Source organism: Cnephaeus nilssonii (assembly GCF_951640355.1).
Source record: "Cnephaeus nilssonii genome assembly, chromosome: 20".
Taxonomy (NCBI): Eukaryota; Metazoa; Chordata; class Mammalia; order Chiroptera; family Vespertilionidae; genus Cnephaeus; species Cnephaeus nilssonii.
Genome location: NC_137091.1, coordinates 43,417,659 through 43,479,912, shown reverse-complemented (window position 1 = coordinate 43,479,912; position 62,254 = coordinate 43,417,659). Strand labels below are relative to the sequence as shown.

Here is a 62,254-nt window from a genome sequence, read left to right as displayed (position 1 = left end):
AGGAGGCAGGAGGCTGGAGTTCGGCCAGGTGTGTGCCTTGGAGCACGAGAGGGGCAAGGGGCGAGGCGACTGAGGGTGCTTGAGGGGAGTGATTCAAAGGAGGAATCACAGAACATAGAGCTGAATAAGTGAAGAAGTGAAGAGAAGGCTAGGAGAGGAGAGAGGGGTGGCAGGGTGGACCCTTCTCTCCTTCCTTCTCTCCCTTCCTCCCTCCCTCCCTCCCTCCCTCTCTCCCTTCCTCTCTTCCTCCTTCCCTCTCTCCCTCCCTCCCTCCCTCCCTCCCTCCCTCCCTCCCTCCCTCCCTCCCTCCCTCCAGAGCATCCTTTCCCCCTCACTCCGCTGGGGCTTCCCTTTTCATGGTTTTCCTTCCACTTCTCTGGTTCCTGTTTTCTGTGTCCTCACTGATTGACTTCTCAAATGCCTGCACTTTTCAGAGTGAATTTGGGGCCCCCTTGCCTCTCCTCTGCTGCCCGGGCTTCCTCAGCACCCTCACCCCTTCCAAGGGTTTGGTGAGGGCAGCGAACCTCGATCCCAGTGTGAGAGGCACGCTCCCCGCCTGCTGAAGAGATCAGCGTGCGGTGGGACAGCTCCCAATTCAGAGGGAGGCTCTCTTGAAGGTCTTCCGCTTTCTCCCCGTGGCTTCCCAGAGGGGTCACGGTCCCCAATCCGTGGTGCAGCCGCTGAGGTTCACCTGATGCCCTGCAGCGTGTGGGTTGGGGGGCAGGTTCAAACTCGGGTCTTTGGATCCTAACCCATCCAATGCCTAGGTTAGTCTCTCTGCGCCTCAACTTCCTCATCGGAAACATGGGGGTAATACAGTAGCTGCCTTCCAGGCTGCTTGAAGGATCCAATGAGTTTATGTGAATGAAGTGCTTCAAACAGTGCCTGCCACGTAGTTTGGTAACTCACATACATGTTACATGAATTCCTTTAACTGTAGAATTATAATTGTAAAACATAATATGTAGACAATTAAAATTAAAATTTTAGTTTATTTTTAAAATATTTTTATTGATTTCAGAGAGGAAGGGAGAGAGAGATAGAAACATCAGTGATGAGAGAATCAATGATCGGCTGCCTCCTGCACGCCCCCTACTGGGGATCGAGCCCGAAACCCAGGCATGTGCCCTTGACTGGAATCGAACCTGGGACCCTTCAGTCTGAAGGTCAAATGCTGTATCCACTGAGCCTAACCAGCTAGGGCTTAGTTTAATTTTAATTACTAATTTTTAGTTTAAGTTTACTAATAAACTTTAATATAACCATTTAAGTTTAATCCAATCAATAAATTTTTTTTCAGTTAATCCTCACCTGAGGATATTTTTCCCATTGATTTTTAGAGAGAGTAGAAGGGAGGGAAGAAAGGGAGAGAGCAAAAGAGAGAGAGAGAAAGAAACCTTGATGTGAGAGAGACACATCAATTGGTTGCCTCCTGCATGCGCCCTGACCAGGGCTGGGGATTGGACTTGCAACCCAGGTACATGCCCTTGACTGAAACTCGAGCCCAAGGCCCTTCAGTATATGGGCCAATGTTCTATCCACTTAGCAACACCAGCCAGGGCCAATCAATAAAATTTAATTTTATCAATACATTTAAATCAACGCACTTTAATTTTAATGACTTTTTTTTGTTCTGTTTTGTTCATTTTTTGTTTGTCCTGGAGGGGGTGCGCTGTTCCCAGAGGTACTGCTATACCGAGTGGATGTGTGTGCGGCGTGGATGGAGCAAGCTCCTGTTCCATCTCCCTGCTCCAAAACCCAAGTAATCTGTATTCATTAGAGGACGTATCAGATGTTAAACTGATCAGGACAGATATCTACCCTGGATCTTAGCCAAAAGGTCCAGACGCAATTAATAACTAAGTTTTAAGGTGACTTTAATTAATAAGTTTTCTTTTAATTAAGTTTTAATGTAAAAGAAGTTTGAATGCAATTTTAGTTAATCAGTTTTCATTTGATCATGTTTTTATTTTAATTAGCAGATTTTAATTTACTTAATACATTTACATTTTTTGATTTTGCAGAAAATTAAAACCCTCACTGGTAATGCTGAAGTCCTCCTTGACCCATCGCACGCCCCTCCCTCGGGTCTGCATTTCCCAGGCTCACTTCCCCTTTCATACCCTTTGTTGGGGAACATTTCCTCACACACACACACACACACACACACACACACACACACACACACACTCCTGTGATACTTTTTAAGGAAAGTGTCTGGCACATGGTAAGCAATTGATCAGCTATTCTACTACCTAAATCCATAATCTATTTAACCTTTAAGGCTCAGTTTGGATCTGAAACTTAAAAAACTTTTAAAATATGTTTATTGATTTTAGAGAGAGGAAGGGAACGAGAGAGAGAAATATGTCCATCTCCCCCTCCCCACTCAACCCCCCCCCCCCGCCCCGTACGTCCCTACCAGGGATCGAAACCATAGCCTGGGTATGTGCCCTGACCAGGAATTGAACCTGAGACCCTCCGGTCTATGGGATGACTCTCCAGCCAACTGAGCCACACCAGCCGGGGGGATCTGAAACTTTTTCTCTGCTCCAGTCCTCACAACCTCTTCCTTCCGCCAACAGCGCATGGAAGCTAAGCGCCTCTGTTGGTAGTTAACCAAATGCTGCTGGTGGTGTTTTTTGAGTGTTTGAGGATGTGTGATTTCACAGCTTTGATTTTTTATGTGCCAGACCCTGCCAGGTTACTAGACATCAAAGATGAGACAGAGTGTCTTCTGCCGCTAGATTTTATGGTTAAATACTAAGGTACTAAGGATTCTTAATCTATTTGTTCAACCACCAAATATTTACTCAACTCTCATGGTAGTAAAAAGGATGGGCTTATTCCTAGCTGTGTAGCCTTGGGAAAGTTACTTAGCCTCTCTGAGCTGGTTCTCTCATCTAGAAAATAGTTATGATCATAATATTCCTATCTCATCACAATGTTCTGAGGAGTGAATTAATACAAGTAGAGCTCCATAAATGTTTTCTGTTTATATTATAGACTAGAGGCCCGGTGTATGAATTGGTGCACCAGTGGGGTCCCTCGGCCTGGCCTGCAGGATCCAGCCGAAACTGGATCTCTGACATCCCCTGAGGGGTCCTGGATTGCGAGAGGGTGCAGGTCAGGCCGAGGGACTCCACCAGTGCTGAGGGACCCCACCAGTGCACGATCAGGGCTGGGGAGGGACATGGGAAGTTGGCCAGCTGGAAAGGGACTGCAGGAGGCCTCCAGGGCATGTCTGGCCTGACTTGCTCAGTCCCAATTGGCCGGACCCCAGCAGCAAGCTAACCTACCAGTTGGAGCATCTGCCCCCTGGTGGTCAGTGCACATGATAGCGAGCAGTTGAGTGGCCTTAGCATATCATTAGCATATTATACTTTGATTGGTTGAAAAGATGACCAGACAACCAGATACTTAGCATATTGGACTGTTATTATATAGGATTATAATTAAGCTGACCAATAGTCCCTGTTTGTCTGGAATTGAGTGGTTTCCAAGGACAAAGGGATTTTTATGCCAAAATCAGGAAAGTTCTGGGCAAATTGGGATAAGTTGGTCATTCTGATATAAGTATATATTATTAATAATAGTATTGATTATTATTATAATCAATGATGATGTCTTGTTAAGTACTATGGGAAATAGACTGTTGAATGAGGCCAGACCACACTTTGAAGAACATAGCCTGGTAGGCAAAGCAAAAGAATTACCAAAATAACCAAAAATAGAATTATGAAATATGTTTTATAACCTATGACCTAGAAGGGGTACTCTAAATACAAATACATACCCTAGGACAGTGGTCGGCAATCCGCGGCTCGCGAGCCACATGCAGATCTTTGGCCCCTTGAGTGTGGCTCTTCCACAAAATACCACGGCCTGGGTGAGTCTATTATTAAGAAGTGGCGTTAGAAGAAGTTTAAGTTTAAAAAATTTGGCTCTCAAAAGAAATTTCAATCGTTGTACTGTTGATATTTGGCTCTGTTGACTAATGAGTTTGCAGTCCAGTGGTCTGCGCATGGGCCACGAAGTTTCAATCGCACTGTACGTGCACGCCCGCACGTGGTATTTTGTGGGAGAGCCACACTCAAGGGGCCAAAGAGCCACATGTGGCTTGCGAGCCGCAGTTTGCCGACCACTGCCCTAGGAGATAGGGTGCTGTAACGCCCCAAAGAGTGTTCTGTGCAGAGCAGACAGTCCAAGGGCATCTGTTGCATGACTTGCAAGACGACAAGGCACAAGTGGAGCAGTGCTGTGGGCGCTCAGCAGCATCCAGCCGGGCAGCTGGGCCATTTCCTTTCCTCCTCCACGAGCATCACCAGTTACTCTGGGTTCATTGAGCCAGGGAAATGGTATCCGCTTCTGTGAGCTGTCGCTTTAACGGCCAAATATGAAGAAGCAGACCTTTCTTTCTTCTTTTTTATTTGTTTGTTGGTTCTAGAGAGGAAGGGGAGGGGAGAGAGAGGGAGAGAGAGAGAGATTTGCTGTGCCACTTATTTATGCATTCATTGGTTGATTTTTTTTTTTTTTCATATATTGGCAAGCAGAGGTGGGGTATTGCTCCTCTGAGAACAAGTTTTCCAGGTTTCTGGGTGGGAGCTCCAACCACCAGAAAAGTACCCCCCTGAGCAGGTGGCCTTTCTTGCCATAATGAGATAGAAGGTTTGACAGCAGATCATCTGTAACACCAAGTATGACTGCCATTAACGAACATACACAAAATGATACTTTGCTCATTCAAGTTTTTTTCTTTTAAATATTAATCACACAAAGACCTTGTGTGCATATATGCATAATCCATGGACACAGACAATAGGGTGGCGAAGGCCAGGGGCAAGGGGCAGGGGTGGGATCAATGGGGGGAAAAAAGGAGACATGTGTAATGCTTTCAACAATAAAAATGCTTTAAAAAGAGAATTAAAATGCTTTAAAATATTAATAATGAAAATTTGGAGCTTAGATATAAGATTTACTGCCGACATATTACTGTCGATGCTCAACCACCGAGCCACAGGAAAACTCTCAATATTTCCTAATGTCTGTTAAATAAATGTAAGAATCCTTGTTAATTCCTTCTTAGAGGTTCAGTCCCATCTTGCTAAGTGACTTGTTCAGGACCACCTCCTTCCTGAGTCTTGTCCCTTTCTTTTGTTATATATTTTAATTGATTTCAGAGAGAAGGGGGAGGGAGGGAGAGATAGAAACATGAATAATGAGAGAGATCATTGATCAGCTGCCTCCTGTGCACTCCCCACTGGGGATTGAGCCCACAACCCGGGCACGTGCCCTGACTGGGAATCCAACCAGTGACCTCCTGCTTCCTGGGTCTACGCTCAACCACTGAGCCAAACCAGCCAGGCTGACACTCAGTATTTTTGAATGCCTGCTAAATGAATGAAGGACTTCTCCTACACTGAAGGCAGGTGTTTATAATTGCTGCTTTGGCACAACCGATATGATCTACCCCTGGTTTACTTTTTCCTTTACTCATGGTTCTAGCCACACTAGCTTTTCCTGTTCACATGGGCCCACACGCCGTCCTGCCTCAGGGCATTCATACTTGCTCTTCTCCCAGGTATTTTTGTAGGTTCCTTCTTCTTTTCCTTCAGGTCTCTGCTCAGTATAACCTCCTCACCAGAGAGGCCTTTACTGACCTGTATTTTTTTTTTTTAAATAGTATCTTCTAACACTCTCTATCCTCTTCCTTTTATTTTAAAGAAGCTTGTTTGTGTTTTTTTAATCCTCACTCAAGGATGTTTTTTTCAATTGATTTTTTTTTGAGAGAGAGAGAAACAGCAATTTAAGAGAGAAACATCAGTGGGTTGCCTCCTGTACATACCCCAACTGGGAATCAAACTCAAAACCTAGGTATGTACCCGACTGGGAATCAAACCGCAATCTTTTGATGCACAAGATGACACTCCAATCAGCTGAGCGACCGGCCAGGGCTCCCTTTATTTTTCATTGAAGTATAACCACTTTGCACTGTAAATGTATTTGCCTATGTCCCAGTATAGGTATGCCGTCCAGCTCCTGAGCCACTAGCTACAGGGGGCTATGGAGCCCTTGAGAGGCGGCATGTAAAATAGATACCAGATTTGGAAGAGACCAATAAAGAGTAAATTATCACATGAAACATTTTTTTTCATTGATTACATGTTGAAATGACATTTTTGGTTAAATACAGTATTAGTAAAGTTAATTTCATTTGGGTTTTTAACCTTTCCTGAAAAATGGCTACTAGGAAATGTAAAATGATGTGGCTGGCGCTTGGGGCGTGTATTATGTTTCCATCGGACGCGCTGCTCTGAACGGAGGCGAGGGCCGGGACGTGTGTCCGACTCAGACCCTGCTGTCCCGCAGGACAGAAACCCAGCAAATAACCTTTCCTGAATGACGGAATCAAACGTGGGATGCCAGTCCTCCTCCTCTACCGTCTACCCCAGGGATCGATGAAAAACAAAGACTTCAAGTAAAACAAAAACACCTTTATCGAGGTACAATTTCAATAAATGAAGACATTTTAAATGTACAGCCCAACAACGTTTAGTTGTGTAACCGTCACCATAACCTATTTTTACACTATTTCCATCACCCCACTCAGATCCCCTCCTGCCAGTTTACAGTTGACCCCCATTCCTCCGCCCTCCCCCCGCCCCCCCCCCCCCCCCCAGGGAACCCACTAATGAGCTTTCTATCACGTGTTTCTATCACGTGTTCAATTTCTAAGGAATGAATTCACCGTCCCAGGGTGCACACTCCTAGGCCAGTCCGCGCCCCGGGCCATTGCTCTTCCCGGCTTCTGTCTTTTACTGGGACCCACACGTGGCCGCGTTTGCCTAAACCAGTGGTCGGCAAACATGTGGCTCGCGAGCCGCGGTTTGCCGCTCTGTTGAGCAATGAGTTTGCCGACCACTGGGATAGGGGCTTACTCACAAGGAACAACAGCCTGTCACTATTGGAATCGAGAATCTAGGACCTCGAGTGATGGAAATAGTGTAAAAACAGGTGATGGTGACGGTTACACAACTAAACGTCGTTGGGCTGTACATGTAAAATGCGTTTATTTATTGAAATTGTACCTCGATAAAGTTGTTTTTGTTTTACTTGAAGGCCCTGGACAAAGGCGGACAGAGCAGCTCATGTCCCGTTTGTGATTCTTCAGCCCCGCATCTTCCCAGCCACTGCCGGGCGGGTGTCTGGGGACCCCGCCTGGGAACACGCAGGGCCGCCTCGCTGGCCCCCCGACCCTGGGAGCACGGCCGCGGCTCGCACACCCCCATCGCGGAGCCTGCAGCTCGGCCGGCGCGGCCCCCAGGAGCCGGGTTCCCCGCGCTGCGTTCTAACGTCGCCCTCCGAGAACAATGGCCAGGGCCGCGACGCCAGCCCCGGCGTGGGTCGGGAGGGGCCCCCTGTCCCCCAAGTCCCCCAGCCGCCCTCCCCAGCTCCGCCTTCATCGCTCCCGCCCCTAACCGCCCTCCTTCCCAAACAGCGACCAACCGCCTCCTCTCCCGCCGGCCGCGGGTCACCTGACCGCGCCAAGCCCCGCCCCCCGCGCGGCCCCGCCCCCCCCGCGGCCGGAGCGCGGACTGCGCAGCCGGGCGGCACGCGGGGAGCCCGGGTGGCGCGAGGCGCGCGCGTGGCCGCGCTGGGCGGCGCGAGGCAGCCCGAGGCCGCGCACGTGAGCTCGCGCCGCGGGGCAGCGGGGCGCTCCGGGGGCGAGCGGGGTTGCGCGTGCGCGCCCGGCCGGCGGGGCAGCGCGTGGGAGGCCGGAGGCCGCTGGGAGGCCCGCGAGGCGCGAGGCCCGGCGCGCGAGCCCCCGGGGGCGGGTAAAACCCGGTTGCTGCTGCCCCTACCCCTTCCCCATCCTCCCCACCTCCCCTTTCCCGCCCTTCCTCGGTTTTTAACGCCTCCTCCCTTTAAAAATCTAATTCGTCTATATATTTCTTTTTGGGGGGCCCATCTACCCTTCGAAGGGCGCAGCGGGTGCGGCGGGCGCCCCTTACCCCGCGTCACGCACGCATCTTCTGCACCCCAACAGCTCCGGGCCCCGCTGCACCCCCGCAACCGCCTTCGCCTTGGAGAAGACTTTCCTCAGGGGCTCCTGAACCGCTGCACCCCGCTTTTTTCCTACCCCGCCCCCCCAGGCCCTAACTGCTCCCTCGCAGCTCCCCAGCTCGCGCCGCGAGCCCTACCCGACCTCCGCACTTTCTGCATCTCGGCCTTGCATTCGCTCTCCGCTCCCAGGCCCCTTCTGCTAAAAAATTCTTTCATCCTAAACAGCCCCACCTTAGGGGACCCAGATTTGTTTCCTTTTGGGATCTTCCAGCAAAACCAAATATCTCCCCTATCTTCCCCTGGTTACTCCCCTCCCCCTCCTTCTAGGAACTTCCCCTAGCAAAAGATTATTTTTTCGTTCTCAGATTTTTCCTCCATTTAGGATCACTTTCCAGCAAAAATCCTTTCTTCCCACCAAGAGTCCCCTTTTTGGAGTATCGTTTCATTGAGAACAAACCAACTCAGATCTTCCATTTTCTCTCCCATCTAATATCTATTTTTTTCCAATCCTCTCTCCCAACTCCAACTGGCTTCTCCCAGCAAAACCCTTCAGTTTCCTCCAGGGAGGGGGCAGTGAAAATAAGGAAAGAAAGAAAAAAATAATAACTTTCCCTTAACAACAAAACTTCTTTTCCACCTAGATCACCCCAGTTTACTCTTGCTTTCTTCCTTCTCAAAATTGCCCATTTCCCCCAATTTCACACCTGTGTCTTTGCTTCTTTGGGGACACACGATCTGACGGCCCCTTCCTTTCCACCCCACCACCTGCTTTCAGGGTGAAAGAAGTTGGCCCAGTGCCCTGTATTTACCACCCGGTGTTCCAGGAGGAAATAGCCAATGGTCTGACTGTCACCTGGGCCCCCCTGTGCCCCGGAGATTTCGCTCCTCTCTTGGTGAGTTTCCTCCCTTTGCACGTGTCCAGAGACACCTCCTTTCTCAGGTGGATTCCTTTCTTTCTCCGAAGGATTTCCAATCCACCCCAGAGACTCTCAGTACCAATGGGGAGACGATTGCAAGTTGCCGCTTTGGGAAGTCACAGAGGAGAAGGGTTACTTATCCTGCATGCTGACTCTCTGGAACAATGCAGACACTTACTAGATTGGTGTTTGTTTCATTGTTGATTGCAAAGCAACTTAGATACCTACAGGGCATAGGCAGCGAAAGACCGGGTGTGTGGCGAACCAAAGATCACCTGCCCCATCCAAGTGATGGCAGCCAGTGGAAATGGCTGTGTGGACATGCCAGGACAGTGTTGCTAGAACTTAATGTTTTTGTTTTTGTTTTTTTAGAAGAGACCAGAACACTATCTCTATGTGAAACCTTTTGATCTTTATTTTATTTTTTTTAAATGATTTTATTGATTTTTTTACAGAGAGGAATAGAGAGTTAGAAACATTGATCAGCTGCCTCCTGCATGCCCCCTACTGGGGATGTGCTCGCAACCAAGGTACATGCCCTTGACCGGAATCGAACCTGGGACCCTTCAGTCCGCAGGCAGACACTCTACCCACTGAGCCAAACCGGTTAGGGCGATCTTTATTTTTTTAAAATATATTTTTACTGAATTCAGAGAGGGAGAGAGAGAGAGAGAAACATCAATGATGAGAGAGAATCATTGATCAGCTGCTCCTGTAGGCCCCCTACTGGGGATCGAGCCTGCCACCTGGGCATGTGACCTTGACTGGAATCAAACCCGGGACCCTTCAGTCCGCAGGGTCTATCCACCGAGCTCTATCCACCGAGCCAAACTAGCTAGGGCAACTTTTTGATCTTTAAATGCTGACAACGAATTTAATAAGTATTTAGAGATAGTGTAGGGTCCTTACAAAGCCTGCTGGCCACCAGTTTGGGATTTTTGGCTTAGGGTTTCTTTCTGTGGTAGACACACACACACAGGTACACTCCTGCTTGTGCACATGCAGGACTTTTTCTCTTCAGAGCAGCAGTTCTCAAACTTTGGTCTTAGGGCCCCTTTACACTTAAAATCACTGAAGACCCCAGAGCGCCTTTGTGCTTGCAAACTATACCTACTGATACTTGTTGTGTTAGAAGTTTAATTCACTTTGAAAATATTTATTAATTTAATTTAAATATATTTTATTGATTTTTTTTTTTTTTACAGAGAGGAAGGGAGAGGGATAGAGAGCTAGAAACATCGACCAGCTGCCTCTTGTACATCTCCTACTGGGGATGTGTCCGCAAGCAATGTACATGCCCTTGACCGGAATCGAACCTGGGACCTTTCAGTCCGCAGACCGACGCTCTATCCACTGAGCCAAACCGGTTTCGGCTATTAATTTAATTTAAAAGAGCAATAATAAGTCCATTATAGAGTAAGATCATTGACATTTTTATTTTTTTTATCAAGTTTTTTAAAAAAATATTTTATTGATTTTTTTACAGAGAGGAAGAGAGAGTTTGAAACATCGATGAGAGAGAAACATCGATCAGCTGCCTCTTGCACACCCCCTACTGGGGATGTGCCGGCAACCACGGTACATGCCCTTGACCGGAATCGAACCTGGGACTCTTCAGTCCGCAGGCCGACGCTCTATCCACTGAGCCAAACCAGTTTCGGCGACATTTTTGTTAAAAAGAGTATATTTCCGCCTAGGCCAGGTGGCTTAATTGCTTGGAGCATTGTCCTGTATACCAAAAAGGTTGTGGGTTCCATTCCCAGTCAGGGCACATACGTAGGTTGCGGGTTCCATCCCTGATCGGGGTGTGTACTTGGGGAGGTAACTGATAGATGTTTCTCTCTTGTCTCTCTCTCTCTCTCTCTCTCTCCCTCCCTCTCTCTGTAAAATCAATAAACATATCCTCGAGTGAGGATTTTTAAAAAAGAGTATATTTCAGAACACAAAAAAATTTAATGAGAATAAAAGAACAAAACGACGAACAAAAAAGTAAAAATAAAACCACAAAATTTTGTGAGAATAGTGGCATTGTTTTACATGTTTAGAGTCATCTGGATTCTCAGATCCTCTGCATTCAGCCTTTGAGATATGTCCTGTAGCTTCTGGAAAGTTTCGCCCCGAATGAAAAGGCAGATAACATCTGAATATCACTATGGAAGTAGTCTTGAGGACCCCACGGCTCGCCCCACATCACCGCACCGTGACAACCGCTATTCTAGATTTTAATGCTTATTTGCGTTTCCTGCTAGGATCAGCTTTTGGATTGAGACACTTTGGTGTCTCTTTTCTCATTTAGATAATTCTGTGCAAGAACCTTCCCTGGACGGCACAACGGTGGCCTTCTCATTCCTCCAGGCTTTCTCTTTCCCAATGTAAGCTTTACATTTGCTCATATGATGAGCTATCAGAGGAAATGAGTCAACGGTCTGGTTGGAAGTATAGATGAGCTACATGGTGGGACGAGGGAGTCTTCCTTGATGGTTCAATTTAAGAATGTAAGTGCAAGATTTGCACAGTGACAGTTACTGTAGCCAATTAGGCTTACCTGCGGCGAAGTGATTGCTAATTGAAATAAAAAAAGAACGTAGGTGCAGAATTAGGGCAGGAGTCCACTCTCACGTGTGGGGTCAGAGCAAAGTGGAGTGGTTAAGTGTGAGGGCTTTTTAAAAAAATCCGCACCCAAGGAATGAGGATACTTTTTAGAGAGTGGAAGGGAGTGGAGAGGGGGAAAGAGAGAGAGAGAGAGATGTGAAAGAGACATCAATTGGTTGCCTCCTGCACGTGCCCCAACGGGGCGGGGGGGGGGCGCTCGGGGAGAGCATGATCAAACCTGCAACCCTGGTGTGTGCCCTTGACTGGGAATCGAACCCTGGACCCTCTGGTGTACAGGCCAATGCTCTAACCAGTGAGCAATACTGGCCAGGGCAAGTGTGAGGGCTTTGAAGTCAGACTTCCTGGGGTTGAATCCTAACCTTGATTTTGAGCAAGTTACTGAACTTCTCTGGACATTATCTACCTCATCTGTAAAGTAGGGCTAATAATACACTGAGTGGCCAGATTATTATGATCTCTGAATGCATAATAATCTGGCCACTTAGTGTATATCTCCTATCTAATAAATAGGGAATATGCTAATTGACCCTCATGCCATCGCAAAGATGGTGGTGCCCACAGGCAATAAGGAGGGAATATGCTAATTGACTGTCACGCCCTCAAAGATGGCGGCACCCACAGCCACAAGATGGCAGCACCCAGTCCCCTCAGCCCCGCCAAGGCGGCAGGCACACCCGGCCACTCTGTGTGCCTGCCTCCAGAGTCCCCCAGTCCCCTCAGCCCCCCAATCTCCCAGGGCTGGCCCGAGGCGCAGGCAAGCCTCGGATGGCAGCTGCCCAGCCACCCAGGGCCTCCCGAGGCTCAGGTAACCAGGGCCGGCTGAGGTTTGTGCTGCCGGCAGTGGCAGCAGCAGAGGTGTGATGGGTCATCGCCTTCCCCTGATCACCAGGTCTCCTCCCGCCCCTGAGGATTCCTGGACTGTGAGAGGGGGCAGGCCAGGCTGAGGGACCCCCTTCCAGTGCATGAGTTTTCATCCACTGGGCCTCTAGTATATATATATTAGAGGCCCAGTGCATGAATTCGTGCATGGGTGGGGTCCGGCCAGCCTGGCCAGGGGGAGGAGACATGGGCAGTTGGCTTGCCTGCCTGCTGGTTGAACTCCTGGTTGAGGGGACAATTTGCATATTAGCCTTTTATTATATAGGATATACACTGAATGGCCAGATTATTATGCGTTCAGAGATCATAATAATCTGGCCACTCAGTGTAGATAGCTCCTTGTAGCTCCTCATTAGTGCAGATTTAGAACATTTCCATCAGCACAGAAAATTCTTTGTGCCTCAAGGGGTATTGTGGGAATTAAATGAGATGATATATAAGTGATCAGGTGGTGCCTGGCATGTGATAAAACCTCGGTAAATGTTTGTTGCCACTGTTATTATTATAATGATTATGATAGGGGCCAGGCGGGAAGATAAATGAGGAAAATGGGAACTGGAGGCCACGACCCTCTCCAGAGATGGCAGTTGTCCTTCAGTTCTATCTATTGATAACTGTCGGGCAATAGCAAATCTACTGCTTTTCAAGAGAAGCCAGAAATCCACATATTTAGTTGAATTGTCTCCATTTAAAAGAAGTGTTGATGACTAATGCATTTTTAAAAACACTGTGTAGGCCAAACAAAACAGGCCTGCAGTTTACAATAATGTTTGGAGTGGGAAAATAAGGAAAGAAAGTAAAAGCTGCAAGTCTCCCAGCTCCCAACAAGCTGATGTCACTCAGGCGTGTTCACTCTCTCCCTGGTAACATCAATGCAGAGAGGAACAGGAAAAGGTGGCCCTGGGGCGGGGAGGGGGGGCGCGGACCGGGAGACTGATAGAACAGCAGGTTGGGGCCCTTCAAAGAGGAAGAGAGGTGACACAATGGAATCCTGTCACTCCCCCCATGAGAGGGATGCTGAGAGCCTTTGATCGGAGTTCTGTGCCAGGCAAGATGTTGTGAGAAGTAGAGATGCATAAGGCAGATTCACAGCCATCCTAGAGCTGTGGCCTGGGGAAGATAGAGGAACCGGAAAGGTCCTTAACTCCTGGGGCCATTGGAGAAAGTGGGAGGTGGATTATCAGACACGTGCTTATCAGAGTTCCGGGGAGGGCAACATAACCTCAGACTTTGTGATGTTGGGAGTATTCTCTATGGCAGAGAGGGGGCATGTAGGCCTGATTTGGCAGAGTTTGGTAAAGCTGAGTAAAGAGAGCTGGGTCAAGGGACACCGATCAGGGAACTACACTCAGATGTCTCCAGGGCATGTAAAGGAGTGAAGCGGGAAGGTGTGAGGGAATAGGGCGTGGTGGAGACTCGGGCAAACTGCACAGTCCGTGCTCTATCTCAAGGCGGCTGCAGCTTCTCCTGCACGTGCCCCAATGGGGCTTTGCAAGACTGTAGACTCAGCCCTGGCCGGTTTGGCTCAGTGGATAGAGCAATGGTCTTCAGACTGAAGGGTCCCGGGTTCGATTCTGGTCAAGGGCACATAACAGGGTTGTGGGCTCGATCCCCAGTGTAGGGCGTGTAGGAGGCAGCCAATCGATGATTCTCTCTCATCATTAATGTTTTTATCTCTCCCTCCCTCCCTCCCTCTCTTTTCCTCTCTGAAACCAATTAAAATATGTAAAAAAAAAAATTCTTAAAAACAAGAAAAAAAGAATGTGGACTCAGTGTTGACAGATCCTCAGATATCTTCCCCCACCCATTTTTACATAGAAATTGGAAAGCCTTACTTTAAAAAAAAAAAAAAAGGTTTTGTTTTTTTTTTAATTTTTAGAGGAAGGGAGAGAGAGAAACATTGATGTGAGGGAACACGCCACCTGGTCCCCTACAGTGCACTGGATGACGCCCAACCAACGGAGCCATACTGGCCAGGGCTGGAAAGCCTTATTTATTTATTTATTTTTATTATTATTATATTTTTTTAATGTTCTCAGGTGAGAACCTGAGCTTTCTTGTTTTTAATATATTTAATTGATTTTTTACAGAGAGGAAGGGAGAGGGAGAAAGAGTTAGAAACATCAATGATGAGAGAGAAACATCCATCAGCTGCCTCCTGCACACACCCCACTGGGGATGTGCCCGCAACCCAGGCACATGCCCTTGACCAGAATTGAATCTGGGACCCTTCAGTCCGCAGGCCGACGTTCTATCCACTGAGCCAAACCAATCAGGGCGAAAGCCTTATTTTAATGAGAAATCTCTAGAGCCTGCCGTGTCCAATGTGGTATCCACTATCATTTGTAGCTATGTAAATTCAGATTTAATGAAAATAAAATAAAGAATATCGTTCCCAGTCACACCAACTGTATTTCTGGTGCTCATTAGCTACTTGTGGCTGATAGCTATCGGCAGATAGTACAGATTTAGAACATTTCCATCAGCACGGAAAATTCTTTTGGACAGTGATGCTCTGGCCAAAAGAACTCTGACAGGATTTTTAACCTGATAACGAATTGAAAAATGTTTAAATTTACTGCAAGCTAAATAAAACAGCTTTGTAGAACAGGCACATCCTATATAATAAAAGCCTAATATGCAGATTGTCCCCTCTGTGGTCATTCGACCAGTTCAACTGCTCACTATGACATGCACTGACCACCAGAGGGCGGCATGGCACTGGCAGCGGGCTGCAGTGGAGGCGCTGCCAGCCCTGATGGGCCCAATGAGAGTGGGACTGTGGAGGGATGGTGGAGCAGGTGAGCAGGTGCCAGGCCAAGGCGAGTGTGAGCAGGGGCCCGATCGCCAATGTCTCCCCCCCACACCCCCTGCAGCAACCAGCAGCAGCAGTGGGGGTCCTGGCCCCATAGATCGTCCCACAGGTGGGATGGTGGGGCAGGTGAGGGGGCAGCGCCAGGCCAAGGCAGGGTGCCAGTCAGGGCTGTGAGGCTTGGGGCTTGAGCTGGGGCCCGATCTCCGAAAGCCACCCCGAGGGACCACACCCGTGTACAAATTCGTGCAGTGGGCCTCTAGTGTATTCAGATTGTTCCCTCCCCTCCAAACAATGCCACAGTAAATATTATTTAGCTAATTGTGACCTTAGGGCTACAGTCTAGAGCAGTGATGGCGAACCTATGACACGCGTGTCAGCACTGACATGCGTAGCCATTTCTGATGACACGCGGCCGCATGCCGAGGATGAAACATTTGCTGCTCCTGAGGATGAAACATTTGCGACTAGAGTCTTGGAGTTAGTTTTTTCCTCAAAGTGACACACTACCCGAGTTATGCTGTTTTTTTTTTTTTTAAATATATTTTATTGATTTTTTACAGAGAGGAAGGGAGAGGGACAGAGAGCTAGAAACATCGATGAGAGAGAAACATCGACCAGCTGCCTCCTGCACACCCCCCACCGGGGATGTGCCCGCAACCAATGTACATGCCCTTGACCGGAATCGAACCTGGGACCCTTCAGTCCGCAGACCGACGCTCTATCCACTGAGCCAAACCGGTTTCGGCTATGCTCAGTTTTTTGGCGAAGTTTGACACACCAAGCTCAAAAGGTTGTCCATCACTGGTCTAGAGCTGGATGGCAGGTTACTTTCCTAAGAGGGGGTAGCATTTCCCAGGAGATTCCCTTTCTTCTCCTACCCCAACCAGTCCTGGAATGATGGGCCTTTTTTAAAAGAAAAAAAAATTAAATTGGCTTTGGATCCCCAGCGTTGACTTAAATTGGTTTTTAAACTATGAAATGAGGCATAAATGATACATATGTTCCTAAAGCTTACAGTTCTTGTGCCGTCAGAAAGCCCAAATCAATTTGCAAATTAAATATAAACAAAGCAACCAAACCAATGTAATTCAAATTAATGAGAGAGTTGCTCTTAAGTGCTTCCTTAAGACAAGTATTTTTCAGACCGCCACACTGGGCCCTTTTGGGTTCAGCAGGCCCCGTGATGTCTCATTTCTCCCCTCCCTTTTCTCTGAACTGCAGCAAAGCCTCTGTTTGTACCATGGCGTCTGTTGGCTTTTAGTTGAGCCCAAAGGCCTCATTATGAGCTAAGTCACCTGTTTCCTCTTCTCGTTGGCCCGTGGCAAAAGCAAAATAGTCCTTTTTGGCATTCGTGCAATTACAAACATTCCCTGGGCATGGAAGCCAAGTGGTAGTACTGGATTATATAAAGTGATAATCCAGTAATCCAAATATACTGATTCCTTCTTATAGCCTATTTTCAAAATGAAAATACAAAATAAAAAAATTCTTGGAAAGAGTATTTGGGCTGTTGGGAATGCCTACAAGGTTCCATGGACCACAAACCCAGCCCCACTAGGGCCAGCAGGTAGCTGTGTACACAGAAGGCGCCAAAACTTGTTGACTTGAATTTATCTGTTGACAGAATAAGAGCAAGTTCGAGATTGGGTGATGGGGGTGCTTTACTCTCTGGTAAAGGATGTAAATATCAAAGCGTGGCCTTTGGACTTCCGGCTGGCCTGCCGGAGGCTGTGACCGGACCAGTTTGTCCTCTGGACTATGGGAGTGCGTTGGAAAGCAAGCGAATCCAGAGACATTCTGCCTCCCTCCCTGCCGCACTTCTGTGTTTTTAACTGACACAGGGCGGCCTGCAGTTTAATTTATGGGCAGTCAGTGCTGTGCAGGGGTAAGAACACAGGCTCTCAAGTCAGAGTATCTGGGATTAAGACCTCGCTCAACTGCTAGTTAGTACGTGACTTTGAACACATTACTTAGCCTTTCCTTCTCTGCAGAGTGGAAGTGATAATAGAACCAACCTTGGGGTTGTTGTGAGGGGTGAATTAATGCATTAAAGTACTTGGCGTGATCCCCGATGAGAAAAGGCTTAATATTTTATTTTATATAATTATATATATATATTTAAATCCTCACTCAAGGACATAAGGATATGTTTATTTTTTAAAATATTTTTATTGATTTCAGAGAGAGGAAGGGAAAGGGAGAGAGAGATTGAAATATCAATGATGAGAGAGAATCATTGATCGGCTGCCTCCTGCACGCCCCACACTGGGGGTCGAGCCCACAACCCCGGCGAGTGCCCTTGACCAGAATCGAACCCGGACCCGTCAGTCCGCAGGCCGACGCTCTACCCATTGAGCCAAACCGGATAGGGCAGGATATGTTTATTGATTTTAGAGAGAAGGGGGGGGGGGGGGAGGGGAGAGAGAGAGAGAGAAAGAGAGAAATCAGTGTGAGAGAAACATGGATCAGTTGCCTCCCACATATGACATATGCCCTGACCGGGGGATTGAACCCAAAACCTGGGAATTGAACCCGCAGCTTTTGGTGTATGGGAAGACACTCCAGCCAACTAAGCCACCTGGCCAGGAAGTAATGCTTTATATTTTATTAGCTTGTTTTTATTGGGAGAGGAAGAAAGAGATGGGTTCTGCACTTTGGAGTACTCAACCAGTTTATAGCAGTGCTCTGGGAGAACGTTAGAATTGGAGAAATTCATTTTGCCTCAGAATATAAACTTCTATAGTTCACATTCCCTTCTCTGTAATTTAGAAACCCCAAAATATCTTTGAGTGCCCAGATGTCTCAAACCTCATTTGGTGGCCAAATCTGAACTAACACGTTGCTCTTTATTTTTTTCCATTGCTCTAATCACAGGTGTCAAAGCGGAAATAACAGTTTGGTTATGAGGTGCTGACCCAGACCTATGTGGGTTATTTAAATATGGCATATGCATTGATTTACCTTTCTAAATCCCCCAAATTTTGAATTCTGAAACTCATTTAGGCCGCAGAGTTGTGGTACGGGATTGTGGACGTGTATTCAACTTTCATTTGAGCAACCTCAGTAGGCTACATACACAGACAGGCAGACAGGTGCATAATGTGAAATTATGCAGGTGTTGAGGGCTCAGCTGTTCTATTACATCTCAACATGGACAGTTTAAAAACAGTAGACACTGACAGCCTAGGAATCCAGGCCCAAACTCCAGTTATTCTAGGATCCACTAGATTTGCTCTCAGGGAGTCATCAAGCGTTTTTTTTAAATGTCCAGGTATGGACAGAATTATTCATAATAGCCAAAATGGAAACAACCCAAATACCCATCAAAGGATTAATGGTTTAAAAATGTAGTATAACTAGACAATGGAATATTATCTACAATAATAAAAGTGTAATATGCTAATTAGACTGGACAGCCGAACGACCTTCCAGATGTCCTGGACAAAGCCGGGGCTGTGAGGGCCGAGCCCCTTGCACGAATTTCATGCATCGGGCCTCTAGTTCAGCCATAAAAAGGAATGAATGGCACATGCCACAGTGTGGATGACCTTGAAAATGCTGTGCTTAGTGAAAGAAGCCAGACATGAAAGGCTGCATGTTGTTTGATTTCGTTTGTATGAAGTGGATGGCTCTCTGAACGGCCAAACTTTGTTTACGTGCCTCGTAAATTTTTCTTAGAAAACTGAACATTTTGAATATTATAATGTGTCACTCTCGGAGTAGATTCTCTACTCCCACCCCAGGGTTTGTCGCTGCTCCGTGTGGGTTGTAATGATTTGTTTAGCGACTTTTCTAGACTTTTAAAATAAAGACTATATTCGTTGCCATGTGGGGCCAGTGATTTGACAGAGGTCCTTAACTGCCCCGAACGGAACAGGAATTGCCCAGTCTTCGCAGCTGGGCTCTGTGGGTGTCAGACACGCTGTCAACACTCGGTGGGCAGTTTACAGCCTTCACCTTCACTTCCTGGCTGCACAGAAGGAAGGTCAGCCAGAGGTGCGAGCTTAGAGCCTCTGTGGGTCTTCTCTGAGCATGTGCCTACCCTGGGCACATGGCCTTCTAGGTTCCCTGAAATATGTAGAAGGTTTTTAGATTTTTATTTTATTTTTTAACTAACTAAATTCTACAGTTTAAATTAGGGTTCACTCTTTGTCTTGTGTAGTTCTATGGGTTCTGGCGAATGTATCTGTCATTATAGTATCACACAGAGTAATTTCACTCCTAAAAATCCCTCCATGTTCCACCTGTTCATCTCCCCCCACCCCCACCCCCCAACCCTGGCAGTCACCAATCTTTTTATGGTCTCTATGGTTTTGTCTTTTCCAGAATGCCATGTAGTTGGAGCCATACACTATATAGCACTTTCAGACTGGCTTCTTTCACTCAGCAATATGCATCTATGGTTCCTCCGCGTCTTTTTATGGCTTGAGATCTCCTTGCTTTTCATTGTTTATCCATTCTCCTCTTGAGGGACATCTCGGTTGCTTCTAGTTTGGGCAGTACGAATAAAGCTGCTATAAACATGTGTGTGCAGGTTTTGTGTGGACGTGGGTTTTTAACGCATTGAGGTGGATACCTAGGAGTGTGCTGGCTGGATCGTATGGTAAGACCCTGTTTAACTTGGTAAGAAGCTGCCAGTGTGGAAGCTTTTTGGTGCCTTATTCCCCAAGCATCTCAATCTCCAGCCTTCCCTCCCTGCTTTCCATGGCTGGTCTGTTGTTGGCCCCAGATAATATCCTTTGTCCCAAGCTGTAGCAAATGGTTCATTGTTTTTGTTTTTTTGATGTTTTCAGCACACCCGCCCCCCATTCCCGCGGCCCCCCCCGCCCCCCGCCGCTAGCTACTCTCTACCTTGAGAGAATTCCAAATTGGGCAAGATCAAGGCAAGACCTTTGCGTTAGACCTTCAGGAGCCATTCCACAGGGGAAGAGAGACAACCTCAGTTCTTTGAGAACAAGGTCCTCTCTGCTGCCTCCCACACCAGGAACCCACACCAGAACAGTCTAGGGAAGGGGGTGGGACAGGGGTGAGTTAAAGTGACCCAGGGCTCTCCTCCCAGGTGCCATTCGCCTTTTTCTTAATGAGGGTTCACTTAGTTGCTGTAAACCCTTGACTGTTTTCCAGAGTTGCAATAATGTTTCTTTGATGCCACAGCTGGGAAGTTTTAAATTCACTACTTCAATTCCTCTACTTCCTACATAGGTCTATTTAGATCAGTGGTCGGCAAACTCATTAGTCAACAGAGCCAAATATTAACAGTACAACGATTGAAATTTCTTTTGAGAGCCAAATTTTTTAAACTTAAACTTCGTCTGACGCCACTTCTTCAAAATAGACTCGCCCAGGCCGTGGTATTTTGTGGAAGAGCCACACTCAAGGGGCCAAAGAGCCGCATGTGGCTTGCAAGCCGCAGTTTGCCGACCACGGATTTAGATAGTCTATTTCCTCTTGAGTCAGTTTTGGTAATTTGAATCTTTCTAGGAATTTGTTCTAATCTAATTTACCTAATTTGTTGGCATGCATTTATTCATAATATTCCTTTATAATCCTTTCTTATTTTTGTAAGGTCATTTAGTGATATTTTCTCTTTAATTTCTAATTTTAGTAATTTGAGGGTTTTTTTTTTTCTCTCTCTTTTTTGGGGATAAATTCTGCCAGTTTAGATGTCCCATAGTTAGATTTTCTTAGCATGGATACGTAAAGTGTGAATTTAATCATTATCTCTTTCTTTTATCCAAATGATTCAAAACTTGTAGTAGTTTTTGAGCCAAGGTCTATGAGGTAGACTCAGACTTTGTCTGAAAAAGTCTATATTGCTCCCTCGTGAACAGTAGTTTTCCCGCGCTGATTCTGTACTAACTCTCCTCCTCACTTCCTCTGCTGCTGTGTTTCCCTTGCCTTCCAGCCTCGTTTCTGTTGGGAAGTTTGCCACATCAATCTAGTCATCATCCCCTGTAGACTGTCTGCCTGTTTGTTTTTTTCTGGTAGTTTTCAGGGTTTTCTCTTTGTCTTTAGTGTTCTGCAGTTCTGCGTGTCAAGGAGTGAACTAGTTTTTATTTATTCTGCTCTGACCTTGCAATGCTTGATTGTTAACCATATATCTTCCAAGAATCATACCTTTTAAGTTTGGATTCATGTGTTTCTGTAGCTCTGGAAATTCTTCCACCGTCGTCTCTTTACTATACTGTCTCTCCTACGATCTTTCCTCTTTCCTTTTGGGATCCCTATTAGGCGTTTGCTTCTTCTCCATTCATATTTTCTCAACTTCTCAATCATATTTTCATTTCTTTATCTCTGTGCTGCCTTCTGAGAGGATTTCCTTGGTTTGCTCTGCCAGTTCATTGTTGCTCTCTTAGCACTGTCTAATCTGCTGTTTAACCTCCAGTGAATTTTTAATTTGAAAGTCTTGCAGTTCTAGAAGTTCCATTTGTTTCTTTTTAAAAAGGTTTGCTCTTGTCACATACTGACTTCTTTGCTTACACTGTGTTTTGTTGTCTCCCATTGTCCTATTTTTGGGATGTTTCTCTAGGCTTGTGTGCCATTTTTCTCTTATTTCGTTTTCCTGTGAATGACACGGCTCCTCCAGGTCCCAGCCTCCAGCGTATCCTCTTTAATAGAAATATACTCTGAGTCGTATACATAATTTTAAAATTTCTAATAAGCCACGTTAAAAAATAAAAGAGGCAAATGAAATGAATTTTAAAAACATTATATTTAGTCCTCTAGGTACAAAGTATTCTCACTGAAACATGTAATCAATATAAAAAGTTATTATTTTTGCCCTGACCGGTGGGCTCAGTGGGTAGAGCGTCGGCCTGCGGACTGAAGGGTCCCAAGTTCGATTCCGGTCAAGGGCATGTACCTTGGTTGCAGGCACATCCCCAGTAGGGGGAGTGCAGGAGGCAGCTGATCGATGTTTCTCTCTCATGGATGTTTCTAACTCTCCCTCTCCCTTTCTGTAAAAAAAAATCAATAAAATATATTTTAACAAAAAGTTATTATTTTTCTGAACTAAGTCTCCCTAATCCAGTGTGTATTTTACACTCACAGCATGTCTCAGTGTCGGGCCAGGCCCACTTGAGTGCTTCCTGGCCACATGTGACTAGTGGCTGCCATGCCGGACAGCGGCTCCAGGCCCATGAGGCTGATTTCCCCTTGTGCTTACACCTCTGGCTTTGAGTTTTCTCACTGCTGCTGGCACTTGGGTTTTAACTGTCTCTTGAGCTTGGCTGTATATTAAAAATTATCTTTTCTCACATTTCAATGTGTTATAGCTGGAAAAGAGGTCAGTTCAGTCCACCATGTTGCTGGGAGTCCTTCCCTTTACTCCTTACAACCACTTGTGATGGAAGCTATTCTTATGCCCAATTTACAGATGAGGAAACTGGGTCTCATGGCGCTTAAGTGACTCCCAGGGTCATATGGCTATTACGTGTCAGAGAACAGACCCAAATACAGGTCTGTTCAAAGTCCAAGTCCAAGTTTAATCCACTACACTGTGTTGCCATCTTGTAATTTTGATTCCTCCTTGTTCATTTTTAGTAATTAGAGACCAAGAGTTCTCTCCTCCCTGGATCCTTACACGGCTGTGCTCATCTGGAGAGTAACTCTTGGCCAAAACCTGGCAGCAGATAGCCATGGACCAGTACAGCCTTGGGGATGACGGTGCCCTTCCATCAAAGATGCACCTCCCTTCCTTACCTGAGAGCCAGGGCCTCCACTGCAGTGACACCCTCAACCGGGATCTGGGTCCCAGCACGCGAGACCTGCTCTACGCTGGCCTGAGTGGCTTGGACCTGGACCCCAGCCTCCCAAAGCCCGGGGTGCCCGGCGAGGCCCTGGAGGACAATTTAGATGCAGTGTCCCTGTACTCGGGGAAGGACAGTGACGCCGTGAAGGTGCTGGAGGAGTATGCAGACCCGGAATCCCAGGCTTCCTTACAAGGTAACGCTGTCCCTCTGGGTCCCAGGGCCTGGCGGGCTGCGGGGAAGTTCCTGCGGCCGCCAGGGGCTTGGCTCTGCATGACTGGTTATGGAAATGTCTCTCCCACAGACGAATAGGGAGCAGTCACCCTATTCCCACTTGGGAATTGTTCCCAACTTCCTAGTTGAGAAACTGATCACTGGTGTCAGGGAACGATGCTGGGAACGGTGGCTGTTTGGGGATATCCTGATCTCGTGAGTGGTGTGAGCAGACTCTGCGTGCACGGGAGACTTTCCTCTCCGTCACCACTTCTCAGAGGCTCTTTCCCCTTCCAGAATGAGCCGGGAGCCTGTCCACCTGCTGCTTCGAAACTTCCCACGCCCAGTGCCTTTATCCGTAAAGTGGGGGGACAGTAACACCCTCTCTACTTCCCCCAGAGTACCAGGAAGATAAAGCAACAGAAGCAATGCAGCAAATGCACTTTGCAGACTGTAAAGCTCTGGGCAGATGAGAGTCATTTTGTTATTTTTACCCACACGGTTAGGATGCATTTCAGACAGTCCATCGGTTCGGTTCGAAATCTTTCTCTCCAGCGGTGGAGGGAAAAGGGAGAACTACTGTGATGAGTGGTTAAAAGATCCCAACAGTTTAAATGAGGAAAAACAGGCCTCCATTGAATCTCCTTTTGCTTTGCCTTCAGGCTTCCCCACAAGATAAATTCCGTTTTTGTTTTCCATCCTCTTTATGGTCGCGGGTAGGTTGCTTAGATGGGTTGACTGAGCCAGAGCTCTTTGAAGTTTATAGCCACACTGTGCGCGTGTAGGGGCACATCTGACACAGCAGCCCTGCAAACATGTCAGCCTTCATTGGAACAGGCAGCTCCCAAAGGGTCCTGAAACTTGCTGAAATGAAAGCCTTCTGAGCCCCCACTCCGCGTGCGATGCAGAAGGCAGGGCGTTAGTCTGCACCATGTAGGAACAGTGGCTAAACGTGACATCTGAGGGCTGTAGGCAGCAGGCCAGGCCCGGGGGTACAGTGATAGAGGGTTTTCAGCCCAGGCCACAGAAATCACCGGAAAAGTGCTGGTAAGTGCAAATATGTGCGCATTACGCTGGGCAGGAACACTGTAGCTTTCCCCTGGTTTTCATCGGGGTCTGTGCACCTCCTCCCCCGCAGTGGTACAAATCATCAGTCTAACTCAGCTTTTCCTAATTTGTTTTAAGTATATATATATTTTCTTGATTTCAGAGAGGAAGGGAGAGGGAGAGAGAGATAGAAACATCAATGATAAGAGAGAATCATTGAACGACTGCCTCCTGCACGCCCCAACTGGGGATCGAGCCTGCAGCCCGGGCACGAGCCCTTGACCAGAATCGAACCCGGGACCCTTCAGTGCCCAGGCCAACACTCCATCCACTGAGCCAAACCAGCTAGGCCCTAATTTGTTTTACACTTGAAGGTTTTCATCTCATTTTTTAAAAAGGGATCTACTGAACATTAAATTTTTATTCTTTACACTTCTCTAACATAAATTTAGGTCCATATAAATGCATATACTTATGTGAATTTTAAAATTAGAAAAGTAATGCATATTTATTAAAGAAAACTTAGAAAATAAAGAAATGTAATAACAAGAAAAATCCCCACTCTGGCTCCCACATGTCAGTTTTTTAAAATGTGAGTGAAGTCACTCAGAAGAGCATGGTTTTGCAGAGGTGTGGTAAGTGCATCATTCTCTCTTTAAAACTGAGCGTCTCCGCTTTCTTACAGGCAGGTCGGCCACTCAGTGCCGGGTAGCAGTCATCCACCCCATTGTGTTGTTTGACCGTTTTCTTGTCGTTAGGCTGCTGTAGTGTTTGTGAACAACTCTGCACACCCAGTTTTCCTTCTAGTTAGTTCTTTGGACATCTTTTAAAAGTGTTTATTGACTGATTTTAGATAGAGAGAGGGAGAGAGAGAAACATCGATTTGTCATTCCACTTGTTGATGCCTTCATTGGTAGCTTCTTGTATGTGCCCTGACAGGGGATCAAACCTGCAACCTTGGTGTATCGAGACGATGCTCTATCAGGGCCTGAACATTTTCTTCTCAGTCAGTTTGCCCGTCAGAGAACATACAGTGTTAGAGCTCCTTTAACAATTACTCTCTGGGAAGATCAAGTGCCTTCCCGGACCAGTGACTCTGTTTGCCTATTTTTCAATGTCCTTGCTAATTTTTCAAAACAACATTTCGTTTTCTCGTTTAATAGTTGCTTTAATGAGCATTTATTTTAAAAGTAACTTAGCAAGGCCAGGCTTTCCCCTGAGGGAGGCCTGTTTTTCCTCATGTAAACTGTTGGAATCTTTTAATCACTCATCACAGTAATTCTCATATGAAGATGTAAACCAGGCAAGTTAAGTGACAGATGGTCCACCCCAGAGGCACAGTTGGGACAAAAGTCTGGCTCCTTCCTGCTGTGTTTCTCACACTGCATCTCAGCCACAGAGACTTGCCATCTGGGGTCCTTTAGTGCCGCCCCACCCCCTCCCTGTGCCCTGGCCCGTGACATTCACGGATCCTGCCTCTGTAGCTTCCTAGCCAAATGGTGAGTTCTCAGCTGGCCCTCTCATGCAGGCCATTCCGTCCTGAAGACCGTCCAAGGGGCAGAAAGACCTCCCATGACTCAGCCATCCAGCAGATGGTTACTGAGCACCTACGAGTGCCCGGATGGGAAGTCCCGCGGCTGGAGCAGGGAGCCCGCAGAGTCCCGCGTCCATGCCCTGAACGGCTCTAGTGATGTGAAACCAGCTCCCTTTCCTCTTTAGTCACCAAACCCAGCTCTGTCCCTCGGAGCCAGACAGAGCCATCCACTCCCTCCTCCACACGCTGGCCCTTCAGATGTCTGAGGACATCGCCCCTCTCCCCCCAGAACATTTCCAGCCCCTTCGCCAGTTCCTCTAGTGACATAGTTCATAAAAATACCCTTTTATCATTTTACCCAAGGGATGCAGGAAAAATGGACAGTTCAGATACACAAGAAGAAGAAAATAAAAATGGCCAGTCAATTTATTCTGTTTTCTGAATACATTTCTTTTATCTTTTTCTAAAACTGGGACAGTCCTGTTTTGCAACAGGCTGTTTTTTTCTGGCTTAGTGCAGCATGAACATCCTTTCGTGTCATCGAGCATTTTTCCACGGTTTTATCTGAAGTGTATATGTCATACACCATTTACCACCATGCCGTGCATGCCCTCCTGTCAGGTGTCAGTCGTTTCTAACATTTGTCCAGGAAAAACAATGTGGCCGTTGAGTCCCTTGCAGCAAACTCTACAAGTCTGCATTTATTTCCTTAATTAAAAACCCGAAGTAGAATTGGCTGGGAGAAAGGATTTAGACTCTTAAGGTTTTGGAGTATGTATTTCTGGATTGCCTTTCTCAGGGTGAAATGGATGGGGTGGCCCTAAAGCCCCGCCCGTCTTACCCAAGGAGAGCCTCAGACTGCTGCTGTCCCCTGGAGCCTGGCACCCAGACTGGGTCCCTCCTGCAGGTGCCCGACCAGGTGCCTCCTCTCCCTCCCCCGGTCCTAAACCCTGTTTTCTCTGAAGTAAAGCGGCTGAAGTGGGGAGTTCCGGGCCACGCTCCCCAAGCCGGCTGCGCCTCTCAGCTGCAGAGCCTCCAGCCTGCTCCCCGTCCGCCCCGTGTCTGTAACCTGTGCTTTCTCCTCCGTTTAGACCTGGGGCTGGGCCCGCTTAAGGCGCCTAAAGACACTGAGGAAGGCGGCAGGGCCAGCTCGGGGAGTGCCCGGAAAGGGAAGCGGCAGCACAGCTCCCCGCAGAACCCGCTTCTGGACTGCAGCCTCTGCGGGAAGGTGTTCAGCAGCGCCAGCTCTCTCAGCAAGCACTACCTGACGCACAGCCAGGAGCGGAAGCACGTCTGCAAAATCTGCAGCAAGGCCTTCAAGCGGCAGGACCACCTGTATGTAGGAGTCCGGTCCTAACAGCTCTGCAGGGGGCAGGGGGCAGGGGGCAGGGGGCGTTCCTGTATCTCGTCCATCCCCTCCCAGGTCAACTTTTCCCACCGGCTATTGGGGCGTCCCACCTCCATGTTCCCCAGGTGGATGTCACCGGTGCCTAGCCACAGACTCCCCCTTCTCACACTGCCAGTGCTCTGGGGCCGGGCTGGCACTGCCCTGGACGGGTCACTGTTCTGAGCCCCCACATTCACACCAGTGAGGAAATTGCTGCTGCAATGTGCAGCCGGGACCCTTGTGGTGTAAAGACACATGGTGGCTCGCTCCTGAAGCAGTTCTGAGTCCCTGAGGACCCTTCGGAGTCCCTGGTGGGTGTCGGGGCGACGGGGCTGCAGGCCAAGAGGAATAGGTATTGGGATAACACTGGGCATGAGAGTGTCTGAAACGCCTGCTTCTAGAACATGACAATGAGTATTAACTCTTGTTTTTATTTTTTAACTCCTTTCTTTTTTTAACTCTTGATTTTTTTTTAATTCTTGATTTTAAAAAGAAAGCCAATGTTAGGGGCAGAAGTCCTTTGTTCTTGATGTCTGGGAAGTGATGAGCTTTTCTTGCTAGTAAGGAAGGAAAGACAGGCTTTTCTCAAACAAGAGACTTGCACGTGGGAAGTACAATCCCTTGCATTTTTACAGCACTCCTAGCCCTTACAGGAGGCTTTGATTAATTTACCTTTTGTTGTTGTTAATCCTCAACGGAGGATATTTTCCCATTGATTTTTTAAAATATATTTTATTGATTTTTTACAGAGAGGAAGAGAGAGGGATAGAGAGTTAGAAACATCGATGAGAGAGAAACATCGATCAGCTGCCTCCTGCACACCCCCTACTGGGGATGTGCACGCAACCAAAGTACATGCCCCTGACCGGAATCGAACCTGGGACCCTTGAGTCCGCAGGCCGACGCTCTATCCACTGAGTCAAACTGGTTTCGGCTCCCATTGATTTTTTAGTGAGTGGAAGGGAGGTAGGGAGAAAGAGAGAGAGAAAGAGAGAGAAACATTGATGTGAGAGAGACACATAAATTGGTTGTCTCCCGCACACGCCCCAACCAGGGCTGGGGATTGAACCTGTAACCCAGGTACGAACCCTTTACTGGGAATCGAACCTGAGACCTTTCAGTGTGCAGGCCAACGCTCTAACCATTGGGAAACACTGGCCAGGGCTGATTGATTTATCTTTTCCTTTATCCTCTTGCCCACTCAGACCCAAAGGAAAGAAAGTTAATGTGCTCATGTCACAAGTTGGTAACAGTTGGGCTAGAAATGGGGTCTCCTGATTCCTTCTAGCTGCTTCTCTCAGAGGGAAGCCCAGGGTCGGCCCGTGGGGAGGGGCGTTGCTATTCCCTGGACATGCCTCATGGGCCACATTTACAGCTGTCCACAGGGACTGGCAGGAACCCAGAGGCTGACTTACTCACTTGTTTATGTTTATAACATATTCATGTAGATAGAACTATGATAAAAACATAATACACATTTGTATTCATTGATATTTGCAGAAATTGTGGGCACATTTGTCTGTTTTCCAGCAAGTGTTCTGATGGGGCATCTGCTTTTTTCTTTTTGCTGCGGCGGTTCCGTGTAGCTGTCTCCTTAGAGCAGTGGTTGGCAAACTTCGGCTCTCAAGCCACATGCGGCTCTTTGGCCCCTTGAGTTTTTAGCAAAGGCCAGCTTAGGAGTACCCTAATTAAGTTAAGAACAATGTACCTACCTATATAGTTTAAGTTTAAAAAATTTGGCTCTCAAAAGAAATTTCACTCGTTGTACTGTTGCTATTTGGCTCTGCTGACTAATGAGTTTGCCGACCACTGGCTTAGAGGAATCCAAGGGGAAGCAAACGTCCTGTTAAAGGAAGGGTGTCCCGGCTAGCACCTCCCCGTGCGCCTGCAGAACTCTGGTTCTCGGGGCGCTCCAAGGGGCTCCTTGGGAAAACGGTTCTGTGGCAAGTAAGGCTGAGACATCGAAACTGAAACAGATGCTTCTCTCTCTGCTGTGTGGCTTTTAAATTTTGCTCCTGTGCGTTGTGAACCTCCCAGGAGCATATAACGTTTTTTCAAAACTTATTTGCCAGCTGAGCCCAAGTCCCGGGGAGCAACTCTGGAAGACTGATGTTCCTTGGGAACCCACTTTGGGGAACTCTGGCCTGGTTCCCACTGACTTTTTTCAGATAAGGGGTTTACTTAAAGCTGAGGGAGAGGAGCACCCTTCCAGATGGCTTCTCCCGTAGTGGGGGCTGAGGGCAGTTTCTGAATCGCGGGGCACCCTGGGGGTCCTTTCAGGGGCAGGCCCTAGTGGAGTGCTGACTTCCTTCTCGTGTGTGACTCCAGGACCGGGCACATGCTCACCCACCAGAAGACCAAGCCCTTCGTGTGCATCGAGCAGGGCTGCAGCAAGAGCTACTGCGACTACCGCTCGCTGCGCCGGCACTATGAGGTGCAGCACGGCCTGTGCATCCTGAAGGAAGCCCCCGCGGAGGAGGAGGCCTGCGGGGACTCTCCCCACGCCCAGGAGGTGGCCGGCCCGCCCGCACCCGGCGGCCTGCGGTCCCTGATGCCCCCAGAAGCCAGGTCCCCCGGCTCCCTCCTGCCCAACCGAGACCTCCTGCGCTGTATCGTGAGCAGCATTGTCCACCAGAAGATCCCTTCTCCCTGCCCGGCCCCCGCAGGGCCTTCAGACAGCAGCGAAGGGAGGAACACGGTCTGTCCCTGCCCACCCTCATCCGGGCCCTCCTGCACCCCAGCGAGCACCCCAGCAGCCCCAGGAACCCTGGGCACTGAAGCTCCCGAGGAGCCGCGTCCCCCGCAGAAGGAGCCCAGCACTGACGTGTTCACAGCCGTCCACTCCAACGGGGGCCCCGACCCATCTGAACCAGAGCCGTGGCTGCTCCAGCTCCCACCCACCCTGGAGGGCTGGCCTGAGGGCGGCGCCCTGCCCGCCTGCCTGCCTCTGTTCCGAGGCCAGACGGGCCCCTCCAGTTCCCAGCCATCCAGCCACAACTTCCAGTGGCTCCGGAACCGGAGCCTGCCCGGCTGCCCCAAGAGCAAAGGGAACAATGTGTTTGTGGTCCACAAGGCCCCCGCGGTGCAGTCCCCGGAGGGCCCGGAGTCCGGCCCCGGGCCCCACAGCGCCTCCCCCAGCCGGGAGCCCTCCCCCAGCTCGGGCCTCAGCCTGGAGGACGTGCTGCCCTTCGCGCCCTCACTCCTGAAGGCGCCTGGGGAGGCCTCGGGTGACCCCAGACATGCCAGTGGGGAAGATGACAGCTGGGCTTCCAAAAAGGGCCAGTTTGACTGTGACACGTTCCCGTGGCAGAACCCCGGGGAGCCCGGCCTGCAGGACGTCCAGAAGCCAGGTGGGCTCCCCTCGGACGCCACCCCGCTCTTCCGGCAGCTCTTCCTGAAGTCGCAGGAGTCCCTGGTGAGCCACGAGCAGATGCAGGTGTTCCAGATGATCACCAAGTCCCAGCGGCTCTTCTCCCACGCCCAGGTGGCCGCTGCGTCCTCCCAGCTCCCGGGCCCTGAGGGCAAGCAGGCCGCCCTGAAGTCGGGTCCGTGGTCGCAGCAGCCCCTGCCACTGCCACCCAGCGCCGACGCCCTCCATGCGGGCCCTGGGAACCCGGAGCCCGAGGGGTCCCCAGTCCAGAGGAGAAAAACCGCACCTGCTCTCCCCAGAGCAGCCTCTCCTGGCAGCATGAAGTGGGACTCGAAGGGCGGACCAAAGGTGGCCACGGCCCCCCCGGCCCTCACGGCGTCCTCCCTGGACCCTCCCGAGAACCCGGACCTCTCCGCTCTGGCCAAGCAGTTGAGATCTGCAAAAGGGACTCTGGACCTGGGGGACCTATTCTCGCCCGGCGGCCCACCGCAGGGCCAGGCAGGTGGGGACCAGCCACCTGGAGCCCCGGGCCCCGGGAAGCAGACCCCGGCTGAGAACGGCGCGGCACCAGGAGCCGCGAAAGGTGAAAAGGGCTCGGCCTGCACCCGGGGCGGAGGCTACCGGCTCTTCTCTGGCAACCCCAGGGCCCAGCGCTTCTCAGGCTTCCGGAAGGAGAAGGTGAAGATGGACATGTGCTGTGCTGCCTCTCCCAGCCAGGTGGCCATGGCCTCCTTCTCCTCGGCCGGGCCTCCGGCGGATCCCCCCCGGGACTCCAAGTCCAAGCTGACCATATTCAACAGAATCCAGGTACACAGGTGTTTAGTATAACCGCGGGCTGAGCACCCATCACCACTCTGCCAGGACATTTCGGCCTCAAAGAACCCCCACTAGTTGTCACCCCCAACCTCCCCATCCCTCCCAGCCCCCGGCAACCAGGAATCTACCTTCCCTCTCTCTGGATTTGCCTGCTCTGCACATTTCATGCCGTTGGAACCATACACTGCGTGGCCTTTGTGACGGCTTCTTTCACTCAGCGTAGTGTTTCCAAGTCCGTCCGTGCTGTAGCGAGCGTCAGTGCTTCATTTTCAGGGCCGAGTAATATTCCTTTGCACGGGCACATCACATTTCGTTCATCCCTCATCAGTGGACACTTCTTGGTCGTTGTGAAGAGTGCTGCTGTGAACGTGGTGTCTGTGTTTTGTGCGGGCATATGTTTTCATTTCACTTGGGAACTACCGAGGAGTGGAATTGCGGGGTCAGATGGTAACTCCATGTTCAACCGTGTGAGGAACTGCCCGGCAGTTTTCCAAAGCAGCTGCATCACTTTACATTCCCACCCACAGTCGAGGGCTCCGATTTCTCCAGGTCCTCTCTAGCACGCGGTCCCGTTTTGTCTTAGCCTTCCTCGCGGCTGTGCGGTGCTCTCTCCTTAAGGTCTCATTTGCTTTGCTCTGATGCCTAATAACATCGAGCCTCTCTCTCTGTGCTTATTGGCCATTCGCAGGTCTCTTTTGGTTCAGTGTTTATTCAGATTCTCTGTCTATTTTTATTTTGTTAAATTGATTTTTAAAGGAAGGGGGAGAGAGAGAAAAACATTGATGTGAGTGAGAAACATTGATTGGTTGTCTCCCATATGCTCCCTGACCAGGGATTGAACTCGAAACCCAGGCGTGTTCCCTGATCAGGAATCGAACCTGCAACCTTTTGGTGTACAAGACAATGCTCCAGCCAACTGAGCCACTCAGCCGGGTCTTTGACCATTTTTAAATTGGGCTATTTGCCTTTTTGTTATTGAGCTATAAGAGTTATGTATTATGAATACAAGTCCTTATCAGACATATATGACTTCCAACAATTTTCTCCCATTCTGTGGATTTTCTTTTCACTTTCTTCTTCTTTTTTTAAATATGTTTTTATTGATTCTTAGAGACAGAGGAGGGGAGAGGGACAGAGAGAGAGAAACATTGATGAGAGGGGAAACATCAACATTGACGGCTGCCTCCTGCACGCCCCCTGCTGGGGATCGAGCCCACAACCCAGGCATGTGCCCTGCCCAGGACTTGAACCAGTGACCTCTGGGTACATGAGCCCACAACGGCTGGGCTCACTTTCTTTTTTATACACTTTTTTTTAAAAAAATGTTTTTATTGATTTTTTAGAGAGGAAGGGAGAGGGAGAAGGAGAGATATATAGAAAGAAACATTGATGTGAGAAACATTAATCAGCTGCCTCCTGACCAGGATCAGACCTGCAACCTGGGTATGTTCCCTGACTGGGAATCACACCAGTGACCCTTCCATTTATGTATGCGTTCATTGATTGTTTCTTGTATGTGCCCTGACAAGGGATCGAACCCAAAACCTTGGTGTATCAGGATACTGCTGTAACCAACTGCGCCAGCCCACAGGGCTGTCTGTTCTGGCTTCTGTTTTGGTGTCATCCAAGAGATCATTGCCTAATTCAAGGTCGCGAAGAATTACACCTGTGTTTTCTTCTAGGCATCTTAGAGTTTTAGCTTTTGCAAACCTCATTTCTGATACGTTGGCTCAGGTGTATTTTTATCTTCAGGGTGGAAATATCTACCGGCTCCCCCATCTGATGAAGGAGGAGAACATGGCAGGTGGATGGTAAGTTTAGAAGTCCCTCCCCCCACACCTGGGGGAGCACAACCCCTTCTCTTCCATGTGCTGGCCCTGGGTAAGCGAGCTCTGGGTGTGTCAGTCCTGACGAGGTGTGCCCCGGGCCCTGAAGCATTGGGGTGTCGTCTCCATTTCTTAGGGTTCATCTATAGAGTTGTCAGTGGATGAGACTTACAAAAGAAAAACACTGGAGTCAGTGATCAGGGACAGAGTCCCATTCTCGCATCCTTCCCTCTGCCATGTCTCCCGCAGTAACCAGCAAAACGGGGGCCCTGCAGACTGGGCAGAGCCCAGGAGCACGTACGTCTGCAAGAACTGCAGCCAGATGTTTTACACCGAGAAAGGGCTGAGCAGCCACATGTGCTTTCACAGCGACCAGTGGCCGTCACCTCGAGGGAAGCAGGAGCAGCAGGTGAAGGGGCGCACACCGTGGATTCTGTGCTTTCGGGGTTTCTGCCAGGCTTGGGGAATAACAGACCGGGGGCCATTTATCTCAGGATGGAGCTGTCCTCCATCGTCTGGGGGAAGCCTGGGGCGGGGCCGGGAGTGGGAACTGCAGGCTGGGGCAGCTCTTCCTCTCCCCACTCGCTGTCTCCCCTAAAGAGCCGTCTCCTGTGGTCTAGGTGTTTGGCACAGAGTTTTGCAAGCCAACGAGACAGGTGCTGAGGCCAGAGGGGGATGGGCAGAGCCCCCCCGGAGCCAAGAAGTGCTTGGACCACACGGCCCCTTTGGAGCTCTCCATGTCGGTGCCTGTGGCTCCAACACACCGAGCCCTGGGGAGCATGGTCAAGGTGGGTGCTGGTCAGCGCACGTCCTTCCTGCTGCTCTCCCGCCCCACCGGCCGGCCCAAACGCCGCAGGAAGTCCTGACTCCGGAAGAGCGTGGTTGGCGTGTTCATTCACTCATTCGGCATCTGCGGAGCCTCCTCTGTGCCGGGCCCTGTGCTGGCCGTGCTAGGGACACCGCGGTGACCGTGACGGCCTCTGCCCTGCCTGCTGCGGCTCCCAGTTCAGTGGAGTAGATAGACCCACCCCCAGACAGCGATGACCCAGAATGGGCAGGGCAGGCTGGGGAGGGAGCTGGGGGAGCCCTGAGAGGGCACCAGAGGGCCAGCCTGAGGAGGTCAGGGAGGACTTCCTGGAGGTGGGGGTGTGGGAGCTGAGACCTGGAGGACAAGAAGGAGTAAGACCGGCAGAGAGGAAGGGAGATTGTGTGGAGGTGAGAGGACCTGGTAAGTCTAGGCAGTACGTGTTTTAGCCTGTTACTAGAGGGTCCTGCCCGGAACAGCGCACGCTGGACGTGGGGACGGAGCCTGGATCCCGTGTTCATCTCACAGGCGCTGTGATCACTTGGAGGGGAATACATTTTCATTTTGTCACAGTTACTCTGTGTCTCTGGCCCCCACTATTTAAGTGCCAGTCATGTTAACAATTGAAACTGGCCTCACACGTTTCCCAAATCCTCTGAGTCGGGTCTCTCCTTGGAGTGTGGGTGCAGGAGAAGGCTCAGCCTTGACCATCACAGGCAGAGCATAGGGCCTGGCCCGGTGGGTGGCCCTGCCCAGCCTCCACGCAGGGGGTGTGCAGGGCACATTCCCTCTGTCCCAGCGTCAGTTCCCTCTCCCACTCTCAGGCCGTCTGAGGACTGAGCTGTGTGCAGGTGGCCTCAGTGGCCCTTTGTGGGTCTGAACGCTCTTCTTCCCCAGGGGCAAGAGAAAGACGTGGAGGAGAGAGACGGCAGGGAGAGCAGCCTGCACCGGAAGCGGAAGAAGCGCCCCCAACACAAGGCCCTGTTCGTCCCTCCGCCCCGCTCCACATTCGGGGAGCCAGGCCCGGGGAGATGCCACCAGAGCTGCCTGCGGTCTCCGGTGTTCCTGGTGGACCGCCTCCTGAAGGGGCTGTTCCAGTGCCCGCCCTACACGCCGCCCCCGATGCTCAGCCCCATCCGGGAGGGGTCTGGGCTGTATTTCAGCACTCTCTGTTCCACGTCGGCCCAGGCCAGTCCCGACAAGCTCATCAGCACGGCGCTGGGTGAGTGAGGCTGGGCTGGAGCTCCTGGTCATCACGTGGCAAACCTCCGGGGACCAGGCCCGCTCTCCCTTTAGCGTTTGGTCCAGAGAGCCTCCCGCCTTGGCTGTGGGTCCCATGATAAGTATCACAGGACCGTCTGTGGCCAGCAGCTTTGTAGGTGCTCAGAGTGTTACAACCTTAGAGCCACTGAGCCGTTCACCCTTCTGCCTGCCCTCCACTCAGCTTGTTAAACAGCTTTGTTGAGATATAATTTACATGCCACATGAACCACCATTTAAAATGCACCCTGTTTTTTAGTATATTTACAGGGCTGTGCATTCATCTCAGTCAATTTGAGAGCATTTCGTCACCCCCAGAAGAAGCGCCGTCACCCCCATAGCCCCAGCGCCCCAATTTCCCCAGCCCTGGGAAACAATTGATCTACTTTCCCCATGGATTTGCCCATTCTGTATAAGTGGAATCATACATGACATTTTGTGTGTAGTTTATTCACTTAGCATGTTTTCAAGGTGCATCCATGTAGCGTGGATCAGGGCTCATTCCTCTATATGGCTGAATAATATCTGTCTAAGTCAGTGATGGCGAACCTGTGACACGTGTGTCAGCACTGACACGCGTAGCCATTTCTGATGACACGCGGCCACTGAGGCGGCTGCATGCCGAGGATGAAACATTTGCTGCTCCTGAGGATGAAACATTTGCGAAATAATGTTTTTTCCTCAAAGTGACACACTACCCGAGTTATGCTCAGTTTTTTGGCGAAGTTTGACACACCAAGCTCAAAAGGTTGCCCATCACTGGTCTAGGTGGATCACATTTTATTTATCCATTCATCAGCTGATGAGCATTTAGGTTCCCCCGTTTGGGCTATTATAAGTAATGCTATTATGAACATTCATGTACAAGTTTTTGTGTGGATGTGTGTTCATTTCTCTTGGGTAGATACCTAGGAATGGAATTGCTGGGTCATATGGTAACTATGTTTAATCATTTAAGGAATTGCCAGACTGTTTTGCAAAATGACTGAGCCATTTTAAATTCCCACCAGCACTGTATGAAAGGTCCAGTTTCTCCACAACCTTGCCAGGACTTATTGTCTATTGTTTGTATTATAACCACATTAGGTGTAAAGTGTCATCTCTTTATGGTATTGATTTGCATTTTCCTGATGGCTAATGATGTTGAGCATCTTTTCATGTACTTATTGTCCATATGTATATCTTCTCAGGAGAAATGTCTATTCATCCTTCACCCATTTAAATGTTGAGTTATTATCTTTTAATTATTGACTTTTGAGAGTTCAAGTCCCTTATCAGATATATGATTTTCCTACAAATACTCTTATCTCATTTTGTGGGTTGTCTTTTCATTTATTTATGGTAATGTTTGCAGTACAAAAGTTCACTTGGATTAAGTCCAATTCTTTCTCTCATCACCTGTGCTTTCAGTGTTGTATTTAAGTTTTTGCCTGACCAAAGATTTACTTTACAAAGATTTACTCCCATGTTTTTTTCTAAGAGTTTTATAATTTTAATATAAAATTTAGTTCTTTGATCCAATTTACATTTAGTTATTTGATCCATTTTAAGTTAACTTTTATATTCTATGTAAGGTTAGGATCCAAATTCATTCTTTTGCATGGGGGTTTACATTGTTCCAGCACCAATAGTAGAAAAGATCTTTCTTTTCCCATTGAATTGTGTTGCACCCTTGTTGAATGTCAATGAACCATAAATTATTTGAGATTTGTCTTTCTTTTTAAATACATTTACATCTATAGATTTCCTTCTAAGAATTGCTTTAGCTACATTTTGTAAGTTTTAGTCTGTTGTATTCTTATTTCCATTCATCTCAAAGTATTTTCTAATTTTTCATTTGATTTCTTCTTTGATACATTTATTATTATTAAGGAGTGTTGCTTAATTACTACAAATTGCCTTCTTTTTTTAAAATATATTTTACTGATTTCAGAAAGGAAGAGGAAAGGGGAGAGAGAGAAAGAGAGAGAGAGAGAGAGAGAGAGAGAGAGAGAGAGAGAGAGAGAGAGAGGGAGAGAGAGAGAGAGAGAGAGAGAAAGAGAGAGAGATGATGATGATGATGAGAGAGAATCATGGATACGTTGCCTCCTGCATGCACCCACTGGAGATTGAGCCCGAAACCTGGGCATGTGCTCTGTCTGGATATCAAACCGTCATCACCTGGTTCATAGGCTGATGCTCAACCACTGAGCCACACTGGCTGGTCCAAATTGCCTTCTTTTATTGATTTTTAATTTGATTATATTGTGGTCAGAGAACATATATGAATTCAGCACTTCTAAATGTACTGAGGCATGTATTATGGGCTAGAATGTGTTCTATGTGCACTTGGGAAGAATGTATATTCTGATGTTTGGTGGAATTCTCTGTAGGTATCTGTCATGTCTAGTTTATAGTGCTGTTGCTTGTTGATCTTCTAGTTGTCCTATCTATTATTGAAAAGTATTGAAATCTCCCACCATTATTTTAAAGTTGTATATTTCATCCTTCAGTTCTTTCAAGTTTTGCTTCCTGTATTTTTAGATTCTGTTTTTAGGTGCATACATGTTTATAATAGTCATATCTTCCTGATGGCTGACCTTATATCATTATGATATGATTGTGATATCATTTATCATTCATACTATAATTTTATTACCTCTAGTAATATTTGTCTGACAGTATAGCCATTCCGTCTCTTTTATGGTTGTTGTTTGCTTGGTATGTATTTTTCTGTTCCTTTTTTTTTAACCTATTTGTGTCTCTGAACATAAAACATGCCTACTGTAGAGAGCATTAGTTGGAGTATACATTTTCTAAGCCAGTCTGACAAACTGCCTTTTGATTGGTTTGTTTAATCCATTCTCATTTAATGTCATATTAATGTGGTTAGATTTACATCTGTCATTTTTCTTTTTCTTTTCTGTAAGTCTCATGTATTTTTCTCCTTTTGTTTTTTCTTTCCTGCTTTCTTTTGTATTAAGTGAATAGTTTCTAGTGTTACATTTTAATCCCTTTAATTAATTTTCCACTTTTTCTTAGTCATTTCTTAGTGGTTGCTCTGGGACCTACAACATACGTATGAAATATGAGAACCTTTGCAGATGTGCCACAACCTGTTAAGAACGGGACACAGAAACGTTGCTCCCTCTGTCTCTGTTTTCTGTAACCCTCTTATTATTATTGCTATATTACATATCTATATGTTAGACACCAACAAGGCATTGTCATAATTAGTACTTCACATAATTTTATATCGTTTATGTCATTTTTAAAACAGAGAGAATAAAGGAAAGAAAGCAAATGCCATTTATAGAGTTTGTTATATTAACCTTATTTACCACTTCTGATCTCTTCATTTATTCCTGTGGATTCAAAGATACTATCTGGGTGTTACTTCTTTACTCCAATGCAGCTCCACTCCTTGGTGCTGTTATTGTCACATATATTACATTTCCGTATGTTACAGGCTTACACTACATACTGTTTTATGCAAGGGCTTTTTAAGTCTATTAAGAAAGGAGAAAAATATGCAACTAGACTGGCTTTTATAATTACCTATATAATTACCTTTACCAGTGTTCTTTTTTTTTAAGTTCAAGTTTCTATCTGATATCACTTGCTTTCAGTCTGAAGAACTTGCTTTAGTATTTATTTTCATTATGGAGATATAATTCACATACCATACAGTTCATCTCTTTAAAGTATAAATACTGCAATGGTTTTTAGCATATTCACAGAGCTGTGCAACCATTACTATTATCAATTTCCAGGCGTTGTTACAACCCCCAAAAGAAGCCCCACAGTCATTAGCAGTCGCTCTCTCCCCTGCCCGACACCCCTAGCCCTAGGTAAGCACTAATCTACTTTCTGCCTCTGTAGACTTGGCTATTCTGAATATTTCATGTCAGTGGAATCATACACTATTTAGTCCTTTGTGATTGCCTTCTTTCACTTTGTATAATGTTTTCAGGTTTCACCCATGTTGCAGTATGTATCAGTACTTCATTCCTTTTTAATGGCTGAATAATATTCCACTTCTTTTTATTGAATTTATTGGGGTGACATTGGTTAATAAAATTATATATGTTTCAGATATGCATTTCTAAAATACATCATCTGTATATTGTATTGTGTGTTCACCACCCCAAGTCTCCTTCCATCACCACTTGTCCCTCCTTTACCCTCCTCCACCTCCTCCACCCATTTCCCTCTGGCATTCATCATGCTGTTGTCTGTATCCGTGAGTCTTTCTTTTCTTTTATTTGTTTAATCCCTTCACCATAATTCACCTTTAATATTTCTTGTACTAAAGGACTGCTAGCAATAGATTTTCTCAATTTTTATTTTTGTTATAATGTCTTCATTTCACATTCATTTTAAAAGGTAATTTGCTGAATATATGATTCTTGGTTGACAGTTTTTTAATTTCAGCAATTTGAATATGTTATCCCACTGCCTTCTGACCATTGTAATTTCTGATGAGAAGTCAGCTGTTAATCTTTTTTTAAAATATATTTTTATTGATTTCAGAGAGGAAGGGAGAGGGAGAGATAAAACATCAATGATGAGAATCATTGACCAGCTGCCCTCTGCACGACCGCTATTGGAGATCGAGCCCGAAACCCAGGCATGTGCCCTTGACTAGAATTGAACCTGGGACCCTTCAGTCCGAAGGCTGATTCTCTGTCAACTGAGCCAAACCAGCTAGGGCTCAGCTGTTAATCTTACTGGTGCCCTTGAAAGTCACAAGTTATTTTTCTCTTTTGGCTTTTAAGATCTTTATCTTTGGCTTTCAACATTTTGCCCACAATGTGTTTGGATGTAGAGCACTTTGTGTTTATCCTACTTGGAGTTTATAGAGTTTCTTAGATGTATATCTTGTTTTTCATCAAATTTGGGACGTTTTCAGCCATTAACACTTTAAATATTTTTTATCCTTTCTCTTTTTCTGGTCCTCCCATTACACATATGTTGTTGCAGTTAATGATAGCTCACATTTCTCTGAGGCTCTCTTCATTTTTCTTCATTCTTTTTTCTGGTTTTTAGATTCCATTATCTCCTTTGATTTATCAGCAAGTTAGTTTATTGATCATTTCTCCTGTCTGCTCAAATCCGTTGAGCCTCATTTTGGTTCTGTAATTTCTGCCTCTTAATGGTATTCTTTATTTGATGAGACCTTATTATTATACCTCCCTTTAAGTATGTAAACATGGGAACTATGGGGAGAGTAAGCCCCATCTCCTTGGCTGCACCTACCTGGATGAGAGTACTCTGGGTAGAGTATGTTGCAGAGCTGGAGGCCAGGTGGGTAAGGGAATGGGTCATGGCTCAGATGTCACAGATTCTCATTGTTCTTGCTAAGATTTGGTCAGTTTTCTTGAGTGTGTTTTCTTAAAATGCTGTATGCCTTTAAGACAATTTCCAGAGACTTTAACTTACTGTTTTTAATATAATTTTTATCAGTTAATTTGTTGTTGTGCTGAGTTTCTTACTGTACTTTTCAGAAGTCCTATCCACCTTCCATGCGATCTTTTTTCAAGAGTTAATTTTTTTGTGATAAGAATAGTTGACATGAAATTTACCCTTTTAAAAAACGTTTAAGTGTGCAATACAATATTTTGACTATGTTGTACAGCACATCTCTAGAGCTTACTCATCTTGCTTACTTAAAAATTCAACACCCATTGGTTAATAACTACTCGTTTCCCACTCCCTCAGGCCCTGGAAACCACCCTTGCACTCTTTGATTATATGGCTTTGACTATTTTACGTACTTCATATAAGTGGACTCATATAGTATTTATCTTTCTGTGACTGGTTTAGTCACTTAGTATAATGTCCTCAAGGTTCATCTATGTTGTTGCATATTACAGAATTTCCTTTTAAAAAAAATATATTTTATTGATTTTTTACAGAGAGGAAGGGAGAGGGATAGAGAGCTAGAAACATCAATGAGAGAGAAACATCGACCAGCTGCCTCCTGCACACCACTTACCGGGGATGTGCCCGCAACCAATGTACATGCCCTTGACCGGAATCAAACCCGGGACCCTTCAGTCCGCAGGCTGACGCTCTATCCACTGAACCAAACCGGTTTTGGCCAGAATTTCCTTTTTAAGCTAAATAGTATTCTGTTGTATGTCTATACCACATTTTTTTTTTATCCACTCACTGGCAATAGCCATTTTGATTATCTACACATTTTGGCTATTATGGAGAGTGTTGCAATGAACATGGGCGTGCAGGTATCTCTCGAGATCCTGATTTCAGATATTTTGGATAAATACCAGGAAAGAGACTGCTAGATCCTATGGTAACTCTATCTTTAATTTTCCCAAGAACCTTTTTGCTCTGGGAAGGCAGGCAGAAGGGGCTCTGTGGAGTGCTTCTCGTGTGTCTTCTTGAGACTTTTGTTGTGTGTTTTCTAGATCAAGTGGATGGTTCTTTCGGCATCTGTGTGGTGAAGGATGACACCAAAATCAGCATTGAACCGTGAGTTGGGACTGACTCGGAACCTGAGGGTCCTTCCAAAGTGGGGCTGCTTTTACCCTCCTTGCATTCCAGTGTCAGTTTGTCCCCAGGGCTCCTGCATCCCCGGGGCGGGGCGGGGTCAGGGATAGCTCAGAGCCTCCCCAGGAGAGGCGTGGTGGGTTTCTTCAGCTACTTGTGGGAAGTTCCCTCAATATTCCTTTGTCCAGACATACCATAGTTGGGGCCATCGGGAAAGAATGCCCAAGACCCTGGGGTTCTAGGTAGAATTGGTGATGGCACAGTGGTTAAATGGATGTGGCCATGGATGTTGATGTCAGGTATCAGCATGTATGTCCCTTGTCCTAAACCCCAAGAGAGACACCTGAGGCCAGAAATCTGGCAATAAAAGAAATTGGAGGAAGGAAGGAAATACCCCCTGAGAGGTTTCTGGAATGCCCGCACGTGTGTCAGGGTGACCAACACTCTGCACGGCGGAGGGTTTCCACAGAGCAGGGCACACCTTGCATCTTCAGTTCCCATCTTAGTCACGCGTATCTCGCATGTCTGTGTGTGACCTCATTGCAGACACATCAACATAGGAAGCCGGTTTCAGGCTGAGATCCCGGAGCTCCAGGACAGATTGCTGGCCGGAATCGATGAGCATTTAGCTTCTCTGGTCTGGAAGCCGTGGGGAGATGTGATGACCAACCTGGAAACGCAGGATAGAGGTGGCTGGGGCTTTGGGGCCAGTTTCCCAAGGCCTCCCCCCATCTCCAAGGAGTTTCTCCTCCCAGTTCTCACCGTGACCAAGAAGCAGGGGGAGAGGGGAGGAGAACTAGCCCTCAGTCCAGTATTGCTTCTCCCATGCCGCTGTCTCCTGCCCCCACCTCTCTTCTCACACAGTAGCTGGCCAGGAGCAGGGTGTCTGCCCTTCCTCCTGGGCCCTCCCTTCCCTCAGCCTGCTTTGAGCTGAAATGTGAGGGACCCATCTGTGCTGTCAGGGAACCTCCTCCCTGGCCCTTGCTGACTCCCTGTGTCTCCTCTCCCTTGCACCGTGCTGGGGCCACTTCTGCAAACAGTGACTGAGCTCTGCAACGTGGCCTGCTCCAGCGTAATGCCGGGAGGGGGCACCAACCTGGAGCTCGCTCTGCACTGCCTGCACGAAGCCCAGGGCAACGTTCAGGTGAGGGAGGCAGGGGCGGCTGGGAGGGGCCTTGGGAAGCTCCCTGCTCTCCTGGCGCTGGGGCTGCATGATGCCACGTGCCTTCTGCTGGGGCTTGCAGCCATGAAAACTGAAGGGAAGGCTACTCATCCTCCCCCACGCGGCTCTGGGATTGGCGTGGCTCTTGAACACCGAAGGGGGAATGAGCAGACACGGGCTCAGTAATCAGTTATTTATTTAGGGAAACAGCAAGGCCCCAGGGTTCCTCTGAGCCCTCCGGGGCAATGGGGAGGGGAGCCTGGTAGACGCAACCCTGGTCCTGCATTGATCTGGTTTATTTATTGAGCTGTATCTTTTTCACCGCAAGCCCGTGCGTGAAAACTCTGGTATAACTGAAATGCCTCTGCTGTCTACAAATTGCCCCTCCTCACAATCCTGAGTTTTAGAAAATAAATTAAAAGTCCAACTCGCCCTAGCTGGTTTGGCTCAGTGAATAGAGCGTCAGCCCATAGACTGAAGGGTCCCAGGTTCTATTCCAGTCAGCTTGATCCCCAGAGCGGGGCGTGCGGGAGGCAGCTAATCAATGGTTCTCTCTCATCATTGATGTTTCTAACTCTTTCTTTCTATTCCTTCCTCTCTGAAATCAATAAAAAAATATATATGTATTTTTTTTAAAAGTCCAACTCCGAGGAGTGGGAGAGGAAAATCAAGTTAACAAGTTAGGGACCCAGAGCCACAGTCCTGCTGCTTCTCAGCAGAGGCCACAGCGCATGCTCAGCGGGGTAATCACACAGCTGTCGGCTCCCACTGACTAGCTGGTGACGGTGGCACGGGCAGGGCCCACTCGCCGCCTGCGCTTGGTTTACGGCTCTGTGCCGCCGTCTTGAAATACTTCATTTTTTAATAGAAGGGCCCCAGGTTTTCATTTCGCACTGGGCCTGCACATTACACAGCCAGTCCTGACCAGGGTTGTGCTGGTGAGCAGGACAAAACCCCTCTCTTCATGGGGCTTAGAGTCAAAACAGGAAATATGCTTTACAAATTATTAGTGCTATGAAGCAAATAACTTGTATGAAGCAAATAAGTGGGGCCATGGCAAGGCAGTGCTCCCAAAATGCTGGTCCTTGAAGAAAATAAGGAGCTTGAGCCCGAATAAATCCACGCACTGTTTCCTCCGTAAGAAAATCTTGCTCCGAAAACAGTGTCAGCTGCCCCCAGCAGCGCGCTCAGGATCCAGCCGACGTGCCCACGGCCGCCTCCCAGGTGGTGGCCCGTCCGTGGACCATCCACGCTTGGAGCAGCCCGGGTGGGGAAGGCTGGAAGTGGTTTGAATGAATGAGACGGTGAGTAAGTAGCCTGCCAACTCCTCTTGTTCCAGGTCGCCCTGGAGACCCTCTTACTCAGAGGACCCCAGAAGCCGCAGACTCACCCACTCACCGACTATCGCTACACAGGTGACTGGAGCGAGGCGCCAGCGTGGTTTCGCCTGGCTGAGACCCCGAAACCCGTCAGCTGCGATGGCAAGCTCTGCTTGTGCTCTTGGTGGCTCTGCCCTCCTTTCCGGAAGGGCCTGCCCCCTGTAGGGCGCTGTATTCTTCCGTGGACTCCACCTTCCCCTGGCCAGTGGCTCCCTCCTAGGCTCTGCCCAGCCGGGAAGGGCATGCTCCTGGCCACCGAGAGGTGGAGGCGGGCTCAGGTCAGGGGTTTAACACACCAGCCCTGAAGTCAGGCGGTCTGGGGTCGCCACCTACCCGTGGCAAGTCTCTTACCCAATGGAAGGCTCAGTGGCTACCTCTGTAAAATGGGGATAGTAACGGTCCCTACCTGCTCAGGGTTTTGTGAGGATTGTATGAGGGAAAGCAGATCAGGGCTTAGCAGAATGCTTGGCACGGGATTGGTGCTCGGTGACAGGACTTTGAAAAGGAGGGTGGTCAGCATTTCAGCCATGGCTGTGGGCCCAGAGGAGAAATGTCTTTCCCCTCCTTGACTGTTTCCCCGATAGGGTCAGACATCTGGACTCCCATGGAGAAGAGGCTCTTTAAGAAGGCGTTCTGCGCCCACAAGAAGGACTTCTACCTGATACACAAGACGGTAAGGCACATGGGTGGGCTGTGGAGACAAGGCCTCGCCTCACACAGCCGAGCCAGAGCTGAAGGAGACCAGGCGGGGGTGCCTCTCTGCTCATTTGTAAACAGTTTATAATTTAAAAAGCCATTGTTGCCCAGCCAGCGTGGCTCAGTAGTTGAACATCGACCTATGAACCAGGAGTTCACGGCACATGCCCGGGTTGGGGACTCCAACCCCAGTGTGGGGTGTGCAGGAGGCAAGGCGATCAATGATTCTCTCTCATCATTGATGTTTCAATCTCTCTCTCCCTTTCCCTCTCTGAAATCAGTAAAAATATATTTTCTAAAAAAAGAACTAGCCTTTGGTTTTGTTGATTGTTTTCTAGTTAGTTGATTTCTGCTCTATTATTATTTCCTTTCTTCTGCTTGCTTTGGGTTTAATTTGCTTTTTTTGTTTGTTTGTTTCTGATTTGAGACCATCCTTCTTCCCTATTATAGGTTTTTAGTGCTATAAGTTTCCTTCCAAGTACTGCTTTGATAAATTTTGCTGTGCTGGGTTTTCATTTGTATTGAGGTCAAAATACTTTTTAATTTCTCTCTTGATTTCTTTTTTGACCTGTGAGTTATGTAGAAAAGTACATGATTTAGTATCCAAATATTTGAGGGTTTTCCAGAGTTTTTCTGTTACTGATTTCCTATGTGATGTAATTGAGGTCAGAGAAAGACTTCGTATGGCTTGAATCCTTTAAATGTATTAAACATTTGTTATGGCCCAGAACGTAGTCTGCATCTTGGCAAATGTTCTGAGTACCTTTAAATAAAGTGTATTTTGCTGTAGCTGTGTGGAGTTCTATAAATGTCAGTTCAGGATGGTTAATATGGTGGTTCAGGTCTTCCATTAATTTCCTGTCCACTTGTTCTAGCAAGTACTCAAAATGGGATGTCCAAATATTTGGCCCAGGCCTGGTGGCTCAGTTGTTTGGAGCGTTGTCCCATACACCAAAAAGGTTGTGGGTTCAATCCCCAGTCGTGGCACATACAGGAGGCAATTGAGCAGTGTTCTCTCTCACATTGATGTTTCTCTATCTATCTATCTATCTATCTATCTATCTATCTATCTATCTATCTATCTCCCCTCCCTTTCTCTCTCTCTAAAATCAATAAAAAGCAATATGTTTCGGTGAGGATTAAAAAATTTAAAATATTTCAGTGTAATTGTGGGGTCTGTCTGTTTTTCCTTGCAGTTCTATCTTTTTTGCTGTTGTTAATCCTCACCTGAGGATATTTTCCCATTGATTTTTTTTTTTTAGAAAGTGGAAGGGAGGGGGAGAGACGAGAGGGAGAGAGAGAGGAATGTCAATGTGAGAGAGACACATCGATTGGTTACCTCTTGCACATGCCCTGACCAGGCCGGGGATTGAGCCTACAACCGAGGTACATGTCCTTAATAGGAATCAAACCTGGGACCCTTCAGTCCTCAGGCCAGTGCTCATCCACTGAGCCAAACCAACTAGGACAGTTACATCATTTTTTGCTTCATGTGTTTTGAAGCTCTGACTTAGATGCATAAACATTTAGGAATCTTTCCTCCTCTTGATTAATTGACCCTGTGATTGCAATTAAATTATTTTCTTTTTAAAATATATTTTTATTGATTTCAGGGAGAGGGAGAGAAAGATAGAAATATCAATGATGAGAGAGAATCATTGATCAGCTGCCTCCTGCACGCCCCATAATGGGGACTGAGCCTGCAACATGGGCATATGCCCTGACCGGGAATCAAACTGTGACCTCCTGGTTCATAGGCCAATGCTCAATCACTGAGCCACACCAGTTGGGCTAAATTATTTTCTTAATCTTTGCTCCGAAATATACTTTTTCTGATATTAATATAGCCAGCCACTCTAGCTTTCTTATGACTGGTTTTAGCATGATTATCTTTTTCATCTTCTTACTTCTGGCCCATTTGTATCTTTATATTTAATGTGCATTTTTGTAGGCAGTGTGTGTTGGGTTTTGCTTTTTTATTCCATAGGAAATATTTGGCCTTTTAATTGGAGTATTTATATCATTTACATTTAAAGTAATTATTGAGGTGGTTTGGTTTAAGTGTATCATCTTGGTTTTTGTTGTTGTTGTTCTCCAATTGTCCAATTTGTTCTTTATTTCCCCTTTCTACTTTTTCTGCCTTCTTGGGGATTAATGTGTTAAATATTAGGATTATGTTTTATCTCCTTTGTTGGCTTATTGGCTGTAACTCTATTTTGTTACTTCAGTGTTTGCTTTAGAGTTTATACATTGCATCATTAACTTATCACAGTCTATCTTCAAGTAATTTGATAGAACTTTATGTGCAGAATGAAAACCTTATAGTAGTATACTTCCATTTCTGCTGGCCTTTATTTTTTTATATTTTTTTATTTTGTTGTTGTTGTTAATCCTCACCCGAGGATATTTTTCCATTGATTTTTAGGGAGAGTGGAAGAGAGAGGAAAAGACAGAGAGAAACATTGATGTGAGAGAAACACATCGATTAGTTGCCTCCTGCACGAGCCCTGACCAGGGCCTGGGCTAGAGAGGAGCCTACAACCAAGGTACATGCCCTTGATCGGAATCGAACCCGGGACCCTTTGGTGCGTAGGCTAATGCTCTATCCACTGAGCCAAACCGGCTAGGGCTCCTCCTGGCCTTTATACTGTTGTTGTTAAGCATTTTACTTTACATGTTATAAACCCCACAATACATTGCTATTTTTTAAAACAGTCGATTGGTTTTTAGAGAGATTTAAATAATGTTTCCTATATTTACCCATGTAGTTACTTTCATTCGTTTGTGTAGATCTATATTTCCATGTGATAGCACTTTCCAGAAGCAAATCAATATACATCATTTAACATTTCTTATAGTGCAGGTTTGCTAATAATAAATTCTTTCAGCTTTGTATGGCCAAAGAGTCTTTATTTTGCCTTCATTTCTGAATGATATCTTTGCTAAATATAGAATTCTACCTTGACAATTTTTTTCTCTAAGTAATTTAAAGATGTTGCTCTATTTTCCTCTTGCTTTTATTTCTAACAATATATGTATTTCTTTTTTACCTTTGTTGTCTGTATATATAACATGTCTTTTTTTCTGTGGCTGGATGTTTTTAGGAATTTCTCATTATCACTGGTTTTGAGCAATTTTATTATGCCATGGCTTGGAGTAGTTTTCTTCATTTTTTTTCTTGTGCTTGGGCTTTGTGGGCTTATGGTGTTCATTCAGTTTGGGGAAACTTCATCCATTATTTCTTCAGATAGTGCTTGTGTCCCTCCCTTCTCCTCTGAAGACTCCACTCAGGTGTGTCTTGGGCTTCTTGTAGTTGTTTCACAGCCACAGTGCACTGATGCCCTTTTCCTTTTTACTGATTGTTTTTTTCTCCGTGTGTTTCATTTTGGATCGTTTCCATATTTGTATCTTCAAGTTCACTAATCTGACCTTCTGCAGTGTCTAATCTGATGTTAATCCCATGCAGTGTTTTCATCTCTAAAAGTTCTATGTGGGTCTCTTTTACATCCTCCATGACTCTATTAACTTTTTAAGCATACATTACACACTTACGTTAACTTCTAATGTCTTTCTCAGCTAATTCTAACATCTGTGTTCATTCTGGGTTGATTCTGATGGGTTACATTTCCTCCCCATTACATGTCATATTTTCCTTTTTGCATACCCAGTAATTTTACATTGGATTCCAGACTTTGTGAATTTTAGCTGGTTGGGTGCTGGATGTTTTTGCATTCTATAAATATTCTTGAACTTGAAAACGACTTGTTCCTTTTGAATATTGCTTTTAGAATTTTTTCAGATGGGATCAGAACAGCATTTTGTCTAGAGTTCATTATTTCTCACTACTGAGGCAAGACCCTTCTCATGACACTATCAATGCCTCATGAATTACGTGGTTTTCCACCCAGGCTGGGGGGGGGGACAGGCCCTGGTCCTGGCCCTGTGTGAGCGATGGGCACCTTTTCCTCTAATCCTCTCCGTGGTCTTTACCCACCTCTGGGTCGTCTCCTCCTATGCACATGCTGGTCAGCACTTTGCTGAACACTCGAGGGGCACTCTCTCCACCGCCGTACCTCATCCTGTGGACTCTCGCCACCTTGGTCTCCCCAGACGCGCCACTCCACCTCCACTCCACTCAGGAAGTCCGCCCGTCTCTGCCGGCACCTCCCTCCCCGGGCCCAGGCTGTGGCCTGATCACACTCTCAAGGAAGAAAGTTGGGACTCTGGTATTTTAGTTTCTCGAAGAAAAAAAAAAAAATTGCGACCAATGAGGCACCTGCTTCAGGACCATGTGGAGCCCAACAGTCAACCATGGTTTCATAGACCTTGACTGTTGCTTGTCATTGTTTCGGATGGGAAATAAACCTGGTTCCTGTTGTCCCGTCTTGTTTGGAAACAAAAGCCCACCTTTTCTTTAACGTCGGGATATTCTTTAGGCGGAGGATGCCTGCTTGACCCCTGGTTTGTGAGTGCACACAGCACTGAAAAAACCACGCAAAGGAAGTGGATGAGATGAGCAGGTTCATTTTCCTGAGACGTTTTCCTTCTAGAGCAGTTAAACTTCCCCATTCTGTTTGCTTTCTACAGGAATTACTGTTAATGGGCTCGCTTCTTAGTGGAGGGAGGAGCAAATGGGGTCTGAAGGCCCCAGGATCAGCTGTGCCCTCCACACCTCCTCCTCCCCTCCTGGGCCCCTAGTTCTCGCAGAGGCTGTGTGGTAGCCACTGCAGGAGGGCATTCGCTTTAGCCCCTGGTGGGAAACGGGCCCTTAGGCTGACGTGGCGGTGAGCGTCCTGCAGTGTGCCTTCGTGTGCCTCTTCCCAGAGAGGCGCTCTGGGCGGCCTCGCTGCTCAGCGCGCGGAGCTCACACGGTCCGGCCGTGGTCACCTCACTCTGAAGCCCTTCATCACCGGAGGACGCTGCCGTGTAGCGATGGGCAGGCCACGCCAGAGGGGGAGCGTGTCCGAGTGGCGGCTGGGGGCGGCCATCGCCAGTTTCTGTTTTCTTTCCCTAGATCCAGACCAAGACCGTCGCCCAGTGTGTTGAGTATTATTACATCTGGAAAAAAATGATCAAGTTCGACTGCGGCCGAGCCCCGGGGCTGGAAAAGAGGCTCAGGAGAGAGCCGGACGAAGCAGACAGGACAGAGGGGAAGGTGGGGGCGTGGGCCTGGGGAGTTCAGTGCTGATCTGGGTGCCCGCTGCCCGCCCCTGCCGGGGTTGGGGAGGGTTTCCCCGCAGAGGGTCTCTGTGCCCTGTGCCTCCCTCCTAAGGGCGGAGGGTCAGCACCGCACAGGCACGTGGCTTCTGCCCCCTCTGCAGGTCACGTGCAGCCCTCGAGAGAGACCTAGCCACCGCCCAACCCCCGAGTTAAAGATAAAGACCAAGAGCTACAGGAGGGAGTCCATCCTCAACTCCAGCCCCAACACCGGCCCCAAGCGGACCCCGGAGCGGCCCGGCAGCGCGGAGGGTCCGAGCGTGTTTCCCTGCAGAGAGTGTGAGAGGTACGGCCCTTCCCGGAGGCACTGCACGCAAACCGCTGCCTCCCCCCCTCCCCACGGGGGCAACCCCTCCCCCGCTCTGACCCGGCCTCCGGTGACTCCGCAGGGTGTTCGATAAGATTAAGAGTCGAAATGCCCACATGAAGAGGCACCGGCTTCAGGACCACGTGGAGCCCATCGTCAGGGTGAAGTGGCCGGCGAAGCCCTTGCAGCTGAAGGAGGAGGAGGACGAGGAGGAGGAGATGGGGGCTGACATCGGGCCCCTGCAGTGGTGACTCCGGGCAGGTGGCTTGGGGGCCAGGCAGCAGTGGGGGTGGGGGCCCCAGCTCTGCCATATCTTCCTGCAGCCTCTCCAAGGCGTTTGGGGCACCCTCTGCCTCCCCCACACCCTCCCCAGGGGCCCGCCCAGCTTGCAGACACGGTGGGCATTTGACCATAAGTAGGCAGGAGGCGCCCGGTCATCGGGCAGCTGCGAAGTCCCTGCCGCGCTCCAGTCCCTTTAGGGTAATAGTCTCCCTCCTCTCAGTTCCACTCCTGGCGGGGGAGGCTGGGGGAGGGGCACCGAGATCTGGGAGCTCTCCAATGTTAGCCTCGGTTTGGGGTTTGGTTCCATTGCTGGGGAAGGCCAAGTGTAGAATCAGTGGGAAAACACCTTCAGATGGCACGTGTGGGGGCCCCTCCAGGGCTCGCTCTGCATTCCAGATCCAGCCCCTAGTCTTGCAGTGACTTGTACATGGTTAGGTTTTTTGTACGTGTCGACATGTAAATCTTATTAAATTGGGTTCTTGAGCGGCTGGCTGTCTTCTGGCTTCCCTGACCTTTGACCTGAGAGGCTTTTGCGCCCCTGCGCTTGCTGGAGCCCCAGAGATGAGTGACTGAGCCTCTGCCCTGGAGGAGCTGCGGGCTTGAGTATCCATTCAGCAACACATGCCCTACCGTGTGCGCGGCAGTGCCCAGTCACGTGACAGACTGCAGTGACACAGAGGGAAGGGCCCCCTCCCCCTGCAGCTTCCATTTTAGGCGCGGGAAGGTAGCAGAAATAAACAAGCAAAAAGGAGACGTTAGAAATGGATCATAGCTGTGCTTTTGGCCGCAAGTAACAGAAAGTCAGCACAGGCTTAAGTAGGTCGTGTGGTGGGTCCCAGCCGTGAAATCAAGCTCCGCCATGGTAGGGCAGCTACAGACGTTGAGCCAGAATAAACTCTTTGCACACTTCCCTTCCTTGGGTCCCCTTTTTAAAATGTATTTAAATATATTTTTTTATTATTGATTTCAGAGAGGAAGAGAGGGGGGAAAGAGAGAGAGAGAGAGATGAGGTCGAGCCAGCAACTCCCGGCATGTACCCAGACCAGGAATCAAACTGTGACCTTCTGGTTCATAGGTCCACGCTCAGTCACTGAGCCACACCAGCTGGGCACTGTGTCCCCTTTTAAGGGTGAGGAAAGCTTTTAGCAGTCCCCAGCGGCACGCCCCGCATGTCTCATGGGCCAGAACTGTAGCCCATGCTTATTTCTAAACGGATCCCTGGGAATCACGGGGAAGGGAAATGGCCACAGGACTGGGGAAAACCAGTGTGTTCCCTCGGGTTTGCTGCTGCAATTCTGTTTGCCAGGAAAAGAAGAGGAAGCAGAAATGACTGCTGGGTAGGCAGACCACCACCAAGTGACATGAAGAAAATAAAGCAGGGCCAAGTCCTAGCCTAGGAGGGGCAGGTGTGGCCATGGTGTCAGGTGGGTGGCCAGGGAGGCCCCGCTGAGGAGGCTGCTGGGGCTGAGATCTGGATTCCAGGCCACGGCGTGGCGAACAGCAAGCTCTGCTGCGGGAAACTGGTGGAGGGGGTCAGAAACCTCCGGCTGCTGCGTGGAGGTGGGAGGAGGCCAGATTGGAAGCGTGGAGAGCACGTAGAGACCCTAAGGCAAGATGAAGTGGTCTCGGCTGGGATTCGGGATGCGTTTAGGAGTAGGCGCCGACTTGTTGATGGGTAGCACATCTTGGGGAGGGGTGGTAAGGAAGGACGGATCAAGGCCGGTGTGGGAGGTTTGGGCTCGAGCAGCTGAGTAGATGTCATTAACTCAGATGGGGAGAAGGACAGATCGGAGGGCTGACTGCATGGAGCGTGGTTGTGTCTGTAACAGTAGTGCTGTGCTCTGAGGGGCTGGCTGGGAGGGCAAGGTGGAGGGTAGTGTCAGGAGGTTTCACGGAGGGGCCACATTTGAGCTAAGTAAATGTTCGAGGGGAGGAGGGAGGAGGGGTGGAGGCGAGAGTGGAGTTTGGAGCAGTTGGGGCATTGTGGGTAAGGGAAAGGGCTCAGGCATCGGGTGAACCAGAACTTACATCCTGACTCCGCCTCCTCTGTCACCCTGAGCAAGTCACTTTCCCTAGTTGAGCCTCAGTTTCCTCACTCTGTGAAATGGGATGAAAAATGCCTACCCCCATGTGTCTGTTAAATGAGAAAATGTGAGTTAAGCATTTGGTAGGGCGCTCCATCGCAACTAAGCAGCTACTATTTCATGAACACTCAGGCTATACTACTACTGTCTGGATCCCACCCTCAATCACAAGTTAAGCTCGATGTCTCCAGAAATGAAAGACTCTGGCTTAACAGGGTTGGGTCGTATTAGTTGTCTATTGCCACATAACAAATTACCCTGAAATGTAACAGCTTAAAACAAACGGGAGCTTTTATACTAGTGCTGCTGAGACATGCAGAACCGAAACTGCTTGTGGTCATTCAGATTCACCCCCACCTGATCTGTGGGCAGGAGCCAGTGGCAGCCACAGTGGTGGCCCAGGAGAGTGTTCAAATGTAAGAACAGAGTCAGGTGACCGTTTCGTGTGCCTTAGCCCCATCCTCACATCCTCAGCCAAGCCTCATCCTCACATCCTCAGCCAAGCCTCATCCTCACATCCTCAGTTTTCTCAACTAGTGGCCCCTGGAGTATCTGCTTTCTAATTATCGGGGTGGGGGGGGGGAGAGAGAGGGTGCTGTAAAAATAAAATACAGATTCTTGATGGTCAGAATTGGCATCACTGGAGGTAGGGCCCTGGAACTTTAATTTTTTTCTAAAAAAAGTTTGCTTAGAATAGTTTTTAGATTTACAGAAAATGGTACAGAAATTTCCCCAAATCCCCACACACAATCTCCCCTATTATTAACATCTTCCATTAGTATGGTGTGTTTGTTTTAATATTTTTACTGAAGTCCATACTTTATTCCTGTTTCCTCAGTTTTTACTTCATGTCCCTCTCCTGTTCCAGGATCGCACTCGGGACACCACGATACATTTAGTAGCCATGCTTGCTTAGGCTCCTCGCGGCTATGACAGTTTCTCAGACTTTTTATTTTTGATTTTTGAGGACAGTCTTGAGGACTTCTGGTCAGGTATTTTGGAAAATGTACCTCAACTGGCATATGTTTGATATTTTTCTCGTGATTGGACTGGAAGAAAGACCACAGAAGAGAAGTGCCATTTTCATCACATTTTACTACGAGTATGTGCTGTCAGTTGACTTACCACTGTTGATGTTAACCTCAGTCACCTGGCGGACAATGTTTGTCAGCCTTTTCCACTGTAAACTCAGTCCTCCTCCCTTCCATGTTGTACTCTGTGGAAGGAAGTCACTGCTCAGTCCATATTTAAGGAGTGGAGAGTTATGCCCACCTCCTTGAGGGCAGAGTGCCTACATAACTTATTTGGAATTCTCCTGCCTGGAATATTTGTCTATTCTTTCCCATTTATTCATTTATATCAGCATGGGCTCATGGATATTTTATACATCGGGTTATGTCCAATACTACTTTATTTTGTTGCCTGAATTGTTCAGCTTTGGCCATTGGGAGCTCTGTCAGTTGGCTCCTGTGTCTCTTTGACATACCCTATGTATATGTGTGTGTGAGAGAGAGAGAGAGACAGACAGACACACATAAACACTTCCTTTCTGGTACTTACTACAAGACAGAGTCATTTATTCAAGGAGCCTTGGTTCCTTTAATTGGAGAATGGTATTAAAAACTATGATCTGGCTCTACCGGGTTTGGCTCAGTGGATAGAGCGTCAGCCTGCGGACTGAAGGGTCTCAGGTTTGATTCTGGTCAAGGGCACATGCCTGGGTTGTGGGCTCAATCCCCAGTAGGAGGCGTGCAGGAGGCAACCAATCAATGATTCTCTCTCATCATTGATGTTTCATATCTCCTTCTCCCTTCCTCTCTGAAATCAATAAAATATATATCTAAAATAGATAAAAGGAAAACTATGATCTGGGCCCTGGCCAGTTAGTTCAGTGGTTGGAGTGTCAGCCAATGGACTGAAGGGTTGCAGGTTCGATTCCTCATTAAGGGCATGTACTTCAGTTGCAGGTTCAATCCCCAGCCCCAACAGGGTCTGTGAGCAGGAGGCAACTAATCGAGTGTGTCTCTCAGGTGGACCTCTTCCCTTCCCCCTCCCCTCTCCCTCAACCTATGAACCAGTAGGTTATGGTTCGGTTCCTGGTCAGGGCACATGCCCGGGGTTGTGGGCTCCATCCCCAGTAGGGTGCATACAGGAGGAAGCCGATCAATGATTCTCTCTCATCATTGATGTTTCTATCTCTTCTTCTCTCTGAAATCAATAAAAATATTTTTTTTAATCAATGGAAAAAATATCCTCACTCGGGTTTAAAAAACAAACTACACCCTGGATACTAGGTGTGCTCAAATCTGAATGTTTAACACTCTCCAACTTTCATTCTGAATGTTTAACACTCTCCAACTTTCGTTTTTTTAATGAAGCCGGAGTTAAGAGAACCGCTTCTCAGTTGTTTCCCTTCTCAAGCGCTTCCCTCGCCTTCCCAAATTAGTTTCAGCATCCCTCGGCAGAGGGCGCAAGAGAGGTTTCCTTCTTCGTAGGAAAGAGAGCGACTCCGGTTAAGGAACGGAGGCGGAGCTCCGCGCAAGAGAACTGTCAAACTCGGGAGTGGGAGGGAAGTGTTTTCCCAAAGGGGATAGGAGGGGTCACGTGAGAGTCAGCGGTCAGCTGACTGGAGCCCGCAGGGAGGGAAGAACCCGAGTAGAGGGGCTGCTGATTGGTAGAGGAGGATCCAAAAATGTTGCATTTCGAGGCGGGTCTTTGACCGTGAGGACTACGATTGGCTTATAAAGAATCACTACGGTGTTTTGCGGCGCAAGCGGAAGAAAGTGAGGTGCCGTACGCCGGTGTGTGCGCATGCGTTGAAGTATCGGGTCACCGATTGGAGGCCGTGAGTCACGGGGCGGTGTAGGGGCGGGGCCGGCGGGCGCGCGCCTCGCTACGTGGCCTCTGGTTAGCCAGCACGCGTCACGTGGTTCCGGGTAGCTGGCGGCGCGCGCCCGTGCGACGTCAACGCAGCCCGCTGAGCTCCCCTGACCTGTGTACCCGGCCGGCCCCGGCTGAGTCCTCCGCGGGGCCTGGGTCGGGCGGTTCGCTGGGTACCTGTGCGGCCACTATGGACAACTCCGGGAAGGAAGCGGAGGCGATGGCGCTGCTGGCCGAGGCCGACCGCAAAGTGAAGAACTCGCAGTCCTTCTTCTCGGGCCTCTTTGGGTAAGAACCGCACCGAGGGTCGGCCGGGACCTCGGCTGAGAGGCCCAAGGAGTGATGGCCTGAGGCGGCGGCTAGAGGACGGAGGGGATTTCGGGATGAGGTGCCGAGGGCTAAGACAGCAGAGGGGACACAATCTGGGGGCCAAGGGACCCAGGCTGTGTCAACACGGTTTGAGGAGAGACACTCTGAGATGGCGGAAGGGCTCTGGTCTGAAGACGCCCAGGCCGTGGCGACATCATCATGAGGAAGGGGACCCCGGCTAAAGGCGGACCAAGGGGCCGGAGGAACCTGGGCCGAAAGCATGTGGTCTGAGGCCTGGAAGGGGGCCGGCCTGAGGGGATTGAAGGGGCCAGAAGCCTTTGGCAGCTGTAGGAGAACCTATCTGAAGGGTCCCCGGCGGGCGAGATGGGGCTTGGGGCTGAGGACACCTACCCTAGCCATTGGCCTTTCCCAGGCCCGCGGCAGTGGATTTGCATGGGAGTTGGGTGAGGGGGTCTGGGCTCAGGTGGTCCTGGAGGTGATGAGTTCAGGTGTGAGGTGTGTGCGGTGCCTGGGCGAGTATGTGCACCGTGACCCGCGGAGGGGGTCTCACACTCGAGTGAGCTCTGGGCAAAGGAGTCCTGGGTGATGGAGGTGGAGCGAAGCCCTGGGCGGAGAGGCTGGAGAAGGACGCTGGTGGGCCTACGAGTGATGCTGACTTTGTGCAGGAGACGGAGGGGTGAAAGCGGGAGAGGGAGATGAGAAACCCGAAGGGAGCGGAAGGCCTGCTGTGCGATCCCTGAGCCCTGGCCGGGCTGAGAGCAGGATGGCCGTGGTGTGCTGAAAAGGGGGCTTGGCTTGGAGGGGGCTGGGGCTGCTTTGGGGTAGACGTTTCACACAAAGTTCGTGTTCGCTCCTAAAAGTGATGGCCGGCCTTTGACGGATCTTCGTGGCTTAAGAGTGTCAAATGCCCCAGTTGGAAGCGTGGGCCCCGCCACTTATTCCATGAGCTCATGTGATTAAAGGGGAACGCTAGTAAAGCCCACCTCACAGGTTTGCCACCCGTGTCGAATAAAAGTGCATGTAAAGTGTTTAGAATCGAACCTGGCACATGGTTAGCTTGAAAGGTGTAACCTGTCACCTGTTACTTCCCGGAAGGAAACAGGTTGGGAACCTGTCCTGGGCGGGGCGGTGGGGATCAGGGTGGGGAGCCTGGGAGAGTCAGAGGCGGGAGAAGCTGAGTGTGGGGAGAGAGGAGCTGAAAGGCCGTGGGTTGGGTTGCTCTGAGGCCTGAGAGGACTGGGGAGGGAGGGGCGTGGGTTTGTAGAGTTAGGAGAGCTGTGGTGGAGGTGAGGACGGAGTCTGGGAGCAGAGAGGCAGAGACGGGGAGGCTGCAGGACTCAGGACTGGGGGAGCCTGCCAGAAGGCTAGGACTGGATTTGAGAGGAGGCACTGGGACAGACGGTGTTAGGAGGTTGGTAAGAAATAAAGGGGAGCCCAGCCAGCATGGCTCGGTGGTTGAACGTCAACCTATGAACCAAGAGGTCAGGGTTCAATTCCCAGGTTTCAGGCTTGATCCCCAGTGGGGGACGTGCAGGAGGCAGCCATCAATGATTCTCACTCATCATTGATGTTTCTGTCTCTCTCTCCCTCTCACTTCCTCTCTGAAATGAATAAAAATATATTTTAAAAAAATAAAAAGAAAAGAAATGAAGGGGAGGGTTCTTTGCAGGAGAGGAGCTGGACTGCTCGTTGTTACTTGAGGTTGGATAATGTTTAGTGAAAGGCCTTTAACACCGTGGCCGAGAATCACTGGTGTGAGAAACATCGGCTGATGTGTTGATTAGTGAGAATGTTTTAGAGGCGGAGCGCGGAGAGAGGATATGTGTGTGTTTCTTCTTCACAGGGGAGAGTCACGTGCAGTGTTGTGGGGTGGGGCCAAGGGCTCGGTTTCCGGCTCATAGTTTTCCTGGGTGGCTCTTGGTGTCTGGTCCCTTCGGACTGAGGATCAGTGTACTTGCTGTTGGGTTGTGCTTGGAGGAAGCAACTAGGTCAACTTCTGAGACACTTGTCACCTGGGGGGAAGAAAGTGGAGGGGAGCAGAGTTGGCCATCCCAAAATATGCCTCTTTGGGAGTCTTAGGAGGAACTCTGAAAACCCAGTAGACGTTAGTTCAGTTACCGCTGATAAAGGACGTCTCCGTTTGTCAGGATGTCTGTCTCCCTTGCCGTACCTGGCCTGCCTTCACTATCAAGTGGAGAAAGTAGGGACTTAAATCTGCATAGCAGCCTTACCTTTGTTTACTGTGTTTTTCCTGTTAACTTCCCACAACTGACTCTCCACCCCCAACGTCTTTTGTCTTTAGCTGAAGGTAGTATTTACCCTGATGGCTTCGGCCATTTTGGCGAGTTACTTAGTGTTCCTGGGCCTCTCCCAGGTATACAGGCGATCGACGTGTTATTAAACTTGCATTTGTTTTTCTCCTGTTAATCTGCCTTCTGTCCATTTGGTTTTTAGACCAGCCAGAAGAACCTCTAAAGGTAGGGGGGAAATTTTCCTCCCCAGCACAAGACTGACACTTGGCAAACACTAGTAAAACGAAGTTGCTGTTAGGGTTGCTGAAGGAGGAACACATGAGGCCAAAAGTGGTAAAGAATTAAACATTTATTACGTCATCTGGAAGCCCAAAATGACTCCAGCACCCAGGAGTGGGGAGTCAGAGATTTTAAAGGACTCTAGGCGGGCTTTTTCTGGGTGGAGAATTCTCTGGGCCGGGCCGGATCCTGGGAAGACCCGGAAGGGAAGGGGAATGGTCTTAGCCGGTGGAGTGTGGTCTAAGCAAACGGGAATGCCAGGTGTGAAGTGCTCAAAAGGTCAGTTATGGGGGGAAGGGGGGGTATCCATTAAGTTATTTCATTGCACCTAACAGTTGTCAAATGTAACTAAGGGCTAGATTGTGTCACTCAGGTTGCATGATCTGGAGCAAGGCTCTGGTGAGGAGTGAGCTGGGCCCCAAGAACTCTAGGACTTGCTAAGGGAGTGGGGGTCTGGAAAGTTGTTCTAGGCGGGAATTGTGCGAGCAAAGGTGTGGCGTGAGGGGAGGTTCTGCCAGGAATGATGGGAACCGAGGGGCCAGAGATGGCTCCCCGGAGGAGAGGCCTCCATCTGGGAGGATGAACAGGAGTTCTGGGGTTCCTTCTAGTGGGGAGCACTGCTCCAGGCAGAGGGGACAGCGTGAGGAAGGCCCGGGTGGGTGAAGTTTAACACAGGGAGTTCCGTGTTAGCACATGAAGGGCGGAAGTGGGAGGTGAAGCCCAGCAAGGAGGAGGCCAGTGGGGGGAGGCAGCTTTCTAGAAAGGGCTGGACGGAGCTGCTGAGAGCATTGAGGGCTTTAAGGAGGAGTTCTGTCAGTCTGTTCAGGCTACAACAAAGTACCATAATCCAGTAGCTTGTAAACAACAGAAATTTATTTCTCATAGTTCTGGAGGCTGGGGAAGTCCAAGGTCACGGTGTCAACAGTAAGGGCCGGCTTCCTCATAGACAGCGTCCCTCCATAAAGTATCACCCCAAAAGCTTTACCTAATATCATCACCTTGGAGGTTAGGATTTCAACACATGAATTTGGGGGACACAAACATTCAGTCCATAGGGGGCCAGGCCTGGAGGGTTCCCATTCCCATTTATTTGTTTGTTTTTTAATATATTTTTATTAATTTCAGAGAGAGGGAAGTAGAGGAAGAGAGAGATAAACACATCAGTGATGAGAGAGAATCATCAATTGGCTGCCTCCTGCATGCCCCCCACTGGGGATCGAGCCCGAAACACGGGCATGTGCCTTGACTGGGAATTGAACCATAATCTCCTAGTTCATAGTCAAAGCTCCACCCCTGAGCCAAGCCAGCCCGTCTCCATTTGCCCTTTAGAAAGGACTACAGCAGCTGGGATGGGGGAGACTGAAGGCAGTGACATAAATAATAGCGACAGTGTTTATTAAGTGCTCACCCTGGCTCTGAGGCAGGCCTGGGCCAGGCACTTGACTTACATCCTCACATTCATCCCCACAGCATCCCTGTGGAGGTGGACAAATGTGGGCTTAGAGGTGAGGTATCTGTCCGGCCCAGTCCCCCGGTAATTGGCATCTGCTGTCAGACCCCGGCCTGTCTGGTCCCAAAGCCCTCTCCACTACACTTAGGTTTATCTTGAGGCTTAGGCCCATTCTGGACACTAATGATGTTGGCAAACTACATCTTAGGGAGCTTCCTCCTTCTACCTCCTCCTCCCTCCCCACCCCACATGGCAGTTTCTTCCAAACATTTGAAAGCAAGAGTAGGTGTTGTATTCATCCCTGCCCCTTCCAGCGCCAAGAGCAGCTGAGGTGGGCGTGAGCCAGGCCAGAGCAGAGGGCAGGGACATGGGCCCGCCTGACCAGAGCCTGTCTGCCTGAGGGCTGGGAGTACAGCGAGAGGTCAGCCCTGGCCTCGGGAGCTGGGTCGCCTGTGTTCACCATTTCACAGCCCACCGCTCTCAGGGCTTCCGGGAAGAGAGTGGAGCTCAGCCTGTCCCTTGTGCTCTTCTTCCCCTTTCAGGAATCTCAGCAGTGACAGCATCCCAGATTGACAGGTCTCTGCCCGAGTCAACAGGGCCAAGGAGGATAGCCCCGCCTGGGGCCTGGGGCCGCCCGTGTCCTGGGATGCTAGGGCTTTCTTTGCTCTTCACTGTTTCTGGGCTGCCAGACGCTAGGGGGCTTCAGCCTCCACGCAGCCCGTTAGTAAGTAGATCACAGCTCCTCTGTACCTGCCCTCCTGCTCTCTCCTCCCCCTCCCCCTTGCCCCCCCACTCCCCAGCCCCCAAAGGCACCTGGGGAGGAGGCTGGGGACAGGGGAGAGGGGAGGGGGCAGCCCAACCTCTCTGGAGGCAAAAGGTGCAGATTTCCTGAGGAAAGCACAGGGAGACTGCAGGAGTGACAGGCGGGCGGGGCGCTGCGCAGGTTTTTTTCCCTCCTGCTGGGAGTCTCCCCGATGCGGCCTTCCCTCTGTGCCCCCTGGGGTTTCCCCTCACTCCCCGATCCAAAAGAAACATTTCTTTCCACTTGGATAGCAACCTGCATGGCAAGTTTCTTCCACTGAGAAATGAAAATCATAGGAATAGCTACTTCTTGGGGTTGTTCTAAGGCCGTGGTCGGCAAACCGGCTCGCGAGCCACATGCGGCTCTTTGGCCCCTTGAGTATGGCTCCTCCACAAAATACCACGGCCTGGGCGAGTCTATTTTGAAGAAGTGGTGTTAGAAGAAGTTTAAGTTTAAAAAAAACTTGGCTCTCAAAAGAAATTTCAATCGTTGTACTATTGATATTTGGCTCTGTTGACTAATGAGTTTGCCGACCACTGTTCTAAGGAATAGTGAGATTATGGGTGTAAAATGGTGAGAACACAGTGTCTGACGTTGGCACGTGCTTATTGTTGTTGCTACGTATAGTTATTGGAAGTTGAGCTGGAGAAAAAATGGCAACGTGTTCTGTATACAAACAGCACAGTCTCTAAAAATCAAATGTTGACAAATCAGTTCCTGTTTGAACCGCCTGTAGGTGCCAGCAACCCCAGGACCCCTGCAGGTGGGCTCTCCTGAGGGAAGAATTGCTGACAGGTTTGGGGACAGGACCCACCTGTGCAGGAACGACAGCTTCCGGCTTTGCTTTCAGACCTCCTTCCACCCAGAGAGAGCAGGACCCCTGGTGCCTTTCCGGCCTCACCCATGCGGTTCGCACTGCCCTACCAGCTGCCAAGACTACAGTGGGAAACTTGGCATTTCTTGCCCGGTCTCCAAGCAGTGTCTTTCCTGAAGGGACACAAGGTTTCCGGGTAACCTGGCCAGATTATGCAATAACTGCGGGTTCTGTCCTCCATGATGGATGGGACTTAGCTGCCTGGTCAGACAGAGGTTTCAACGCTTCTGTTTGGGATGGGGCTACAGAGAGGCAAGGGTCTTTCAGAAACATCTTTCAAGAAAAGGAAACATTGCCTGGCCGGTGTGGCTCAGTGGTGGAGGTCAACCTATGAACCAGGAGGTCATGGTTCGATTCCTGGTCAGGGCACATGCTGGGGTTGTGGGCTTGATCCCCAGTGTGGAGCATGCAGGAGGCAGCTGACCAGTTATTTCCTCTCATCATCGATGTTTCTATCTCTCTCTCTCCCCTTTC

General features: G+C 48.7%; 2 protein-coding genes across 3 annotated transcripts in view; both read left to right on the top strand.

Annotated features, from left to right (window-relative positions):
- Window positions 1–22,925: 22,925 nt before the first annotated feature.
- Window positions 22,926–50,798, top strand: ZNF541 (zinc finger protein 541; the record flags this gene model as incomplete). Of its 2 annotated transcripts, XM_079800134.1 has the most annotated exons (15): window positions 22,926–23,232; window positions 26,922–27,165; window positions 29,546–31,394; window positions 33,156–33,214; window positions 33,479–33,638; window positions 33,850–34,017; window positions 34,932–35,256; window positions 41,705–41,768; window positions 42,333–42,475; window positions 42,827–42,930; window positions 44,288–44,363; window positions 44,912–45,000; window positions 50,038–50,178; window positions 50,345–50,526; window positions 50,630–50,798. In XM_079800134.1, the coding sequence occupies 15 exons, from the start codon at window positions 22,926–22,928 to the stop codon at window positions 50,796–50,798; spliced, it is 4,080 nt and encodes a 1,359-aa protein (XP_079656260.1). The 2 variants fall into 2 exon arrangements, with proteins under 2 accessions (XP_079656260.1, XP_079656261.1); XM_079800135.1 differs by lacking the exon at window positions 33,850–34,017.
- A 5,046-nt stretch (window positions 50,799–55,844) lies between these two features.
- Window positions 55,845–62,254, top strand: part of NAPA (NSF attachment protein alpha) — a 27,034-nt gene continuing 20,624 nt past the window's right edge. The window contains exon 1 of the mRNA XM_079759482.1: window positions 55,845–56,081. Within this exon, the coding sequence (XP_079615608.1) occupies window positions 55,984–56,081 (98 nt within the window). The 5' untranslated portion in view covers window positions 55,845–55,983. The remainder of the gene's footprint in view (window positions 56,082–62,254) is intronic.